Source organism: Mangifera indica, chromosome 11 (assembly GCF_011075055.1).
Source record: "Mangifera indica cultivar Alphonso chromosome 11, CATAS_Mindica_2.1, whole genome shotgun sequence".
Lineage (NCBI taxonomy): Eukaryota > Viridiplantae > Streptophyta > Magnoliopsida > Sapindales > Anacardiaceae > Mangifera > Mangifera indica.
This window is the reverse complement of record NC_058147.1, coordinates 8079993-8151376: the sequence shown is the minus strand read 5'-3', so window position 1 is coordinate 8151376 and position 71384 is coordinate 8079993. Positions and strand designations below refer to the sequence as shown.

The window sequence follows — 71384 nt, the reverse complement described above, 5'->3', positions numbered from 1 at the left end:
TTGTTTTTTTCTTTAAGTTCTAAGAAGATAATTGGCCATTCAGAAAGTAACGAATGGCCTAGGGGTTGCAATTCACACATAAGAGTACTTGTATTTTGTTCCACAGAAAGCCATTACCCCACCAAGACATTAGAAGACAGTGAGACGGAGAGAGAGCTCTGTAAGTATATTTTTACAAATGTAAAAACTATAACAAAGAGCATTAACTTCAGTTTGACTTAACCATTACTACAAATTCTATCGGCCCATGCCCTTGCTCATTTTGATATTCTGTCCCCTCTATTCCTCCTTTTTCTATAATAAGGTCTACATCAGAGCAGGGGAAACAATTATGAACCTTGTTTGCGAATAAAAACAGAACTAGAAGAACATCATTCTGTATTCTTATCCCATATATAAATTGCAACTCCCTTTTAAGGCATGCCTTGACCATATTTTCTATAGTGGATACTAAGAAGCAGAAGGAAACTTAGTCACCTGGAAGCCAGCATCCAGTGATGGAGAGCGTGACACGAGAGGGGGCCGAATGTCTGAATTTGGAACATTTACCCAATTTTTATTTCCTAAACTGGCCGCTGTAACCTGTACTGGGTTTTCCAGCGAATGAAATTGTAGTTGCTGGCTCAAGGAAGAGGAATTTGCCACCTGAATTTGAGGTCTAACTAAAGGGTGCATTGAAGAGAGTGTTCGAACTCCAGGCTGCCCAGGCAATACAGTTTGTTGTAGAGATTGGTTCTTGGCATGTTGTGAAAGCTGAGTTTGAAGATGCATAGAGGGCTGTAGAGGTGCAGAAAATTGGTTATTAAGCAATGAATGTTGAGAGATATTAGACACTTGACCTCCCAGCACTTTGGGCATAAGCTGTACCTTCTGAGCAAGTGGAGGTAGCCCAGGGAGTTGAACTGCTTGCTTCTGACCATCTTGTAATGAAGGCTGCACAGGCTGACTTGGACCTTGTTGAAGATTTGCCATCTGCAAAAAAAAAAAAAAAAAAAAAAACTAAAAGTCTTAACATGGCATAATCACAAAGTTCTAAATAAGACACAATCGTTTAGATAAGGGAACAAACCACTTGAGGGGACACCATTCCTAGCATTATTTGTGCCTGCAATCAGAATTAGACAAATTTCTAAGATCAAGTTGTATGTAAATTATGCCACAGTGATATTTTAAAAAGAAAAAAGTACCAAAACTCTATTACAAGTGAAACTGGCTATATATATATATATCAACCATTGGATTTAAGAAACAAAAGATCATGGGATCCAAGAGTTGGATCAGCCTGAAAAGTACATTTATCTTGGTAAATGCTTAAAACATATCTAGATATATTGAAAAGAACAAAAAGACACAATCATCAACTTAAAAAAAAAGAAAATCAAAGCTTGATGTGCAACAAAAACCAATTATCTTCAATTAATCTAAATGCCACTGTAAGGAAAATTAGCAAGATCTAAAGTTTCATTTGTGTGTTACATCCCAGTAGTAAACTTGTTCAACATATAATTCAAGTGTAACCATATTTTCTCCTTGTGTTCAAAGTATGTCCATTTGGGTGATGATAACCCACCTTTTTAAAGGGTAAGGCTGTTATCTATCAGCCTCAACCTGTGTCACTAGGTGTACTTTTTACCTCTTTCCTTCAATTAAACGTTCCCTGAATCACCGAGGTTTACTGAAAAAAGGTCACCTTATATTCTCAAACTGTTGCTCTACACAAGCAATTTATTTCAGTCTACAAGGCACCATTTGTAGCCATAATTCCATTTTATTTTCACCTATAATTGGTCTAACAGCTCCAGCTTGTCAAGGAAGAATGGTAAAAAATCAAGACTACAGGGATTACACTAATAGGCACCTGGAAAAGAGCTTTCAGCAACTGAGGTTTTGCAAGCAATAGCTGACGAGTTAGTTCCTTGTTTTGGATCGCCATTGACTGCTATCAGAAAACATATTTAGATACCAACAACAAAAGAAATCCAGTAAGAACATATAAACTATGCTAAACGCATACCTTCAACTCAGACATAATGTCATTCAGTTGACTCCTCGACATTTTCGCCAGATGAAGAGTTAATGGATCATTAGCTGATGCCACCTGATTCTGCAAACCATTATGATTAGACTGTATACTAACCTGAGCACCACCTAGAGCTCCTGTCATAACTGCTGCAGCAGTTATAGCTAAATGGAGACCAATCGGCTGTTGAGGAACAGAATCCCCATGAATTGCAGGACCTCCTATTTGTTTCTGAGGTTCTGAGATTTAAAAAAAAAGATTTTAGGATTTGTTCACATGAGAAGATGAATCAAGTGTACAAAATGTTAAGTTAAATAAGAAAAACTAACCAGTATTCACAGCCAGTCCAGGTCCAGCACGGCCCTGCAAAAGAGGGTAAAACAATCATAACTGCCAAAAATACAAATTATTTGCCAAACTTAAAGACCAATTCCACAGCTTTGCATAGCAACAAATTCAGCGGCAGAACTTGGTATTGTTGACACAAGTCAAAATTTAGTTTCAAGAAACTGTTATATCATTGATCTCAGTGAACCTAAAATTTACCATATATATCTACTCATGAATATACAATCCAATCCCATTCACAACTAATAAGCCCAAAGGGATCATTTTTTAATTTCTCCATCACTTAATTTCTACAGTGAATCACAACTAAGTTGAAACTAACACTTAGATATATATATATATATTCACTATGCTTAGCAAAACATAGCCAGTAAATCTTTATAACTATCTCATCATTTGGTTCATTGTGACTATGGACCATATATTAAATGCAGTATATTACCTCAATTTATATGAAGAGGCCTAGCCCTATGACAAGAATGAAACAATTAGGGTCTAAAAACATGATGGCAAGGAAATTTGTTTCCTAAAGGAAAGGCTTAATATAACTTATGTATGATCATTTATTAAAAATCCAGTTCAGAGAGCAACAAAAAGGTGCTTCCCATGTTGAATACATTGTGAAATAATTAAATGATAATAATAGATATAACGCTGATACCAATACATCCCCAAACTTTGTAGAAGCATTTCATAAGTTAAAACAAAAAATCATTAAAAACAGTAAGTGCAACTATTCTGGAGTTGAAACTTATGTCTTCCTATTTCTAGGAAGGTTGTCCAAAAGGTTAAAATCAATAACTGCAACATAGCAACTAATATACACACTATCCTGCTATATCCTAGTCCACAAATAAAGACTGAGTCTAGTACCAGCAAAAAGAACTAAGATAATGTCAACCACATGGACTTGTCAGAATTAAAAAAAATTAAAACTGAAAGAAAAGAACTAGTTGTGTATCCTAGACATATGACTATCACCTGCTCTCGATTTCTGTCAGCCCTTTTATCATTTTCAGCAAAATCAACACGTAATTGTCTTCCATTAATTTCATAACCATGAAGATTACGACGAGCACTTAATGCCGTCTCTTCATCTTTATATTCACAGAACCCATAGCCTTTTGGTTTCCCAGTTTCTCTATCAAGAACTAGTCTGAAAATTAAAAAAATAGAATAAAATAACCAAAACTGATATACAACCAAAAGAACTATCCCTATTCATAAACAAAATAATCAAGCAGCAACCATTCAAAATTTTTTCATAGATAAACAGACAGTTTCCCCGCAATTGTAAAACTATTAGGCCAATTTTTATAGGGAACTCATTCACTGTATAAAAATATAAAACTCCACAACCACAAAGATTGAAATATCTATAAAATTTAATTGTGAACTCGAAATTACATTAAACAAATATAATTCCAGGGTTCTTTATTGAAGCTTCTTTCCTTTCGTAACTGACCTGAACGATACAACAGGGCCAACCTCTCTGCAGATTTCTATGAGCTGCTCCTCAGTTGCATCATAAGGTATGTTTCCAACTGTCACCACAAAACGAAAGAACAAAATTATCAAAACACGTTGATTGCTTTCAAAACCGGAATTCAAATTCAAATTCAAATAATTCGCAATTAAACGGCGTCGTAAGTAAAACTACCAAAGACGCAACGGTGCTGAGAAGAGGCCATGAAGTTAACAAGAGACGAAGAAGTTGAAGGAGAAGCCCCTTTGCTTCATCTTCTTCCCCCAGCACATCACTAAGAAGACGTCGTTGTATAACTTTGAATGAACAAAAGTTAGATTCTGTTTGAATTACAACTAATTCTATTTCAGGAGATGAAATATCGCGTTAATCTCCGTTTCAGAAGAATCCGGGTTTGTTTCGGTTCGTATCATATCGATTACGGTGGAATCAAATGAGTATAAGAAACCCTAATCGGTTTTTACTTTGATTCTGTAATTATATTGTTCCCAGAATTGAATTGAATTGTTTTAGTGGGAGTTAGCAACCGCCTCACGAAAACAATGAGTTTTAAAGAAAGGGGCTTACGGTACGGGGTGAAGGTGGATCGGCCCTGGGTTTAATTCTAAATAAGAAGGCTAAAGGGACCATTTAAAAACATTTGTCCTAAATTTATTTCAGGTCCAAAATTATTTTTAAAATTTTTGACTCTATTTACACTTTCAATTACCCCGCTATCATGTGAAATTTAATTAATAAAATTCACATCACTTGTTGAAGTGAGAAAAGATAATAAAAGACTATATCCATTAGGAGTGGATACAAACCAAATCGAATTGAGTCTAAATACTCATCGATTTGAGTTAGACTTGAATAAAAAATAGTTTAGTTTGAATTCGATTTGAATTTGTTGAGCTAATATTAAAGATAGTTTTAGTTTGATTTAAATGAAAATGATTCAGTTCGAGTTTAGTTTGAATTTATAGCTCAGGATAAGTGGTTCAAATTTGTGTTTTGAATTCATGGTTCATTGATAAAACAATGTCGTTTAACAATTATTTAATATAATTCAAATTGAGTTATCTATCCAACTCGTGAGCCAAACCTAGTTGAACTTTCTATATTGAATGAAGAATTTCAAGTTAGGGTATCTTTAATCGTGGTCATGAAATGAGTGTTATTTCAATTGAAGAATACGAGTTTAAAGAAACATTAAATGTTGCTTAGAGTCTTTTAAGGCATGGGAAGTTCTTAGTATCCAAGTCTGATTACGGTCCATGAGACACACAAAGACATGATTGATCAACCACAATTTACGACAACGGAGAATAAAAATAAAGTCATTGATTTAATGCACTAGCTACATCTTTTCCCCAACTAGCTAATATTACCCATTATATCGATGGTTTAAGAAGTGGCGTAAAGGGTTTTTGAGTGATGTATATTTTCAAGGATAAAAGTATATTGCAATATGCATTGAAGGGGTATGTTTTGAAGATTGGTCTTCAATGCAAAGTTTTTTAGTCAACAAGAGACATATGAGAGATTAAAAATCATCATAAATAATGTCAATGATGTGTAAAGACAACAAAGTTGGAAGGTTATTGATATTTTGATATAAATTGAACAAATAAGTTGGCGCAAAAGGTAACAGAGTATTGAAAGCAGATTTAGCGAGTGATTGAAATACGGAATTGGCCTCATTTTGCAAAGGAAGATGTCATTTGGTCAAAGTTGTAAAGGAAACGACTTTGTTAAGTGTTATATGAGTGTTCGTTAGTAAGTCAAGGTGTTACGGTGTCTTTTTTTGTATTGAAAATAATTGATGCTGTGTCATCGTATTACATATGCAGGTATGCTGCGTTTTGGACAAAATTAGTTAGCCAATTTTGGCGGCCCTATATTGTATAAGCAGGAAGAAATGAAAACAATTATTCAGTTACAAAAATTCTCTATTTCTCTTGTTCTCTGTATTATGAATCTTGTTATTTCTCTTTTCTCATTCTGTGATTCTTGTTAGTTTATTGGCGGCGTCTAGTTCTAGCCACAGTTCATGAACCGGCGGTTTCGGTTCAAAATTGTCAGTTCACAGTTCTAAAAAATAAGGGTCATGAACCAAAACCGTAATAGGACGGTTTGTAACCGGTTTGGACCCAACGGTTCCTGTTCATGATCTCGATTTGAAACCGATATTGAACCGTCAATTCTAATACATGATCTTGATTTAATTTTTAAATTATTAATTACAATAATTAAAAAAAAAAAAACTTGAACTTAATTTTTTAATTAAGCTTTCTACGTATCTTCTTGGGGTTTAGAAGAATCAAAACTTATATAGTTCTCTTACCTTTGCATATCCAATAGCTGACAGTACCTCCTTACATTATCATTCACCTCCGTTATCTTGACTATTATTTCTCGTCATCGAACTATCCGTAATTAAATAAAGTGATTATTCATTGAAGTTCACTTTTATATCTTATTTACGTAATTCGGCTCTTGAACTATCCACTTTTATATAATAAATAAATTTAATTATATAAATAAATTATATGATTAATTATGAAAGATAATAAAATAATAATAAATAGAATTAATTATAGGAATAAATTTTATAATTAATTATGAATTGTATAATAAAAATTGAAATTGAAATTAATAAAAAATAAATAAAGAATTTAATTAAATTTGAGATAATTTGATTGAAAGATTGAGATAGTATTAAGAATTGAAAGGATGAGAATAAGAGTAAATGAGAGAGTTTAAAGGATTTAGTGTAGAGAGTTGAGAGATTGAATGGATATATATAGGAAAAATTTTTAAAAGGGAAGTGGGGTGTGAAACGAAATTTAGAATATGCAGGGGACCTCCTAAAAATATTTAGAAATATGCAGGGACCCGATCCCCTGCATATTTGCAGGAACCCGTTGGTTCTTTTTTTTTTAAATTTAAAAAATAAAAAAATTCAAAAAAAATAAGTAAAAACCTAAAAGACATACACCAAAAAACAACAAAAGAAAAGACTTACTCTCTTTTTTAAGACTAATATCAATTGAAGTGTCAGTTGATATATCATACAACCCCTTATCTACCACATCACCATTTTACGGCATCAAATCACAATTTATTTTGGCAACAAAGAATCTCACTTGAGTCAGATCCTCACTTTTGGGATCAAACCAATCATATCGAGTAAGACAAACTTTGAGTTCAATGATCGACTTCATAACCACTTATCAAATAAGTTAAAAGTTTGATTTTGATATGTCGTTAAAGAATATTTGAATTCATTCTCTCTTATATATAAACTCTTCTCTTTTAGTACTCAAACTAAACTACCTCTATAGGTCAAATCCTAATTTTTTTTCTTAGAAATGAATTTCCACAAATTGCAATTCACTGTAACATCCAAAATCAGAAATGACAATTCTCTCAAATACCCAAAATAACTGTTTCAATCCTATGTGAAAATCAGTTTGTGCTCTTTGTCAAATAGGGTCTGAATGTTGGCAAGCCATAGATATCGAGCCGTTATTGGCACCGCCACCTTAAATCACAAACATCTAAGACACTCAAATCTCCCTATCGCCTACCACTGTCACTCTTGGTTGTCGTTCACTAGACATCTCACCATATTTGTGGGTGTACAAGCCATGGATATTGAGAAGCCATTGGCAAACTTAGGGCTTTCTCTAATGGTGGCCTAGAAATCACTTGTTGCAATGAATGTCTATCTCTAGTCTCTCTTTCTGTCTTGTATTTTTATAGAAATGGGTTTTGAGTTTTCTTTTTGCATGTTTAATGCGCATGTATTGACGTTAATGGGTGGTCGTCTTTTTGTTTAATCTGATAGAGATTTTGAAGTTGTTTGATGGTTTCGACAGGTAACTCATCTCTCTTTCGTTTTGTACCGCACGGTATGTTGTAATTCTTTTTAGAATACTAGAAACTACTAAAACTTTGTTGAAATTATTGTGTACTATGCTCTATATATATATATATATATATATATATATATATATATATATATATATATATAGAGCATCATCCTTAGGAGGAATTACAATTAAGAGACCTTTGCTAACCTTGAGCTTAACACTCTTCAAATTCCCTAGTAATCTTCAGCTATTTATCCCACGAGATTAAAGATAAACTATGCTAAAAAGTCCAGAAGGAGGATCTCCTTGAACCAAGGCTTTCAACAATGAATACTTGCAGGGAGCTAAAGTTGAAAACACAAATATGTCTGGCTGCTTTCAAGATGATGGTTTTTAATTTTCTTTTTACCCATTTAGAAAATAGATGGTCTACAGAGAGAACGTTAACAATTTTAAGGGCCAAGTGAATCCTGGTCATAGTCTCCAATAGGACTGGATTCGAGCTCAGACAAGTTCAAGCTCAGTTCGGTTCACATATAGCTCAACTCGAGCTCGTGAAAGTCAAGCTCAAACACGGTTCGAATTCGGTTCGACTCATTTTTTGTTATTAAAACGACGTCGTTTTAATACATATTGATCAAAACGATCTGACATATTGATCAAAACGTCATTTTAATACATATTAATCATTTTTTGTTATCAAAATTTTTAATTAAAAAATCTGGTGAGTAACTCGAGCTCGATTGAGCTCGGCTAGAACTGACTCATTTAGAACTCATTCAAACTGAGCTCGAATAGACTCGGTTCGAATCCAACCTTAGTCTCCAATTTGGTGCAATAGTCTGTTTTTTTTTTTTAAATTGTTTCATATTGGTATCCTAAGGGGATGAAGACCGAGATTAATATTTTTTCTCTATCTCTCTTTATTGTTATTTCTAACAATTACCCTAAAATTAAATAATATTTTTTTTTTAAGTTTTATTAAATATATTTTCGATTATAATTTGAGTTAATTCTTTGTGATTTGGGTTTGTCATAACGTTGCTTTTGTGATGTTTATGGAATATTATATAGTAATATTATCATCAGTGAAATTAAGAATTAAATTCACTTATCCAAAATATGTACAAGGTTGGCCCGGACCCCTTTTTTAAGTACAACACAAGGTTTGGTAAGATTTATAAGAAATATTGAAAAATTAAATATTATTAAATATTATAATATTATAATTTGATAAACCAATCCTAAAGGTCGTGGGTTATGTTATGGGTTCTTTTTATCTGTTGGGTTGATTTGATCGATAAAACCCCATAATATAACAGGTTTTGATACAGTCTAGTCTTATCTATCAATACAATGGGTTACACCAAGGTTAGTCTATCGTTATGTCTATGCATTATTAACCCAAGATCACATCACATTAGTAGCCTTTTGCGGTAGAGTGATATGAAATTTCCAAACCAGGGATGGGAGGCAAAGACCAGAATCACAACATTACAAATTTTCATAACTTAAACCATCCATGAACCCTCAAATCTCAACATCAAATTCCTCGCCTAAGTCATTGACTTGCATCTAAAGATCTTAGTTAATAATTATAAGAACAAAAAAAATAGTATGAAAATTATATAGGTATAATATAAAAAATAGTAAAAAATATATTTATAAAAAAAGTCATAAAATTTGAATACGAAAAGGATACATAACGTATATAATATATAATTAAGATTTAATCATTATAAAAAAATATCATTTCATAAATTTTTATCAAATATAAAATATTTAATTAACTACTAAACAAACTTTGAATTATCATTTTTGGTTTTTTTAATCAAGTCATCACCTAAATATTATGATTTGTTAATGTTTGAGGTAAGAAAATTAAATATGTATGAGAGACTTATGGAATACCTTCATAGTGCTATTAAAAATGTAAAATTCGTGTTCGGGATTTTGATGAGTTTATTGTTTTATATAATTATAGTGTTATGGGAATTAATTAAAAATGTAAGGGGCATTTTCGTTTTTTTAAAATTAATAAAAAACATAAAACATATAAAATGGCAAAAATTAATAAATAAATAAATATATAATTATAATAAAATTAAAATTATTTTGATAATATTTTAACAACTAAAATAAATGATTATTGCTAATAAACTAAAATATTTTATTATCTAAAAATTAAATAAGATAATATAAATAATTAAACAGATAATATTTGCTTATCTGTAATCAAAGAGGATTATAAATGTATTAATTCAATTATAATATTTGAATAAAATGTTATTTATAATTTTTACTATTACAACTAACCATTTATTTTAACAAATGGTAAAAAAATATTTTTGTATTTCTGAGAAGAATTTGTCACCAAAATTCAATATGTATATCTTTAATAATAGAGCTATTTTTGTATTCCAGTTTCCGAGTTGGTTATTAAACTTTCCTGGCTAGTCCCCTTCAACAGCTTACTTGAGTGGCCTTCAAACCCAGACCAAAGCATCCTGAAACTCCGGACAGTTATTACCATCTCCATGAACAAAAGCCATCCCGTTCATATCATCAATAACCCCCCATCAACATTTGAATATACATAACTAAGAAAATTTAATCAATTACTTTAATATTAAAGAGAGAGCCTTGTCCATAGGTCGTGTTGTGCAAAGATAGACCCTGATGGTTGTCTTAGCTCGCCACGAAACCAAGGCTCGGGATCATAGCCCACGCCCCCTTCATCGTAGGCTTCAACACAATCGGATATTTGCAAATGATACCCTTTTGGATTGTGCTTTTTTAACTTTAAAAACCCAGGACCAATACGATCCACAGTCAAGTCTAGATACACAGATATATGTAATTGTTAATATTTAGACCAAGCCTCAAGATTCTAGATGATCTGCCCCGAATTTCTTGAGACCCAACAGCATTTAGATCACCCATAAAAGTGTAAGAAATGTGTTGGAGCAACTCTAATCTAAAAAGTTTAAATAAATAAATAAATAAAATCTGATGATAAAAAATAGTTAATACAACATACCATATACCATCAAATAATGGCTCTTGAAATGAATACACTATCAAATGACTTGTGGTCCACCATGACCATCAAATACACCATAGAAAGCTTTTGACATACAACATTTTAAAGAGAGATAGAAGAGAAGCGGAAGCAGCAACTTCAAGCAGAGACCCATGACCATCATTGGAACAACTATCATTCTAACTTTATACAAACACCAACATTTTCCAATTAAAATGTTTCACAAGGTATCACTAAATTACAATTTTATTTAGTATCTAAATCAATAAGTCGCCCCCACGGTCCAACTTTTTGTAAGGTGCTGGATCAGGAGCATTAAATTTAACAGTAACAATAACAGAATATAAAGTGGTAACTACTACTGTTATGTAATAATATCTAAGGGAAAATTACAATTAACTGGTTAAAAGCTTTCAGTACCGAATGCAAAAGAACTAGCAAGAAGTAAACAAAGACTAAACAATTCACACAGCACAAGTAATTAATAAAAATCAAAACTAAGTCAATATGGAAACTAGTTTTGTACGAAGTATAACAGAAGAATGAAATTTATCCATTCTACAACTATAAATAGAATGCATAAACATGCCAATGGAGAACAATTTTTTTCAGTGAGTGTTTCATCAAAGTAGATATAAATTGACTGCACAAACAAAATATATATATATATATATTTTTTAAATTATATCATTTGTCAGCATGTATTTCTAGATAGACAAAACTTCATCTTTTACATTCGAGAATCCACATGATTTTAGATAATACTTCAGTTTCCCAATATGCTGAATGAATCCAGCAATCTGCCCCAACAACATTACCAGCTAAAAGAAGCTTTCTTTTTCTTCCCAACTTACAAATATATTACGAGGAGAATATACTTCTCCCCAGGACTCTCACACTTCCCATTAACATCCATAAGACGGCACATAATACTCCAAGAATTGATATAATTAAGAATCCTCTACTACTACCTGCTTGCCTTCTTGTTACACTGCTATCAGGACCAGCAACATCGCTATTTCTAGCATTTAATCTTACTCTGCTAAAGCTAGACATTCGCTCAAACGCCCGGTTCACTAAAGGATTCTCTGACGCCGAAGCGGGAGTGGTAGGTATTGACTCCACAAAAGCCCACAAAGAAGAAGAAAACCAACTAGATGCACCTCCACCACCCTCTTGGCCATTTTGCGTTTGATTCGCTTCAGCTAGAGGTTGCGTAAATTCTTGTAAAGTACCTAAAACGTCGAAGGAACTGCAGAATTAGCAAAAACCTAAACTACTAGCACACTAATGTTTGCAATATATGAAGAAATACTTGAATCAGAAGAGCTCTTGATGCTGGCTCAAGTTCCATTTACAAGGCTTTTTGCCATGTGGACTAATTAGCATGTCAACCAAACCATCCATCTGATCAAGAGCTTTGTGTGGATGGGCTAAGAAGACAGCAACTTTGTCCAAAACAAGAACACAACTCAGTAAAAGAGTACACTTGGTGGTAGATGAATAAACATATCATCACCAACATCCACATTGCTTTTATTACCTGAAGTTGCAGGGTACAGAATTCCCTGATCTGATTCTGCTGGAGTAAAAATATTACTTTGATGCGGTGGCATCCATGGTTGAGTGCTGGTCTGACCAATGCCAAATGAACCACACTGCAACTGGTAATCCAACTGGTTTACCATGAAATTTGGTTGCACTTGATGCTCCAGAAGGTTTACCACTGAATTGGACTGGAATTGGTAATCCACCTGGTTCACCACAAAATTTTGCTGCAACTGCTGATCTGCTTGACTTATCACAGAATGAGGTTGGAACTGATGATCCACCTGGTTTAACATATCATTCCCAAAAACACTCATTTCCTGATGAATAGGCCCTATGTCATTAAGAAACATCACCGCATCATGGAACAGTTCAATCTCACTCAATCCATCGAACTCATCACACTGTAAGCTCTCTACCGGATTCTTGACAGCAGAAACAGTAGGTTCAGGACCAATCAGATCATCCATTTCCAGGAAATCCTCCGCACATAGCTGTGGTACCGGCTCTGAATTCTTAGGCGGAGCAGATGTGACCTCAGATGCCTCATAAAGTTGCAAATTAGATGAAGCTGACTGGGTGAAATCAAAGCTCACTGGCACTCTATCCTGCTCAGGAAAGACAACTTCCCTAGATGATGTGTTTAGCAAAGTACTTTGGGCCTCTTCTTCACCAAAAACCTGAATGACATCAAATTATAACAAAAATCAATTATCACATAATCAGTAAAAATACACAAAAAAAAAAAATCCATTAAAAAAAAAGACTAATTCAAAATTAACAAAGCTACCGACAAAAAGCAGCTCATAAAATAAAATACAAAAAGAGAGACATTTAAATAGATAAGCAACCTCAGTTAATTCAAAACCATAATTGATTTGTGGTTCAGGATCACCGGCTGCGAGTTGTCTTATCATCTCATCAAGATCATCTAATACAGATGGTGCTTGATCATTAGCTCCCCCACTATCAACAGGATAAACTTCTCCATTCGGCTGCTTTGTAGGAATGTCTGGATCAACATTTTCAGTAACATCTGCTTCATCATCAACCCAGTCTTCCTCTCTAAATAGTGCCCCATATTGCTCACCATTTTTAGGACCAGGCCCACTTTTTTTGAAGACCTTATAAAGTGCATAATAATCCTGTCATATGGAGGGGAAAACCAGATTAAATAAAGATATTTCAGAAAAAAAAATTACTTAGAAAAAGAAACTGAAAAAGCTAAGTACCTGTATATTCTGGCACCTCTTGAGTTCCTCTTCATCCAAAGTATACTCATGCATCACCCAGTCAGTACGCTTACCATTTGGTGCACGGCCTCTATAGAAAACGAGGGTTTTCTTCAATCCAACATTACGAGAACTACAAGTTATGATGCGATCCTTTCCGGTGGCTTTCCAATACCCAAGTCGAGTTGCCCTATTTGACCTTGCTCCATTAGGGTACTTCCTATCCCTGGGACTGAAGAAGAACCACTGCCTATCCCCTGTCTTCAACAATGATTGCCCTGAAAAAACAATTTTGTGTATTGTTAGAAAATGATTGTTAAACCAATCACATATTTGACTAGTACCTAACAAACACCATTCACAACCAAAACTCTCAATTGAACACTCACAGTCAAAACCAGCGCCTATCTCTACAAGATAGACAGCCACCACATATCTGGCTCTTTATTTGAACGCTGATTCTCACTACATCGTCAATCAATTAGCAAACTAAATCAACACCAATAAATGAACCAAATGAAAATAAGAGTAGAACCGAAACCTTACCGATTCTTAAACATTCTGATCACACATCAAAGACTATAAAATCTAAAAGTGATTTAATTTGTAATATTGATAACTTATAAATCAAAGATCCCACAAAGAAAACAATCAACAAAACAGTCTCAAAACTCGAACCCCAAAACCCCGATTCAAGGAAGCCAATCAATCAAAATAACAAAACCTAAATAAAATTTCGCCACAAACAAAGTCAACGCAAATAAACCCAGATGTATAAACGATCCAAACACGCCACAAACGAAGTCAACGCGTTCATAAACAAACAGCAATAAAATTTTCATAACCAGTCGTATCAAACGATCCAATCAACAAAACACAAAACCAAAACAAAAACCCAACAAATTAAAATTGAAAAAAAAAAACTAAAAAACAGAGAAAAGAAATACATACCAGGAAGTTCTTCAGGATCCCACTTATAAACATCAGTCTCAGCGATGATATCTAGCTTGATCCTCCGCTTACAGATCTTCCTCTTGAGATAGTACACAACCAGCTCTTCATCGGTGGGGTGAAACCTGAAGCCGGGAGGCCAAACGTCATCGGCGTTCACTTTCATCTTCAATTCCAAAATAATTCACGAAAGAAACAAAAAATCCACAAAGGAAATACGGAAATCGAAACGAAAGACGGAAAAGGGAGGGCTGGGGGAATCGGCTATGGTTTGTTGGGAGGAGGAAAACGGAAAACAAAAACTAGAGGCTGAGAGGATAATAAAGAAAAGTTGGACTAGAGAGGAGTGAAGTCAAATGGATTACAAAGAAAAATGCCGTGTGGTGGTGGCTTTGAGGGTTTAGAATACGAAGTTTCTGTGAAGGTCGGCAGTCGTTTACTTTATTTCAGAACAGTGGCGGCGGGTTTGGTTGGGTGAGCTACTGAGTAGCTGAGTTTACGGTGGGAGTAAGGGTAATTCTGAGAAAATAAGTAACAAGATGTTATATTTTTTGTTTTTTTGGTAATCTTTTAGGTAAAAAATATCTTAAATATAGATTAATTATAAAATTATTATATTATCTTAAAATTTTTAGTTATAATATATAAATAATTATTTTTTTAATTAGATATAATAAAAAATATTAAAATATTATTTTTTAAATATCTTTTATTTAATTATTTTATAATAATTTTGATGTTATTATTATATTAATTAAAAATAAAAATATTTTTACCTTAAAAAGTTAATAAAACTTTTACTTGGGTCTATTTCATTTTTAGCATTTAACATCACACATATTTGTATATTAATCAAAATCATATAAACAATTCAACTCGAATTTATCAACACACATATTTATATATTAATAAAAATTATATATTGTGAATATATGTATAAATATTATAAAACCCTCTTAATTGAGGATATATATATAAGGCTTTTCAAATAAAATGGATTATTTTTGGTAGATGGGTAGACTAAATTTACACTTGCCAAAGGCTTAGGTTATTATAATTAAGCTGCAAGCAACAGATAACTGTGATTAGGGAGCCTCTTATCAAATTGGATTGTATTATCATTGTAACTACCCAATTATTATTAAAATGATAACAAAGTCATTGTATTTTAATTAACTATGTTTGAAAACAACGTCCTCTCCTCTTGTTATCTCACCTCTCTGTCCCATAAATATGACATAGGCACGAAGAAAGTATCCAATAGGAGCTTGATTGAAGCCGTCTATATTGAATTCAACCCCCCATTAGAGACACTTATGATGTTCCTCCTAATCCACATGTCTAGTGGCTACCAAATATATCCCCAACTTCAGCACCCAATTTTTTGTTGACTAATCCTAGAAAGGCCCTGTTTGTAGGCCATTTTCTTTCGATTTGGCTTTCAATTTTACACAATCTATCACATTTCCATTTGTGGTTATATTTACTTAGAAACGTTATATACATAATTTTTATATATAATTTTATATATAAATAATAATGTATCAAAATATTAAATTGGGTATTTAAAATCAAGTGTGCATGGTTTTATTGTTGCTAGAAAAACAACTAGAGCTTCATCTTCCTTTCTAACTTTCCCATAAGGCTTAGGCATAGCTTACCACATCAGGTCTAAGTTTGGCTCTTTGCATATGCGAGTAGATGTTTACTTTACATACAATGACGGAAGTGGAGCTGATGCAATCTCAAATCAAATCAAGGGGAGGGAAAAGTTGGTTAGGCACCGACACCAAGGGCGAAAGATGGTGGTATGAGAGAGAATGCGGATTAAGGGCTGAGAGTGATGGGGTGAGCTGTCAGATAAAAGGGGTGGTGGAGTCGATCTATAGTTTGGGAAAAATGAAGTAAGGGTTAAAAAAAATAATAATAAAAGAGTTTTTATTAAATTGGATATCAATTTTTTTATTTTTTTGTTAATTTAGGATGATAGAGTAATTTTAAAAAAGTAAAATAATTAAAGATAATTTAGTAATTTAATTTTATAAAACTATACTAAAATTATTTTTTATTAACGAAGTTTGATTTTGTGTGTAAAAATATTATTTATGTAAATAAGTGATGGAAAAGCGTTTGGAATGAAACCTTGGTGGGAAAATGTTATTTATTTTGAAAAATATATATTTTTTAATATTAAAATTTCACAATTTGAGCTAATTTAAATTATTAAAATTTAAAAAATATACCTTTTTTTTTAATAAATTGGCACCCACTCACCCACCCTGGCGGGAAAATGTAATTTACTGTGGAAAATATTTTTTATTATCATGAAAAGTTCACAATTTAAACTAATTTAAACTATTAAAATTAAAAAAAAATCACTTTTTTTTCTTTTATAAATTCTCTCTCTCTCTCTCTCTCACACACACATATATATAACTCTATTTCTTTCACACGCATATATATAGGAGTAATATTATGTTTATATATTTTTTATATAAAGATGTGCACATAGATAAATATGTTATCAAATGATTAGGTATTACATTATTATTAATTTAAAATCAGTTAATTATATTATAATATATCATATATATACATATTTATATACCAAAAATATATACACATAATTTTATTTTTTTTGTGTGTGTATATATATTAGAGCCCCATTTCTAAACTAAAACTTTACACTATATATTATATATTTAAAATCAGAGAGAGATAGACACATGGTGAGTTAAAGTCTCTAAGGATTTTAGATCAAGAATTAGGGGACCAAAATTCAAGGTTTAACTATCCATGGACAACATGTAAGTAGGATATTCCCATTTTATGTTAATTATGGAGATTGTGATAATTAAACATGTAATTGGTTTTGAGATTCCAATATATGATGTTGTATTACAAATTATGATATTAATGGCTTGATTTGTGATATTTGTAACTAATGAGATGACATAATTGATGATGTTTTGTAATACCCACACTGTGTGTAGTAAGAAGGGTATTTCCATTATTTTGTATTAAACTTGAATTTGTGTGAATGTTAAGTGAAATCATGTCTTAAGTTCAAAATTTTAAAAATAAGAGATTTAACATTCGTTTTAAATAGTGGACGTCTGTTCAATTGGTATCAAGTAGACAAATAAAATAATATGTCACATTATAAGGGGATTCAATGGTAAACGACCATTATATATATATATATATATATATATTGATTTAGAAGCGTACAAGGATTTAAAACACATAAACTATAGCTTATTAATTATTAGAATTCTAGCAAAAACCAATCAACTTTGGTACCTCGTATACGATCGAATGATCATTCCAAGGATAGGAATAGTCATTCCTTAGATTAGGGTTTTAATATCACATGAGAACTTCCATCACAAGGACATGTACAATTATTCATGTCACATAAACTAAGTCACAATTAACACCTATGCTTAAGGATAATACAATTGTTCATATAGGAAAGATGAAGTTGCCTCTATGTTGATGAATGGTAGAGAATCAAAGGACATGCTTAAGTAATAAAAAGTGAATATTTGTACCTAAAGTCGTAAGTGATCCATAGCTCTAAAATTATTTGACCAAGGGCATAAATAAAATAGTAAGACGATCACAATGTTGAATGATTTCACTGAAATATAGTGACAATTCTCACATGTTAAGGTTGTTAGTATTAACTTAATGTAACACATGAGTGTATATCGATTGCATGTTCATGAATCTTTATTATTAATCATTGTATCTCTATAATAAAATTATTTATTTTTTTCATCACATGTTTTTACAATAATTTTCAAAGAGAGAATTTTTATCATTTTAATATTCTACTTTTTTTTTTTTAAGAGTAATTAAATTTTCCTTCTAAGATTTGGTTTAAGAACATTTTTCCACTTCTAGTTTGCATAAGTAATATTCTTTTACCCAAACTCAAACTCTATTAAAAAAAGTAGTAATAAATTGAAAAAAACAACTTTCCATGATACTCTAATGTTTTAAACATGACAATTTGACCCTTAAAAAATATTGTTGTATTTTATTAATTTTTTAGGAGTATAATTATTATTTTTAAAACTATTAGAGGTAAATTAATATTTCAAAATTTTTCAAAAAACCTCTAAACTTTTTAAAATTTCAAATAACCTCTAAAAATTTCATAAAAACTCTGAATATTTTTAAAAATTATAATTTACCTTTTCATATATGATTATATGACAAAAACAACTATGTTTTATATGAAGAGATGAAGAAAATATGAGAGTGAAAGGAAAGGAAATTAAGTAGTTTTTTGTATAATTTTGATATTTAAAAAGTTATTTTTAATTTTTGTTAATTTAAAGTTATATGATAATTTTAAAAAATAAAATATTAGGGATAAAATGGTAATTTTATTAACAGAGTTTAATTTTCAGAGAAAATTTGTTATTTTTGTTTTATTTTTGGGTGGAAAAATGCTATCTATACCAACTAGAGGTGGAAAAATGTTTTAACGATAAACCTTGGGTGGGAAAATGGTAATTCCCTTTTTTTTAATTAAAGGGATTAAAGTAGTAGTATTTCAAGTATAGTCCTTAAATAGTACTAAATTGAAACCATGAGGCTTAAAAAGGATGAACTCTTCAAAAGAGCAACAAAAAAATGACACAAATATGAACATTGTATTATATTGTCATTGCGAATTGTGGGCAAACATATCACTTTTCTAACATCATTCGTCGAAAAGAGAATTTGTCTCATGATTACGCTATTTTTTGTTTGAGTAATATTATATGTACATATTTTTTATATATAATTAATACAGAAATGATATATTATTATATGATTATATATTAATTTATCTTTAATTTAAAATTATTTAATAATATGTTAATATATTATCTGTATACTCAAATTTTATATAAAAAATATATCCATATAATTTTCTTCTTCTTGTTTTTATCTTAGACATTAAGTTGAATTGACAAGTAGATGAAACTTGAGCATGAAGAAAAGTTTCAAATTAAAATAATAGACTCTCTTGTCTTTGACTAATCAAATATTCAACAAACCACTTTAGCTACCACATAGTCAACAATTCTAATTAATAATATGTTCATTCAATTGGCCGTCATTAGGAATTTTGATATTTTCTTAATGTAATAATATTTTAGAAATATGTCATACCAAATCTTACACCTCTCTATCAAATCATGGGCAATATTTTATGTATTTATTTTGAATATATAAAAATATATATATTTATATCTGTGATTACATAATTATGTATTATTTTATCTTTAATTTAAAATCATTTAATTATATGATAATATTAAAGTTAGGCCCTAATTATGTTGACTTAGATTTGAAAGTCGGTTCGATTCGATTCAAATTTGTTTACTTCGAATATGAATCGAGTTCGAGTTAACAAATTCGACTCATTTTAAAACTAAGTGAAACTCGAACTATAAAAAGTTTGACTTAATTTAGTTCATAAGTTGGATAGATGACTCGATTTGAATTATATTAAATAATTATTAAACGACGTTATTTTGTCAATAAGTCAAGAATTTAAATCACGAATTTGAGTCACATATCCAAACTATAAATTTGAGTCATAAATTCAAATTAAATTAGAACTGAACCATTTTTATTTGAACTGAACTCAAACCATTCTTAATGTTGGCATAACAAATTCGAGTCAAACTCGAATTGAGTTATTTTTTATTCGAATCAAATTTGAGTCAAAAGGTATTCAAACTTGATTTGATTTGTATATATCTCTAAATAATATATATAAAATATATTTCTATTTATATATTTAAAATAAATACAAAATATTTTATTAATAAAAACAATTATAAAAATACGTATTTGATGAGGTGTGATTATGCTATCATAAAAATGACGTGATAAACGTGCAGAACTCTAAACTTTCACTAGTCATCTCTATTGACTAACTTGTTATGACCTCGTCCAAGTGCCTACTGAAATTCCGGTAGATTGGCATAGGCACTTTGGAAGTTTAATGTTAAAAAAATTAGCCCACTTTACTTTGAAAATTGAAAAAAATCTAAAGAAAAAAACCAAATTGTAAAGTTAATATTGGGGGACAATTTTGTTATTAGAGATGGAGTAAATACACACATAAGTTGCTTGCAATTTAGAATAATAATATTATATATACTCGTATTTTATTATATATTAATTTATTTATATAATTTAATATAATAATATAAAATTAAATAATTTTAAAATAAAAAATAAATAATCATATCATTTAATTATATATTATTATGCCTATTTGTATGGATTGGTTAGTAAAAATTATTTATATTTGTAGTTTTATTTTAAATTTTTACTATTTCGGGGTTGCTAGCTTTTTTTTGTCATTATTTATATTCTTAAAATACCTCCTAAAATATCAAAAAATCCCGTAAAAATAATACTAAACGGTTTCTTTAATTTCTAAATGGTACAATATTCTTATTTTATATTTTTTTCATATAATTTGTTTTGGCTAGACTAAAACCAAAATTGTGTCATATTTATTTACCCCTAATTAGTTTTCTTTTTAATATTTCATTAAAGGGAATGACTAATTTTCGTTCAAATTATATTTAAACGATAAGTTTGAACCTTTAAAATTGGAAAACGATAAATTCCCACTTTTTTGCCATATTTTGTTAATAAATTCGTTTACATTTAATGATAAAAATAAGAAAATGATGAAAATCCTTTTAATTATTTCTAGAATATTGTCTCCTTCCCATAAGGATTTAACAATAGATAACAATGATGAAGAAAAATTAGAACAAACCAGTACAAAATTGAGAATAATATACGAAGTGAAAAATTAGTGTTTAAGATACAATCAATCTCTTAAAGAAATAATACAAAAGGGATCAAATGTTAGCGCTATACCCCAAGAGTATAGTGATATTCTAAAATAACGTAGACCATATTTTTTTATAAATAAAAAAGTTTTATTTATAAGGTAATCTCCTTTTTCTATACATATTCACATGTGTTGACATCAATAATCACAATTCTAGAGCAATTATATATGAGTTTATCATTTTACAGAGATATAAGATTTTATTATAGCATGAAATTATGTTTACAACCATGTAACAAGAGTTAGCACTCTGTTATAATACGGTTGTTGTGTTGTCTGCCTCTATAAAGGGCGATAAGTCTCAAATCACTAAAATAAGGATTTTAGGACAAAGACACTTGTATATAAAAGGTGCATTGAACTAGACCATGTGAAGTTTTTGATTCTATGTAACTATCAAAACAAAAATATAAACTTTTTTAGCTACTATGATATACATAACTTAATCTTGAGTTGATGGTGTACATTGGATTTACAGGTTACAATCTTTGATTAGAATAGAAGGTGAAATCTCATTTGTATACATGTCAATACTTAGCTAATTGGGATTATAGTTTTGTAGGTCTCCATAAGCACTACTTCATATATATGAGATTCATGACTTTGAAAGGTTTAAGGGACACCACCTTATGGGTTCTTACAAGGTGATAAATCGTGAGTCTTGACCAAACGTTCAATGACAGATTTATCAAACATTGTCATTCATTAGATGTAAAAAATGGTTGCAAGGAAAAAGATGTAACTGGAAGGATATGTTGATAAATTGATCTAGTCTTGATTATCATTGTTCTATAAGGGTACATATATAAATGTTGCTCTATCTATGATTTTATTAAGGTAGTATAATTAAATTATGTTATTACAGTTTCTAATAAATAGAGTGTATAGTTCAGGAGTGTAATGTTGTATAACATCCCATCCAAAAGTATTATCATTTAGAGGAAAATGTTACCATACTTGACTATAAGAACATACATAAAACTTAAATACTTGTATCCACACAAACATAATTTAAGAATACTTAAAACACCTTTCATTAAACATAAACATGGGAATATCAAAGGATTTCTAAAATAAATCATAAAAACTCAAACATCCATAATATGTAGCTAAATATAACATTAGTCCCAAGCAATACTCAAATAATAAACAAAGTTGATCATAAAGAATAAAAATAACTAAAATGCCCCAATGCTTAACTCTACACTGACTCTTATGTATTGCAGTTGCCACGATCATTTATTACCTACAAAACATGGAAAGTAAAGGAGTGAGTGATAAATCACTTTATAAGTAGAAGAACTCCACTTAAACTTAACTTAATCCTTATTCAAACCTTGGCTTAGTTCCACCCTAACTTGGTCATGAGAATACCATGTTTGGGTTCTAAACTTTGATGATGTAGAACTTATATCTCATTACTTATCTCAGGAACACGTACAATTCCACTTACTCACCTTGAGAAATATTGTGATCCCATTATTGTGATCCCATTATTGTGATCTTATACTTGGATGACTCTCTAAACACTTGGAAACTTAGGTGAAACCACTTAAAATTATACGGGTAACTTATACATCTGTGTTGATCAAACTAGATCATGATAAAGATTTGACACATCGACCATGTGAGTCACATATTGTGTAATTTCCTTTCTCTACTTACACTATTGGATTGCCATATAGTAATTGGGCCTAATTATGGGCTAGTATGCCTTACTTCATACTATTATACCTTACTATTACCTTAATATGAGTTTGTGTAGAGAGAATCTCACAAGTGCCTTAGCATAACGACCTTCCTAAATATATCAATTCATGAGTGAAACTAGTTTCATGTGTTTAAATTGGTTAGGATATGTTCATGTAAAAGTAAGCATGTATCTCCAACCACTAACTTAACTCAAGTTGTATCTAGCTTTCATCCTTAATTGGCTTACTCTCATGCCCTAATTTTGCTATCTCCTTTTCTATGCATGATTCGATACTACTTTGTACCTTATATGACCTTACTATCCTTTGAGACATTTTCATGAACATATGGGTATAACCTTTAAACTTAATTCATAACTTGCTCGATTGTACGATCATATATCATTGGGCTTATGATTGTGCACATTCACCTCTCAAGGGCATCCTTGGTCATGACCTAATGCACGATCTTGCATGCTTAGTTGTATAGGTGTATACTCCTGTGACATGAACAACTTTCACATGCACAAGTTTCCTTAGTCGTAACTCTATGTATGAGCGTGTATGTCCTATGCATGGACATACACCTCTTGCCATGAACAATCATATTCTTCCTCTTCATGGTTGCCTAGAAGTGTTGGGGTATAATCATCTTTTTAACTTGTGAACAATCATCCAACCTTTTTGCACAGTCATCCACCATAACCTATCTATGTGTCACGAATGGTCATACATATCTTTTGTACGAGGGTTTACAATCATAAAAAATCTCTAAGCATTGGATGTCTGAGCATGCATAGCTTTATGCATGATGGTACATGACATAATAATTCATAATGAATTTTACATGTCACGGTTGTGTCTATTCTTGGGATGATTGTGTATGCATGTCTGTATTGACTAAATTCATTTTTTTTCTACCTATATCTCAATTCTAACATCATCACAATAGTCCTTAATGTCTCTATATAGCCTATATTTAGCAAGGATCTTAAATATGACAATAAAATCATGTATTATTATGAACGCGAGGCATGCATTGCATTTAGAACAAACCAATAACAAAATAATTCATCATATAAATTAAATATCAATTTTTTCTCCTATCAAACAGGTTTACTATGCATCTCATCGCTTGATCTCTAAATAGATCAAACACAGTAGGAAGTATACAATCCATAATCAACTTCCATTAAATCCACATGCAATTGGTATATGTTATACTCTTATATTTCATGTAAAGTCCTCTATACTTATAAACATACACACAAATATACCAATCATAATCAAAACATGTCATTCTCATCACTAATCATATAAGCATGAATCGTGAAGAAAATGACCATGCTTTTGCCCTTATTTGTCGTCTAACTAGATGTTATGATGTCGATAAACTTCTTTTCTTTTTTTCTCCATTTGATTTAGAAGAAACACCCTTCAAATGTCAGACTACACTCACAATCAAAGGTCACACTCTTTCTTAAAAGTGGGATAAAGATGTGTTGAGAATGTTATGGGATGTCACACTCTATAAATTCTGATTATATATGATTCTGATTTAATTTATATTATTTTTCCACTTTCATAAGATTAAAATTCCTTTTTAAATTATATTGTAATACTATAAATTATACAATATTTCATCCATAATATTCATTCAGTTTTATAACCCAACTCATATTTCTTCAAATCTACAAACAAACTATCACCACATTCAAATAACTTATGATCCAAATCAATAACCTATTAAAAATTTAATCACATAACAATCAAGTTATTAGAGACAGTTTGGTTGTGTGTGTTCAGGATGGGTGTGATATAGATCTATGGAATGGTTGGAGGAGAGCAATTTTTTAGTGCAATCTGGTGGTGGTGTTGAACTGGCTCTGGTGGTAATATTGATAGGTTTGTTGAGTTGAGCCAGCTTCGAGGGAAGGAAGAAGAATAAGATGGACTGGAGAGACGGATTAAAAAAGAAGAAAGAACGGTGATACTAGGAAAAAAAAAAAGGTAACACGTTGCAAATTAGAGGCCACCATTATTGGCTTCTTTTCACAGATTTTTTATTTTTAAAATTATAATTAAAATTTAAACTTAGATAAAATCATTATTCAAATACTATTTAAAAATTAAATAAGAAGAAAGATGAAAAATTTTCATTTTTAACTTCAAGATAAGATTACTATTATCTATATAATAATAAATATATATAATTTTATTATTATAATATATATATATATATATATATATATATATATATATATATATATATATATATATATATATATATATATATATATATATATATATTTGATATATATATTATCATCTGGGTGGATTCATATTTCGTGTATGAGCATAAGTAGTATTGGACATAATATATAGAAAATTACTTAAGTGGAGTATGATTGGTGAATCAAAGAGAAGGAACGATACACACATTTAAAAGGGAAAGTGAAAAATAATCACAACTGTTGCCAACGATTAATGTTCCCGATCTGAATGCCTCTTCACCGCCATCGCCGACCTCTGTAAGCCAACTCAACGCTTCCACTTTTCAGTTTCTTTCTATTTTTTAATTATTTTATTTTAAATGGTAGGTTGTAACGGAATTACTATTGAGTTGTGGATCTGAGTTTACGAGTTTGAATTTGAGGAGGTCAGTGGAATTGTATCATTAAAGAAGTAGGAAGGATGGTGTTTTGGGAGGGATATGTGAGTGATGAAGCAATGGGAACGTTTGCGCCGATAGTGGTGTATTGGTTGTACGCCGGGTTTTATCAAATGTTGTTGCCGGTGTTTGATAATTACAGGTTGCATACGAAGCAAGAGGAGGACGACAAGAACTCTGTTTCTCTCGCTGTTGTGGTCAAGGGCGTTTTGCTTCAACAGCTCGTTCAAGCTACTGTTGCCCAGGGCCTCTTCTTGGTTAGTTTTAGTTTTACTATGCTATGTTCAATTAATTAATTAATTATTTCTTTCATTTTCGATCTCAAAACGAGCTGAACTAGCCAATACTAGAGTTAGTTGTTACTTAAACGAAACATCTTTTTCATTTTTAAAAGACATTTATTTGGGTTAGCTATGTGTAAGTGTTTTTGTTGTTTACAAATCTTCTATCAAAGTTACTAGTGTACGTTTAGCCCCAAGAGATTCAACCAGTTAAACTAGCAAAATGCAGTACTCATACAGGTTTGTTATTGGGTAGACTAGAGATTGTTTTCTTATTTATGTTTAATATGGTGATTTGTTTGTGCTGGGTATGTGTGTTAATTTGTGGCTTATGCTTCGGTGATCTTCATGATTGTTGGGTCGGGCCGAATCTTATTCTCTGATAATAATGGACGTGATGCCAACAAAAGTTGCCTCATACTGACCATACTGAGTTGTTTGTCCACTTCATCGACATCTCACGCCACCAGTTGCATTCTCCACAATATCATCGAGTACTCTCTTGCATCCAAGTTGGGGCACTTCAATGAAGTTAGTACAGTAGACTTCTACTTGTTGTCTCATCTTGTTCGAGTGTCCTCTATTGATCTAAATCATATTACCTTTAATCTGATGGTCTCCACCCTCAGTCATAACATCCACCATATTCCCTATGCTCCTGTGGTCACTTTGATGCTCCAGGCTGCATACATTTCTCTTGTCGATGAGCCTTATAGCAAGTCTATTAGTGACACTTATTTTGTTGCCAACTCTTGTGCCATGAGCTTTTGTCAGTTGGGAAAGACTTGGTGGGCTTTTAGAATAATCCTTTTCAACTTTTTCTTAATTTTTTTTCAAGGAAATAAATTCATATGCATATTTTCAAAATTTTTTTGAAGTGCATATTTGTTTGTATTTATAAAAATGGGGGAGATTGTTGACTAAAGTAGTCACCATGTTCTTATTTCGAGAATAACAAATTAAAATGTCTCTATGAATATTTGCTAATGTTTTTACTTGAGTATGGACTTAAATTATAAGAAATTCCTTAATGCACTCAAAGGAGGATCACTGTGGAAAAGACAAAGCTTGAATGAAGAATTCTTGAAGATTTAAAGAAAGTTAAGTCTAGGTTGTTCCTCTTGTAATCGTTGAACATCAGTCTTGATAAAATTTTGAGTTATTTCAATTTGGGGCTAAAATGTCACTTTTCAAACCTAAGTGGTTAAACTGTTTTTTACCAAATTTTCAATATACTACCATTTAATCCATTTGAAAAGACCTTCTGCTTACCAAAATTTTTATATTCAAGTGAGTGAAATATTCTTTGAGATTTTCATTTGCTTTTTTGTCTCTTATCAAAACCATCGCTTTACATTTTCATTCATAACACTATAAACTGAGTTGCAGTAAGTTATGAGTTTTCATATCCATTCTCTGAGAGTTTTAGTTATCTCAAATCGTCATAAAGTGAGATTCACTTTTGAGTGTTTAGGCATTCTAGTGAGAGAAAGTAAGTTCTAGTGTTTGTAAAGGTTTAATAGCATCTTGAAAGTTATTTGTAAAGTGAAGAAACGTTTTGCTGGGTTTGACAACCAAGAGATGGTAGAATATTAAAAGGAAGAGAACTTGGAAGAGTGGACGTAGGCTAATTTGGGTTGAACCATTTTATTGTGTTTGCTTTTCTCAACCTTTTAACTCTTTACTTTTGTGTTTATGTTTTTCATTTGTGATTAATCATTTGTTATTAAAAATAGACAAATATCACTAAGAACTTAAATTTATGATTTTGGTGAAAATTGGTCTTCAGAGCTTTAAGAGGGCCTAATTCAACCCCCCTTAGACTATTCAATCCTTTAGTACTCATACTCAGTTTTTTGTTTCCTTTAAATGCTAAGTCATCTGAAAATTGTTAAGTAGAAGATGATAAGGATTATTTTTCTGGTGCCATGTGGCTCATAACAGGAATATGAAAGTTGGAAATACCATAACGTTGTTTGACAGTTTTTAATGACAATGATCTTTTTTTGTGCTGTGGCTGGCTTGGACTCTATATTTTTTTGGTAAGACCTTTCTGATTTTTTACATAATCCTTCTTTCTGACTACTAATGAACTTCTCTTGCGGCTTTTCAACAGTTGACCTCAAACGCAGATGCATCTGGGATCACATCTCAGCCATCCATTCCTGTCCAACTTGTGCAGATTGTCATTGCAATGTTTGTCATGGATACATGGCAGTACTTTGTGCACCGGTATATGCATCAGAACAAATATTTGTACCGCCATGTCCACTCTCAGCATCATAGGCTGGTTGTCCCTTATGCAATTGGTGCCCTTTACAATCACCCACTTGAGGGTCTCCTGCTTGACACCTTTGGTGGAGCCATCTCTTTCCTTCTATCAGGAATGACAGCACGCACAGCTGTGATCTTTTTCTGCTTTGCCGTAATCAAAACTATTGATGATCATTGTGGACTGTGGTTGCCTGGCAACATCTTCCATCTATTCTTTCAGAACAACACTGCATATCATGACGTCCATCATCAGCTCCATGGCACTAAGTACAACTATTCTCAGCCATTCTTCTCCATATGGGATAAACTTCTTGGAACACACATGCCTTACAATCTTGTCAAGCGCCCTGAAGGTGGTTTTGAGGCGAGGTTAAAGAAAGACTAGTTGCAATGTGACAATTTGACTCTTACCATTTCAGGCTTACTTCATATGGGATTTTTTTTTTCCAACCAAGGTCGTGCCATTCTTTAGAAGTTGATTTAGAATTGTTTGTTTGAGGCTTCAAAGCCTAGCGTTCTAGCTGGAGATCATGGATTTATCCAGTTGCTTGATTTTGTTCTCCAATCTCCATGCAGTTGTGATAACTTTGCCGACCAACCATATTAATTGTAATTGTGCTGTTTTGATCTGTTTGCTCTGTAAAATATCTCTTTAATGTCATGTAACATTTGGATCTTCAAGTTTGTTGACATTGGTGCACTGAGTAACCTGAGAAGTATGAGCTCAGCAAACTGGAGGTAGTTTGCAGAATCCAAGAATCCGGGTATTTAATTTAATGATCTGTCCAGCACACTCAAATTGCTATGAATGTGTCCTTTACCTATTATTTTCCATCTTAAATAGAAATTATTTCATTAGAGCTGAGAAAAATTGGTATTAATAGCTGCAATGATGCTGTCGTACTCATTTTTCATAGGAGATGGATTTGAGTTTCAAAAGTTCCAGCCAATAAGAACTCCGTTGAAGCTGGTTAGATCAAACCTCCCCAAAACCAGCATTTTGAGACGTGGATTGGCATAGAGGAATCATGAGAAAACTCTTATCTTTTCTCTTGTGAAGTGCTTGTATAAATGCCAAAATTTTGCTTTTATAAGCATCAAGTTTAAGATACATGCATGAAATAAATCACCAATAATCTTTGCAAGAACAAATACCTCCTTTAAATTTATGAAACCGCACTCGATCCCTCACAATAATTTCGCGATTATAAATCTTGGAGATGAGCTTAATGACTACATGGCAATCCCCACAAATCCTAAGGTTCTTAAACACCTGAATTGAAGCGCCTTCACTAGTGCTGATCAAACCAAAAGCCACAGCCAGTTTCTCACTATGATAACACAAAGCATTCTCTTTCTCTTCTTCCCCTAAATCATGCAACACATAACTAGTTCCAGCCACATATCCATACTCTTTAATTCTGAACCTAATCTCATCCAACTTCCTATAAATCTCCCTCCAACTTCCATGGCTCTTGTCGCCAGTGAAAAACTTATTCATTACACCATCAACTTCAGTGTAGCTAAATCCTGGCACCTTCTTCACATCCCTAGCCCTCATGGCTCTCCTCACGCTTCCCACATCATCCCATCTCTTATGCGAAGCATAAACATTAGATAACAACACAAAATCACCACAATTATCAGACCCCATCTCGACTAGCTTCCTTGATGCTATTTCTGCCATCTCGACATGCCCATATATTTGGCAAGCGCCAAGCAGTGTCTGCCAAAGTACAACATCAGCCACCATTGGCATAGACTTAACCATATCATAAGCCTCTTGTAATCTCCCTGCTCGACCTAGTAAATCAACCACACTCCCATAATGCTTCATATTAGGGCATAAACCATACTCCACCATTGAATTAAACAACCTCACACCATCATCCACCAACCCTGCATGATTGCACGCACACAACACACCCAAGTAGGAGACATCATCTGGCTTCACTCCAACTGAACCCATTTGCTCAAAAAGTTCAAGGGCTTTGGCTCCATCTCCATGAATTGCAAATGCCATTATCATAGTATTCCATGTAACAAGATTCTTCCTACACTTGACATTTTCAAAAACCAAAAACGCCTTATCAACGAACCCACATTTTGCATACATATCAATCACTGCATTACAAACTTGCACATTCATATCAAGCCCCTCATCTCTTATATACTCATATATCTTTTCTCCTTCTCCCAAAGCACCCAGTTGGGAACATGCTGCAAGAGCTCCAAGCACCGTAATCTCATTAGGCCTAAACAAACTCTCCTCTTTCATTATCTTAAACAATTCCAACGCTTCACTCCCCGAATTCCCTTGCCCCATCCCAGATATCAATGCATTCCACGATGCAATATCTCTCACACGCATTTCATCAAACAACTTCTTAGCATCACAAATTAAGCCCAATTTTGCATAAACGTCCAACAACGTAGTGCCCAATAATGCATCAGCTGAAAACCCACAACGCAAAACTTGCGAATGTATCTGCCTTGTCTCGTTACAACCCAAAACACGTGCGCACGCTTGCAGCACAAAGGAGCAAGTGAGGGCGTCTATTTGGACAGAATTAATCAACATTAAGCGAAACCAAGAGATGGCCTTGGTGGGTTCAGCGCAGCGAGCGAGGCCGCGAAGAATGGCGTTGAAGTCGTTGGTAGAAGGCGTGTTGATTTGGCGAAAGATAGTGTGAGCGTGAGAGAGGTCGTTGAGAGGAGGAAGGGCATAGAATTCAATGAGCTTGGAGCGGTAAGGGCAGAATTGGAATTGAAAATGTGCTGTGGTTATGAGATGAGCTTGGAGTTGCTTGATTTGATGAGGACCAACGCATTTCTGCAGCAGAGTGTTGAGGTTGGCGTTGGCCATTCCATAGTATCAAGTGCACGAGGGAGGGTCGTCGAACGACCAACTAATATAACTGCAATTTGTAGTGGGAGAAATGACTATATTACCCTTTTGTTGCTTGTTTGGTTGTCAAGATTTTTTTTTTTAATTGGACATTTGTCAAAATTTAGACATAAATCTTATAATGAAAATAATTTTATGGAGAGACCTTTTTTTATTAAACTTTTACTATTAAAAATATTATTTGGTTGATTTAAAAAAAAAATGAAATTATTTGCATTAACAATGTTTTATTATGAAATTGAATAATTTTGAATTAGATTAATATATAATTATATAAAAACACATAGTGCACATAATGTGAATGTGAGTGTATGTAATCCACAAGATTGTCTGAAGGATAATTTTGTCATTTCATATTGTTGAGGTTAGGTTTGAATGTGGCATGAATTTGTTTAAGTATGAAAATTGAATTTTTGAACTCATGAATGGTTATGCATGAAGAGTGTTACGCTCATCTATTTGATGCTACATTGATAAACGAATAATATATACGTATGATAATTTAAAAAGATGCATGATCGTTTGTGATGAGTGTATACTTATGCATGTAGTTACAAATTGAAATTTATATAAGACATATTATTGCACGATTTTAGACCACTTTCTCATAACCTTTGTTTTTGGTGTTTATCCAAAAATATTAAGAGAGAGTGTATGTTGGTGCAACAGAAGATTTTTAGTGAGTTAATGTGTTTCTGGTAATGTCAAACCTTAATTTCAACATCAAATCAACAAATATGAATCACAAGTATGAAACTTATGTTTTTGCATGTGTGGTATTCTTAATGGAGATTTAAAAATTGAAACATTAGATATCATGGAAATGGAATGATATCTGTAATATTGTGCATGAGATAGAGTTTTGATGGCAATATTATGATCAATTAAATTATGTGTACACATATTGAGTACACAAAATGAGTATACAAATTATGTATTATTATGTAATTGAATGATTTTAAATTAAGGATAAAATAACACCTAATCGCATGACGACATATAATCTATGTACTTATTTTGTGTACTTAAAATGTATACATGTAGCATTGCTCTATTATGATATATCACTATAAAGCTATGCATGTTTGAAAGGGAGAGTTGCACCAATTTATTCCTTACGTTGCCAGTGAAATGTTTCATATACACACTTGTGGTAGGGATCATTTAAGGACATTCGTGATGTTTGAAATCAAGAATAGGCATTCAAATGATATTGTAAGTAGAGTACTAGTCATCTAGGACGATAGTATAAATTGAGTTAGGACATTTGGAATGTCGTAGAATAGTCTGGATAAACATCTAGGATGTTGGTAAACATTCATTAGTAGACCTCATATATATTAAGAACACAATATGATAATGGAATTCCAGTTTGAGTTATGTACTTAATGTGGTGCCCCAATAAGTCACTTACTTACTAAGTGTTTTTATACTCGTGTATTCCTTTTGTTTTGTTTTATAGGTAGATGAGGTCAATAGTAAGGTATGTAGGGGAGCTAGCGCATCAACGTGAGGTGAGTTGCATGAGAATAGGACTTTGTTTGATTTTTAATTTATGTATTATTATCTGTTCATGAGACTATGCATTTATGTTTAAGACTTTATGGCAGTTTGTTTATAATTAAACATGCTTATTAAGTATTGTATGGATTGAGTTGCTTTTGTTTTGGGTTGGGATTGTTTTGTTTGATGATTGAATGAATTTATTTAGTTTGATATTTTACACTTTTTCACACATATATCAAGTTAAGTTTATCATACCTATAAGTATGTTATATTTTCGTTATATGAGTATTAAGAAAAGTTAAAAGTAATACGTTTCTTCAGGTTTATAGTCCTTTTAAAAGTATGTACCTGGAAAAAGGGTATTATAGTAAATTTTTAATACAAAAATATTTTAATAATTTTACATACTTGAGTATATGAATTAAGTGGTTCATTATGCATGTTTTGACTAAATGAGTAGTGCCTCTATCGAAGGGAAAGACCTCTAATGTGAGGTGTTATAGTCATAGTTGAGAAGATGGAGAAAATTTTTCTTGGATTCTTTTATCACAATAAATTGGGAAGATTGTGATTGACATTTATCATGCCAATTTTGATGGAATGTATTTATTTTTTCAAAGTTTAACTAATCCTTTCTCAAGGGATACTTGTTGGCTAGCTTTCTTTTGTAGCACTAGAATTTAACTAGAATTTCTCACAAATTTCTTGGCAGGATTTTTCTAACACTTCAAAATCCACTACATTGGTGGTTGAATTATCTCCATGCTTTGAGTTAGGGGTTGAACTTTTTAACATGTTTTTAATTCAAGTCAGTTCTAGGTACAAACCAAACTTTTTCTTGAATTAACCACCTCAATTATTGGTAGGAACAAACCATAAGAAATTCTAGTTTTGGTAGTTGCTTTTAAAAATTGGTTGGTTCTATTTTTGATTCCCAATATTTTTAATGAACACTCGAACATACTTTCTTGAAAGCTATTTGTATTGTGAAGAACAATTTGGTTTGAATTTTGACAACCAAGGGTTAGTGAATGTTTGATTTTCTTCTCCCTTAACTTTTACTTTATATGATATATTTATGTGATCACTTGACGTTTATATAGAAGTGTATTAAAATTGGTAGAATCTCACTACGTTGCATAAATAGTTTTGGTTATTCAAAACAATGTTAATAGTCTAAAAACCCGATTCAACCCTCCTTTGTAGGCCATTTAATCCATCTTGTACCAACAAAGATAAGTGTTTTTTTTGGGAATCACAAATACAGTTATTACATGGAGCATTGCAAAATTAGGAGCCTCGATGTTGATGAATCACAACATACAAATAAAGTAGACGAGGAAAATCACAAAGCTATTGCAAAATTGAGTGAACATATTCAACAATTTTACAATTGAATGCATATCAATGACTACCTTAATCATCCAAGTGAGCAACTAAGTCATGTATGCTTTAACTTAAAAACTTATTGCTTCAATTAGATGATGATAATTCAAAAATACAAATTTTATGCTAAAAGGCTCTAAATTTCCGTGAAATGTTAGAGATATTTTGACTTCACTTAAAAATTTCCGTAACAATTCTAAAAAATTATACATATTCACTTTAAATATATAAATAAATATAAATTTATATATGTCATTATGTGAAATTTATTTTTATTTATAATTGGGCCAAATTGGGACATTATTTTTTCTTGATTTAATAAAATTTATTCCTATAAGTGAAATAATAATATTTGGAATACATTTTAGTTATGGTTATTTATTATCAATTAATGAAACTCTAATATCTAATATATTTTGAAAATGGTACATGCATTATTTACATAAGTAATTACTAAAACTCAAAGAGTGGATTTGCTATTTACACATAACACGATTCTACCCATCCTCTATATAATAATGTTATATGTATCCACTAATAAAATAAATGTATAAATAATATATTATTATATAATTAATTATTTTTTAATTAATAATAAAATAATATATAATCACGTAAAGATATATTATCTGTGTATCTATTTTGTATACTTAAAGTGTACACATACAATTTTATTATAATTAGGTTTAGATATGATCCAAACTGACCTAGTCTCAAAAGTTAGCTTGATTCGATTCTATTTAGTTTGAATTTGAGCCAAATCCAAACCAAAAGATTTGGTTTGTTTTTTAAATTGAACCAAACTCAAGCGAGGAAGTGTTCAATTTGAATTCATAGTTCGAATTAGTAGTTTAAATTTGTGGTTTGATTTGACTCAAATTTATGACTCAAATCAGTTCTAATTCATAGTTTGAATTGGTGGTTTGAATTCATGACTTAATTTGATTTGAATTTATGATTTAAATCAATAATTTTGAATATTATTTTGGTAAAATAATATTATTTTATTAATAAATCATGAATTTAAGCCAAGAATCTAACTCTTAAATTTGAATAATGAATTCAAATCGAATCAAACTATGAATTCGAACTATTGATTAGAGCTACGAAATTGAGTCGAACTCGAACTAAATCAAAGTAACCTATTTTTTATTTAAGCTAAACTCGAGCTATACTATTTTCTATTCAAATTGAACGCAAACCAATGGATATTCAGATTCGATCCGGTTTGTATCCACAATAATTAGATAACATTAGATGTACAAAACATAAAGGCTCCATTAATCACAATTTTTATAATAAACAACTTTAAAATTTTACTTTAATAAAATCCATTTTAAAAAGCAAGCTGCCCCATTCATATATTGGGCCTGAAAACATTTAAAGTACCTTCATTATTATTATTTTATTTTCATTATCTTGATAAAAAAAATTTTAATTTTTAATTTTTTTTAAAATTTAGGCATAATATTTTTTATAACTAAAAAAAGAAAAAATCTATTATTCATAAAAATATAGATAATTTTATGGGTTTATTATTATTATTATTATTATTATTTTTGAAATATTTTAGGATTTAAGATTTAATAATGTGATAAATAAAAATGTTAAATTGGTTTAAAAAAAAAAAAAGAATATGTTTTTATTTGCCAGCATAACTTGGCATAGGAGCCAGCCATAGCATAGCCTAGAAGAGGAAAGAATCATCTAGACTCAGGCACCTGGTAGACTCATCTTTTCACCAAGCCTAGCATAACATTGCCTTATAAATATTCCAAGTCCAACTCATCAACCACACTCGCTTCAAACTCTCTCAATTTTCTTTCATCAATCGCAAGCCATGAGGTATTTTTCTTCTCGCTTCTCAACCTTTACTCTGTTTGGTTCCTGAGAAAACGACGATTCCAAAAATTTTAAGCTGTTGTGCTTGTACTAGACTCAACCTTTTTCGGTTTTTGTTTTGTTTTATTTTTGGTTCTTTCTCGTCAGCGAAAGCATGAGTGTTAGGGTTTGATATTTCTGAGAATGCTGAAATGTCTTTTATTTTTATATTTGGCTTTGCTTTATTGCTTTTGAGCCTCTTTTTGGTCACTGAGAATATAAGTTGACGGATTTCTATTCTGTTACTTTTGTTTTGGCTGGACTTTTTTAAAATGAAAGATTATCGTGGCCTGAGTTGTTAGAAATGGAGACAGCTCTGTAGTGGTATCTTTTGATTAACGTTTCCAAATTTAGTTGCTTATGTTTCATTTAACTTGCTTTCAGTGGCAATGTGTTTTTGTATGCGTAAGTTTGACATATTGCTTCACTTGCTTGAATGGTTTAGTGTGTTTAATTTCTGATGTATTTGCCTATAGGGCATTGAGTTAGTGTTCCGGCCGGGTCTTACTTTTGAAGAATGTTAATGTATTATCTTAATTTACATGCTACACATTTACCAGGCCAAGACCATAGATAAATTTGGTAACTAGTGTAGGATGAATTGCCATTATACTCTTTGGGTAGGAGGAGGGTTTGCTACCTGTAAAATCATTGTACTGGTAACTCTTTTTCATGATATGAATGCCACATTTGAAAAATGAAAGAAGATATTTTTCAAGGGTTACTTCATTTTGGTACAAGTTTTATGTTACATATTACAAGGTGTGCTTGTGCAATGGTTGTAATCCTATGCCAAGAGTTCTCTAGAGGCCCCAACTATTTGGTAAATGGGTCATTATGAAGTAAAATTCACTATGATATACTTGACTTTAGAAGTCTCTTTGAGAGTGATTTCAGGTGGATGTGGCCATGTTTACTACCAAGCTGTGAGATAGGGGACTTTGTTGTTTTCTCTAAGTTTCTTGGATTTGAACTTCATAAGTTTTCTTTTGCATGTTATAGGAAATATTATCTGTTGTGTTTATATTTGCATTTTCAATTTTGCATGCATACATTGAATAGATGCTCATTTATCCTGTAGATTGTTTCATCAGGACTTTATTCCTTTCATGCCTGTTACTATAGGTTGTTCTGGACTGTCATGCATATTCCCCATTGACTGATATACCTAATTTGGCAATTTCACCAACCTTCTTTACATGTGGATTTTCATCTGGATTGTATTTGTTATGTTTTATATTCAAGTGTAATGGTGAATCAAGAGTTAAAAACTTGAAATGTTGGGATTTTACAAGTTTGTAGAAGTCAGTGGAATCAGAAAGCTAAATTTGTATGACAAGCATTTATGTTGGTAACCTTTTATGGAGAATCAGGGTTTTTGGTTTGCAGTCTGTGGTTCCTCTTTATGGTTGTTTGGGTGCAAAAAGATGTGAGGTGACTTGGATAGCTTCTCTTCAACTTAAAGTACATGATTCATTGATGCTTATTGCACCATCCATAATGTTATTAACTGAACAACAGTACAGTCCAGATTTGATGGGTAAACATTGCTGAGAAATAAAAACTAACAATTTCAAGATGTCTTATTTAAACTGAGGTTGTAGTTAGCAATTTTGAAGTTGTATTTTCTAGTGGCATCACAATGCTAATTTTGGATTATAGCTAATAAATTTATTTAAATTTACTACTTTTTGTTCTGACTTACTTTCTGAATATTCCAGCCGACACCCTACAGTAAAATGGGCCCAGAGGTCTGATAAAGTCTTCATAACCATTGACTTGCCAGATGCCCAGGATGTGAAACTAAAACTGGAGCCTGAAGGGAAACTTTTCTTTTCTGCTACCAGTGGAGCAGATAAGATACCCTATGAGGTTGACCTTGACCTGTTCAACAATGTTGATGTTAATGTAGGTAACTGACAGTAATTTTATAGACATAGCCCACTACTTATATAATATATTTCTCAAATTTAAATCTTGATTATTGCATTTGCAGGAGAGCAAGGCTAGTGTTGGCCTGAGAAATATCTGTTATCTTGTCAAGAAGGCAGAGAACAAATGGTGGAGCAGATTGCTAAAACAGGGGGGGAAACCTCCTGTGTTTCTGAAAGTTGATTGGGATAAGTGGGTTGATGAAGATGAGGAAACGGATGGAAAACGTGAGTCCACTATTTTCCATTTATCCTAGACAATCATCGAATACAATCAGTAATGGGTCTATCTATGGCTAACTTATTTCTTATTCATTTGCAGCTGGAGCTGATATGGACTTTGGTGATTTCGACTTTTCGGTAATGGGCAATACACTTTGGACATAAATTTTATTACGTTACAAACCACTAAAAACTCATACATATCCAATTTTCTTGGTTGCTTGGTTTCAGAAAATGAACATGGGTGGCACTGATTTTGATGCTGCTGGTGACGATGGTGAGTTTTGTCCATCTGTCCAACATCACTTTGGGCACCACCATTCTTCTTCTTCTTCTTTTTTTTTTCTTTTTTTTTTTTTCCGAAATTGAGCCATTCAATATCACTTTGGACCCTTTTTTTTAAAATAAAAATTAAGGCATTAATACCATTGTGGACATCAATTATATTGGAATTCAGTATCATTTTGTGCGTAGGTTTAAGGCATGCCTAAACTTCTCCTTTGAATGTTGTGATGCAGAAAATGATGACAGCGACACAGAAGATGAGAATGTGGAGGAAGCATTATCGGCCAACACCAAGGAAAAAACATCAGCTGCTATTGAGACTGATGATAAAAGAGCTTGAAGCTTTGAATTTGGGTGTGCTGTCAACTTTTAGGATTTTTATCTACATCTTATGTTTGGACAAAACGAATTTATTATAAAAATTGCTTCTATGGCTGTCTAATCCTTCCTATTTTTCTGTTTCACTGAAAATATTTGCTCCTCACTTTGGTAATTTTGAATTAATGATAATGTAATATTCAATGACATGATAATATATCATATGTGTATCTATTTATGTGTTCAAAACTGTGTACATATAGCATCGCTCTAAATTGAATATTTGAAACTCTTTATGATTTGTATATGTGAGTTGGATAATGATGTAAAATCAGGGATATCTTATCCACAGAACGAAAATCATTTTGATGATCTTGAAGGTGTAAAATAAGCTGATACAAGAAATCGATTCTTAACATATTCTTCACACGACTTTAGTTGATGACAAGAGTAAACTCAAAACGTGTAACAGGGAATTGGATCTATCTCTGTAATGAGAGAGTCTCTGGAATTAGAAACCTCCAACATATCCAAAAATGAGACAAAAACAGATTTAAGAAAATTCTTTTTCATGCACCAAATGTAGCTAAACCAACTGTTTGGAAGTTTCATCACCACTTCAGACGGCGGCCGTAGGGTACATACCATCTCCTTTGTCTTCCCAAAATAGACCTGCAATATGTGTAGCAGATGATTTATAAAGCTGATTGTCATTTAAAATGTGAAAATTTTGAACTAAAGTAAACAATCTAACCTGATCCAGTGAGTTCCTCAGCTTACCCTCCATTTCTTCCATCATCTTTCCCATGTTACAAAGATGACCCTCAGCGATTGGGAAACTCATATTCATCTATGAACAGAAGAAAGTAAGCAAACTTGGTTCAGACAAACTAAAAATGTAATACCAAATCTTTCTGCAGTAGAAAATTTTGGTAGGCTAATCGATAGTACATTAAACTGCAGTCTTGTGGTGGACTTTTCCTCTTTTTTTTTTGGTTAATGAGAAACTCACTTGAGTTGGACTGCCCTTTCAAGACGAAACCAACCACACTGAGTAAATCAAACATCAGATCTAATGAATAATCTCATAATCACTGAAACAAATAAGTTAAAAGATTGAACTTAAAAAATTATTGGAAGAGATTTGAATCCATGTCCTCTTATGATCTTATCTCTTTTATCACTTAAGCTATCCCTTGGAGGCTCTTATGGTGAACTTTCCTCATAATTTAACTCAATTATTTTAAACCACAATTCAGCATTCAACCATGCTCAGGTTCAGTTTGGTTTTCAGAAAGAAAAACGGAAATATTAGGAATTTCTAAACATTTTTGAAAAATTATGACAACGGTTATCGGTATTCAGAGGACAATTCAGAATATATTAATGCTTCTATAGAAAAGCCCTTTCTGACTCAGTAACAATCTCATCCATGGGATCATCAACAATTTAAAGGTCTTACTTAGTTGTATATAAAACTACAATTAAACTGGAATTTTGCAACAGCAAAGCTAAAGCAACCTTGCAAACCATGATTCTGAACTTTGAAAAAAAGTCTCGAAACAAAGCAATAGAAACAGCCCACTCTTGAAAGCGGGCATAAACAAAGTATGGGACCGGGGCAAGAGTTTCTGGACAATCAGTCGATGTCAACGTGTATATATATATGCCATAAATATCATCAGTCATATATATATATTAGTCATAAGTTACTTGCTCTAGGTGCAGCAAACTTGTTTGTCAACACACATTTCCTTGCCTATGATAGAACCAGACAACAATTATGGAAAACTACCAGAAAACAATTCAAGTATTGATGCCAGCTAGCATATATACAGAATTTATCACCTCCATCAACCAGTATACCAAAAAATTAGTTCTCAGTTATCTCTTAAAGAAATGTTTTAATTAGTGAAGATTACTTAACTTGCAACAACTCTAATGATTGGTTACCCGTCGTCTAATTGATCCAGACAAACTGAATGTGCCTAATGATTCATCATCTGTAGTTAAAGAGAGCATGATGGTACTGGTTAAACAATAATGGATTGTTCCTTCCTCCTCTGGCCCACCTAAATGAAATACAAAAAAAAATAAAAAGTTCATTCTAAGGGAATAAATGACGAGCACACTTGAATACTAACAGGTCAGGGGCTACGTCATGTCTAGCTCCAGTACTCACCTCTATTACATGTATGGCATCCCATGCTCCCTCCTCCAAAAATGATTTTCAATAGAGACATAAATGATTAGAAAAACAAGAGTCAATTTAGTGACCAAAAATGTGACCATACTGTAGAATGAGTAAGAGAAATGCTAATAACACTCTCTTCTTCATCTCTTTCTCACTCATTCTATTCTTGACATGTACACAAGAAACAAAGGAGAAAAATATTATCAACTTCTCACTCACTTTATTTCTTCTATATGTGTCAAGATGAGAGAGAAAGAGAGTGAGAAAATACATGAAGTAACATTATGCTGAGTAGTTGACATGTTTTATCATCACAGCCAAGAAACAAAAAATGCTTTGAAATACCTTAGTTAGCCCATCAGACATGTTACTGCGAAGTCTGGTTACAGGAATAAATATTTGTATATAAGAATGGTATACATCTCAACTTGTATCCCAAATTTCTCATCCCAAGTGATATGTTAACTTACGTGACAATAACATGTAAATCATAAATTGAAGTAAGATGGAAATACTGTTTAAAATGGCACATCAATTGGAACAAAAAATTTGACACCCAAGGTTGCATAAAATGTTTATATATATACATATATTTTTTTTTTCATCACAGTATTAGCATAGAACCTTAATTCAGTGATCAGCAAAGAAATGTGCTCGGGACTGCCTCATTTAAATGAGCCAAAGATGCATTCCCATAGTCATAATCAGTGAACCCACTAATCCACTGATAAATTCCTAACAGATGATGAACATAATCACCATTTCAATCCACAGTATAAAAAGCTTTACCCACAACAAAGTCAGAAGCATACATGAAAGAGAATTATACTTATAAGAATCAGCATCTCTGTTGTATTCACATAAAATAAACGCTTTCCCAGAATCCACATCATGTAAAATCTGTCGTCAGCATAAATAAGAATAATAATAATGCAAAATAATAATCATTCTCTCATGGGATTGTAATGTCAAATTTGAAGTGATAACATTGAGGATTATTATAGTTAAGAATTTAAGCGGCATCAAAAGAAAGAGAGGCAGAAAAGAAACCTGAAGAGGCTGATCGACTTGACAGAGGAGATAGGAGGAGTGGTGAGGTAAGAGGGTAAGAAGAGCAGAGAGAGCGGTTTCTATGTGCTTTGGCGGCATTCTTCTCATTAAATCCAATGCGCCCTCCATTTCTCTGATGATGAAGAATCTGTGAGTTGCCCTGTACCTATGGCTTCATTTATAAATGGCCTAACTAACAGAAGAGAAAGGATGTGGTGGAACATCTACCGAATTTAATGGGTTATTGTGTTGTGTTGATAATTTCTGGTGCATGTTATGCCAATCTCATTGAAAAGCAAGAACATGAGTTGATTTTAAGGCGCTTAGAATGAATTTGCCAAACAGTTTTAGCCAAAAGCCTTATTCCGATCCAAAGTTCTACCCGACTTTCAAAATTCAAATACACATTTATAACCCAAATTCTGTTAAAAAATAATTATTTAATTAAAAAATTAAAAACTCTAAAATTTTATCACATTTTCCTCTCTCAATTTAAAATCAATCATTTTCCCCATCCAAAGTTTGAAAAATAATAATTCTCTCTCTTCCAAGGTTTTTTCTCCTTTTTGGTGACTGATTTCTTTTTGGACATTGACCAACCTAAAAGATACCGATTGCTAGAGAGAAGAAGAGAAAATCTTTGAGAGAAAATTGTTACTTTTCAAACTTTGAAGGAAAATTGAGGGTGAGAATGTGAGATTTTAAAATTGAGAAGGAAAAATGATAGAAGTTTAGTTTTTAATTTTTTTTTTATTAAATAATAATTTTATTCTATTTTTAATTGAGATTTTTAATAGAATTTAAGTCATAAATACGTGTAAATTTTTTGAAATTAGAAGATAAAACCTTGAAATTTCATTATACCATGGGTGAAAACAAGTCATTTGGCCAATAGTTTTTGTTTCTGTCATGCGATGGACCCCATAACCAACACAAACCGAGTTGATCAAATGATAGGTATAACAAAGTGATATGGAAATATTAATTCCATATTTGCTTTAGTTGTTATTGATGTTACTGATTCCATTAGTACTTGTATTTAATTTTAATTTAGGGTTTAAAGAAGCTAAAATGACTTTTATGACCACCTACCATTGGTTCTTTTCTAATGAAATTGCAGTTTGGGTGAAAGTTCAAAATAAAATAATTCAAAGGGGTGGAAAAGAGTTTCGTCAAATCTAGGGTCGAAAATGAATTTACACTAAATTAAAGCGTCGTATCAAAAAGAGCCTAGCCTGTTACTATAAAAACTCATTGTTGCTAGATAGCCTACTGCAATGTCTAAATACAATCATTGTGGCTCTAAATGCCCCCTCCTAAAGATCAAAATCCTAAACTACACCGACATAGCAAAATGTTTGTAAAATAACATCGCCGTTGCCGGGGATCGAACCCGAGTCACCCGCGTGACAGGCGGGAATACTTACCACTATATTACAACGACTCATGTGAGGGAGAGTAGTTAATTTACAGATATAAAATAACAAATCAGAGGAATGCCATCCCTATGAAAAGGGTGGATTCGAACCAAACTTATTCGAACTCGGTTCGAATAAGCTCGAAACGAACTATGCTTAAACAAGCTCAAGGGCAAGCCAAAAAGTTTAACATTTTTGAGCTCAAGTTTTGGGGTGTTTAGCTCATCAAACTAACAAGCTAAAAATTTTGATATAAAATGATGTCGTTTTAATCAATATGTATTAAAACAACGTTATTTTAATAATGAGTTAGTTAAAAGCTTGATTCGAATTCAAACTTGAGCTCAACTCTTTTGAAACAAATCGAGCTCAAGTTTATTTGAAGCGAACTTGACAAGTCTAAGCTTAATCTCAATTTCATATAAATTGAGCTAAGTTCAGTTTGAATTTAATCCTACCCTGAAACAGAAGAAGCTATTGAGATTCTTTTCAAATAAATTGGAAAACAGAAGATATGCAAGACATTTCAACAATTAGCTATCTTAACGAATTTTATAGAACATCCATTCTCCAAGAAACAAGACGTTTTTTTTCATAAGCCAAATCACTATTTCCTACCCAAGTTTAAGTGCTATTGCAAAAACACATACATGAGGTTTGAAAAACCCAAAATCTCACTCATTCGTTAAAAATCTCAATTAAGGTTAACAATAAAACCGTCATTTAACCAAAAAACTAAAGTTTTATATCTTTGGTCTCCCTCAGCTTGAAAATTTCACAATTCAATCTTCATCTGAAGTTTGAAAAATCAAAATTTCTCCCTAGGGCTTGCAAATCAAAGTCGAAATTGCCGGAGATGGCCGTCTCTAGTGGCGTTGGCTCTTCCATCACTTTCCACCCCTAACTTAGGCTATTTCCTCCAATGAAGATGAAGACGACCTTCAGAGGTCTTAGATAGAGATGACTTTACCGTCTGAGACCACCGACGATCATCTTCGTTAGAGACGAAGACACTCCGATGAAGATGATTTCATCTTCGTAGGAGAAAATAGCCTACGCCAGTGGCTAGAAAGTGACCGATAGGGATAACTGAGCTCGAATAGAGAGCCAACGCCACCAAAGACGGCCGTCTAAGACGATTCCGACCTTGATTTGCAAACCCTAGAGGGGAAATTTTGATTTTTCAAACTTTAGGTGGAGACTGAATTGTGAGATTTTTAAGCTAGAGGGAGACATGTAACAAAACTTTAGATTTTTAAAATTTTTTATTAAATGACTATTTCACCTTTAATCATAACTGTGATTTTTAAAGGATGAATGAAATTTTGGATTTTTCAAACCTTATTAGTGTGTCTTTGGAATAACACTTAAACTTAACGGTAAAATAGTCCTTCGGCCTTTTTCATAATACCCAAATACCGACCGACTTTAACAATTTTGACAAATTACAAAATCTGTTGTTTATCATCAAATTTGATAAACACAATATCAAATTCAAGGAAAAGCTGAAATATGTTGTTTATCAAACACAATATCCTCAGCCCGTTTATCAATTTCATCTTAGTTGGTACCATTGAGTTTGTTTGACTGCTAACAAACCTTCCTCCCCCCCGGAGGAACCCGACACCCTCGTCGATGCACTCTCTAAGTAGTTCTTGATCTGCTCTTCATACTGTCAAAGATTCACATCCCTTTCCCACACAACAATCTGTCCGCCTATTTTTTCTACTTGCTCCCCTTGTTCTGTGGTCCAGAACTTTGGACAGCTTCCTGCTATAATCAACCTTAACTGTAGGAGGAACCCTCCTAGCCTGCTGCCTCAATTGATCATCATCCGAGTGAAAAGGCTTTAGGAAGCTCACATGAAATGTAGGGTGAATTTTCATCCTCTCCGACAATTCCAAGCGATAAGCCCTATTGCCAACACGCTTAAGCACCCGAAATGGCCCATCGTACCTCTGAATCAACTTTTTATGATAACGCTTATCCGTCACCTTTTTCCAAATCTGAGGGGTCAATTTCAGAAGCATCAAGTCCCCCTCCTAAAATTCTAAGTCTCTCCGATGTTGATCCGCATATTTTTTCATTCGACGCTATGCTTTTGCCAAGCTGTCACGCGCCTGCTCGATCAGCTCATGCTTCTGACGGACAAACCTGTAGGCAGCAGGGCTTGCACCTTAAGACTTCTGTTTAGCCATCTCCAATGACGTCAACGGATAAAACCCGAAAGCAACTTCACATGGACTCAAGCTCGTTGCCGAGGACTTGTGTATATTGTAAGAGAATTGAGCAACATCAAGTAAATCAACCCAATTTTTCTGGTTAGCAGTCACGTAATGCCTCAAAAACTCCTCCAAAAGAGAGTTTACCCGCTCGGTTTGCCCATCCGTTTGCGGGTGGTTGGCAGTGGAGAATTTCAATTCTGAACCCATGAGTTTAAAGAGCACTGTCCAGAATTTGCCAGTGAACCGCGCATCCCTATCGCTGATGATATCTTCCGACAATCCAAACAACTTCACCACATTTTTGAAAAATAATTCAACTGCAATGGCTGCTATACAAGTATTGGGAGCAGCAATAAACACAACATACTTTGAAAATCTATCCACCACAACCAAAATGAAACTCATCCCATTCACTTGAGGCAATCTCAAAATGAAATCCATCGAAACCGACACCCAAGGTTTCTCCGGAATAGGCAAAGGCTGAAGAAGACCCGCTTGCTTCTTCTTCTCAACTTTGTCATGTTGACATATTAGACAGGGTTTCACAAATAACTCATCATCCTTATACATTTTAGGCCAATAATAGGTTCAGGACAACAGTGCAAGCATCTTCTCGCAACCCGGATGGCCTGCCCATTGAGGATCATGAGTTTCCCTCAGCAACTCCTCCCTCAATCCTCCAATTTTCGGAACAAACAATCTACCATCACGAGCATAGAGCAACCCATTATTAAGCCAATATTTCCGAACCAGGCTATCAGCAACCTGCTGTCTCAATTGCTTGTATGTTGTGTCCTGCTCAGCCTGCAATTTCATCTTAGCAACAAAGTCAGTCTCAACACTAGTAAGAGAAGCAACATACCCCTGTGTATGCTTCCGACTTAGAGCATCACACACAAAGTTTTCTTTTCCTAGTCTGTGCACCCATGAAAAGTCAAATTCGACGAGGAATTCTTGCCATCTTGCTTGCTTGGGAGATAGTTTCTTTTGAGTCCGAAAGTAAGTGTTCGCCACGTTATTTGTCACTACCGTAAATTGGGTGCCAAGTAGGTAGTGTCTCCACACCGTCAAGCAATGGATCACAACCACCATTTCTTTTTCATGAACTAAATACTTCTACTTTGCATCTTTCAACTTTCTGCTTTCGAAAGCAATGGGGTGCCCCTCCTGAATCAGCACCCCACCGACAGCTTTATCTAAGGCATCAGTGTGCATTTCGAATGACAACGAAAAATCAGACAGCTTAAGCACAAATTTTGAAATTACTGCTTCCTTCAGATTATCGAAGGCACTTTGGCATCCCGCACTCCATTCCCACACTCTGTTTTTCTTCAACAAATCAGTGAGGGGAGCAACCAATTTGAAGTAATTCCGAATAAACCGCTTGTAATAATTTGCCAAACCCAAAAATGATCGTAATTTAGCCACCGAAACAGGTATAGACCAGTCAATAATGGCCTGCACTTTACGATCATCCATCGAGATCCGGCCCTTGCTAATTCGATGGCCAAGAAAAAGGATCTCTTGCACACCAAACTGACATTTTTCTTTCTTTACATACAATGAGTAGTCCTTCAAACGCCTCAAAACCGTTTTCAAGTGCATCACATGCTCATCAAGGGATTCACTATAAATTACAATGTCATCCAAATAAACCACAACAAAGCTGTCTAAATATTCATAAAGAACATCGTTCATTAGGTTACAAAATATAGCGGATGCATTTGTAAGACCGAAAGACATAACTAAAAATTCAAAGGAGCCATACCGTGTCACCATGACAGTCTTTGGCTCATCCCCCGCAGCTATCCGGACTTGCCAATACCCTAAGCGCAAGTCAATCTTGGTAAAGTAAGATGTCTTTGTCAACCGGTCAAATAAATCAACCATATTCAGAACCAGATACTTGTTCTTTATTGTAATCTTGTTGAGTGCTCTATAATCAACACACAACCGATGGCTGCAGTCCTGCTTCTTCTAGAACAGAACAGGTGCACCGTATGGAGCCTTCGAAGGCTGCAAGAATCTCGCATCCAGCAGCTCATCAAGTTGCCTCTTCAACTCCGCTAACTCCATGGGCAACATTCGGTAACGAACAAATGCTGGAGGCCTTTTCCCTGGTTCTAACTCAATTCGGTGATCTACATGTCTTCGGGGAGGCAACGTTTTCGAAAGTTCAGGTGGCATCACATCGCTATACTCATAAAGTAAACTAGCAATGCAATCCGACACATTAATAACACAATCTGCCTCAATTTCCACCAAGGTAGCAAACATCGTCATCTTTCCTTTTTTCAGTCCCGACTTCACTTGTTTAGCCGACTGCAACAACGACTTTTTATCTTGCCTACTCGTCACCGCATCAATAAAGCATGTATCCCTCTCATCCATGATTAACAACCCATGCAAATGTGACATAACTGAAGCTTTAGCAGAAATAAAGAATTCAATGCCAAGAATTACCTCAAAGTCATCCAAGGGCACCGCCATGAAAGTGCATTCCCGTTCCCAAGCCCCGCTCTTTAGAACGGTGGTGGTAATCCCTTGAACTGGTTGTGATCCTGAATTCACAGCTTTGATTCGACTGGAACTTTTCTCCACCTTCAACCCCAATGCAGACACCATCCTTTCAGTTATGAAATTGTTCGTTGCACCGGTATCTAACATAGCTCTCATCGGATGGCCATTCAAAACAGCCTCAACATACATTAGACCCTTGTGGCAGCTTGACCCTTCACTCCGCAGGGTATTCAACAACTGAATTGGATTAAGTCGTGGGTTTGAAGTTTCCGGTTCTTCCGTCGGTCCTTTCGAGGCAATCAAGGCAGAGAGTCTTTCTCTCTTTAGGCATTCCCGCGCCCTATGAGGGCCATTACACAAGAAGCAACCGGAGTAAAGCTTGCATTGGGAAGGATCTTGTCCCCGCTGTGAAGACTCACCCTCGGGCCTCATAAGCTTCTACTGACCCTTACTGTTCTGCTTGTTCTTCTTCCACTTGAGCTTGGTCTTTTTTTTTATCTTGGTTCCCCGAAGAACGATCGATTTGATAATCCACCAACCCATCGACAACAACAATAACCATGGGCAAATCTTTCACCTTTTGTCTCCTAAGTTCAGCCTGCGCCCAAGGCTGCATCCCTGAGAAGAAGTTGAACAACTTGTCCTCCTCCGACATATTTTTAATATCAAGCATGAGGGAGCTGAAATCCTTCACATAATCCCGCACCGTGCCCGTGTGCCGCAATTTTTTCAATGCCTCTCTAGCTACCCATGCAGCGTTCAAAGGCAAGAATTGGTCCTTTAGTTCTTTTTTCAAGGCCTCCCATGTGTCTATCTCGGGTCTACCCGCACTAGCATCATCATCAAGACGCGTTCGCCACCACAGCTTGGCGTATCCCGTTAAGTACATGCTTGTGATCGTTACTTGTTCTTCCTCGGAGACACGAGCAGCCTTGAAATACTGCTCCATATCCCACAGAAAGTTCTCCAACTCCTTAGCATTGCGGGAGCCCCCGAATGGCTTTGGTTCGGGGACTTTATGCTTCCCCGTTCCAACACTCGATTCCCCTGAAGTGAAGGAGCTCACGCTGGCCCTTTTAAGCAGCACAATGTCATTCTCCATAGAGGATAACCGATCATCCAGTTTATCCGACATGTCAAGGACCTGCTTCAATATCTCGTTGGAGCGCTCTAACATATCCCTCTGAGCATTAGTAACGCTCTGTTTCAACTCCTCAATTTGTTGGGAGTACAAGGCAACCCTTTCAGACAATGGGGCAACATCAGGAGCTAGGACACCCACTAACTCCTCTAAAGCATTCACTTTATCAGTCAAGCTAACCATTTTCGGGGCTCTGATACCACAACTGTCACAGGCTCACGTTTTTCACACAAAACGCACTGAAATTTTTCCCCTGTGATGGCGCCAAGTTTCACCACTCAGCCAGCCTTCAACCCACAAAATTCCAACAACCAAAGAGCAAAAGCAACCTACAAACACAAGGAACCAACGCAATAGGCAACACACAAATGATAGCAACACAATATTAGTTCAAACATAAGGCACAAGAATGTAAAGGGAGCAAATGTCCCAATTTTTTTATTAATCAATGAAAAGATTACAATGAAGTCTGTTGATGATCATTACACAAATACAATAAAACTCTCAATGTGGTCAGTCCACCATTTCTCAACTCAGGTTGCAAGCTTGAAGAAGACTTGCAGCAAATTTCAGCTTCCGGCTTCAGACAGATGCAGCCACGTTTTTCTCTGCCTTATCTCAGATTAGGGTTTTTGGGGTTTCAAATAGACTAAATTCCCTCCATCACAAGTGCCCCATATATATATAGACATAGCTGAGTCAGCTTCCAGCAGGGCAGAGGGCAGAAAACACACCAGTCAACCCTTGACATGTGGAATTCCACCAACTTGGTAGAAGAGCTTTCAGTTTGTGCCCACCGGCTGGCTTCAGCTGGCTGTCACTAACTTGTCACTTGTAAATATATTTAGCATCCTCCAATGTTTCCCTTAGTTGGTGCCCAGCCCACCAACGAAATTGACTACCATTCTCAGCCTGTTGACTGGTCTATACCTACTTCGGTGGCTGAATTACGGTCATTTTTGGGTTTGAAAAATTACTACAGGCGGTTTATTCGAAATTACTCCATATTGGTTGCTCCCCTCACTGATTTGTTGAAGAAAAACAGTGTGAGAATGGAGTGTGGGATGCCAAAATGTTTTCGATAATCTGAAGAAAACAGTAATTTCAAAACCGATGCTTAAGCTGCCTGATTTTTCGTTGCCATTCGAAGTGCACACTGATGCCTCGGATAAAGTTGTCGGTGGGGTGCTGATTCAAGAGGGGCACCCCGTTGCTTTTGAAAGCAGAAAGTTGAAAGATGCAAAGCAGAAGTATTCAGTCCATGAAAAAGAAATGGTGGCTGTGATCCATTGCTTGACGATGTGGAGACACTACCTACTTGACACCCAATTTACGGTAGTGACGGATAACATGGCGAACACTTACTTTCAGACTCAAAAGAAACTATCTCTCAAGCAAGCAAGATGACAAGAATTTCTTGCCGAATTTGACTTTTCATGGGTGCACAAACTAGGAAAAGAAAACTTTGTGGCTGATGCTCTGAGTCGGAAGCATACACAGGGGTATGTTGCTTGCCTTACTAGTGTTGAGGCTGACTTTGTTGCTAAGATGAAATTGCAAGCTGAGCAGGATACAACATACAAGCAACTGAGACAGCAGGTTGTTGATGGCCTGGTTCAGAAATACTGGCTTGATGATGGGCCGCTCTATGCTCGTGGTGGCAGATTGTTTGTTCCGAAAACTGGAGGATTGAAGAAAGAGTTGCTGAGGGAAACTCATGATCCTCAATGGGCAGGCCACCCGAGTTGCGAGAGGAAGCTTGCACTACTATCCCGAACCTATTATTGGCCTAAAATGCATGAGGATGTTGAGTTATTTGTGAAAACCGGCCTAACATGCCAACATGACAAAGTTGAGAAGAAGCAAGCGGGTCTTCTTCAGCCTTTGCCTATTCCGAAGAAACCTTGGGTGTCAGTTTCGATGGATTTCATTTCGGGATTGCCTCAAGTGAATGGGATGGGTTCCATTTTGGTTGTGGTGGATAGATTTTCAAAGTATGTTGTGTTTATTGCTGCTCCCAGTGCTTGTACAGTAGCTACTGCAGCTGAATTATTTTTCAGAAATGTGGTGAAGTTGTTTGGATTGCCGGAAGATATCATCAGCGATAGGGATGCGCGGTTCACTGATAAATTCTGGACAGTGCTATTTAAACTCATGGGTTCAGAATTGAAATTCTCCACTGCCAACCACCCGCAAACGGATGGGCAAACCGAACGGGTAAACTCTCTTTTGGAGGAGTTTTTTAGGCATTACGTGACTATTAACCAGAAAAATTGGGTTGATTTACTTGATGTTGCTTAATTCTCTTACAATATACACAAGTCCTCGGCAACGAGCTTGAGTCCATGTGAAGTTGCTTTCGGGTTTTATTCGTTGACGCCATTAGAGATGGCTAAACAGAAGTCTCAAGGTGCAAGCCCTGCTGCCTACAGGTTTGCCCGTGAGAAGCATGAGCTGATCGAGCAGGCGCGTGACAGCTTGGCAAAAACACAGCGTCGAATGAAAAAATACGCGGATCAGCGTCGAAATTTCAGGAAGGGGACTTGGTGCTTCTGAAATTGACCCCTCAGATTTGGAAAAAGGTGACGGATAAGCGCTATCATAAAAGGTTGATTCAGAGGTACGATGGGCCATTTCGGGTGCTTAAGCGTGTTGGCAATGTGGCTTATCGCTTGGAACTACCGGAGAGGATGAAAATTCACCCTACATTTCATGTGAGCTTCCTAAAGCCTTTTCACTCGGATGATGATCAATTGAGATAGCGGGCTAGGAGGGCTCCTCTCACAGTCAGGGTTGATTATAACAGGAAGCTGTCTAAAGTTCTAGACCACAGAAGAAGGGGAGCAAGCAGAAAAAATAGACAGACAGATTTCCTTATCTTATGGGAAGGGGATGAGGCTGCTGTGTGGGAAAGGGATGTGAATCTTTGGCAGTATGAAGAGCAGATCAAGAACTACTTAGAGAGTGCACCGACGAGGGCGTCGGGTTCCTCCGGGGGGGAGGGGGGAGGGTTTGTTAGCAGTCGAACAAACTCAATGGTACGCCCGTGCGGATTTAGGTGCAACAAGCCATGTACGGGTGAGCATGGTCTTCGTTTTCGGTTATGTGGGTTTTAGCATTAAAACAGGCTGAGGATGGCAGTCAATTTCGTTGGTGGGCTGGGCACCAACTAAGGGAAACATTTGAGGATGCTAAATATATTTACAAGTGACAAGTTAGTGACAGCCAGCTGGTGGGCACAAACTGGAAGCTCTTCTACCAAGTTGGTGGAATTCCACATGTCAAGGGTTGACTGGTGCGTTTTCTGCCCTCTGCCCTGCTGGAAGCTGACTCAGCTATGTCTATATATATATGAGGCATTTGTAATGGAGGGAATTTAGTCCATTTGAAACCCTCAAAAACCCTAATCTGAGAGAAGGCAAAGAAAAATGTGGTTGTATCTATCTGAAGTCGGAAGTTGAAATCTGCTACAAGTCTTCTTCAAGCTTGCAACCTGAGTTGAGAAAGGGTGGATTGCCCACATTGAGAGCTTTATTGTATTTTTGTAATGTTCATCAGCAGACTCCATTGTACTCTTTTCATTGATTAATAAAAAGAGTTGGGACATTTGCTCCCTTTACATTCTTGTGCCTTATGTTTGAATTGATATTGTGTCGCTATCAATTCAAACACAATATCAATTTGATAAACAACAACAATCTTTGAATTTGATAAACAACAAACTTGATAAAATTTTACAATAAATGATCAAATGAGAGCTGAAACCCTTCAACTCTCAGTTTAAACAAATACCTTAACCACTTTGTGATTAGGGTTTGGAAAACATGACGTTTTTAGTACACCGAGAATACTTCAATAGGTCAACTCAAACTGCAAGTAAATAAGCTCCTCAACTTTTCCAACTGTAAGTAAATAAGCTCTTCAACTTTTCCTTGAGTCAAATTTAGCACGTCGCTCTTCATATGATGCTGTGATCATTTCAAGCAAATAAGAAGTTAGGTAAAAACCTTGTAAAATGGCAAGGTTAAAACTAGTGATGGCTAAAGTTAGAGAGGCGGTATGAAATTAAAAATAATAACAACTTCTGATTTTTATGATAATGGCCATGGACAATCAATATACCCTTGAACTACTTGTACCCCAGTTAACTGCAGAATAATTTGGTGGTGAATGAGCTTGTTCATGAACAGAAAGTGCAATTACGACAAGTTAAATTTTAATTTAGAAGGATTGAAAGGCTAAAATGTTAACAGAAGTCACACAGAGAGTTAATTTGCTTTGTTGCTAGTTCAGCTCCATAAAAGCAAGCCATAAACCATCTCACTATCATGCTGGTCCAGAAAGCACTTAACAACACTTCTTTGGTCAATAAAGAGGAAGTTGACACCAATAATTATAAAAACCAGGGTCTAATTGATGATTAAGGTGTGGTAGCACTTACGCTCAGTTGGTCGAGAAAAAAGGGACACATGGGAAGCCTTCTTCTTGTTTGTTCCATTTTTCAATAAACTCAGATCTGAAAAATTAAACCAAGTCTCAGCACACAGAAAAGAAGAATGCTATGGAATCAAGTAAAATGAGACAGATGATAATTAATTTCCACACCATTATCTAATGGCAAACAACTCAAAAGTGCCTCATGATAAATTGCAGCTTGGAGTTGATACATTTGACATTCATTCTGCAAATGCATAAGCAGAGCTTGTCCCGCATCTATTCATAAAACAAGGCTATTCAGCAGATTGCAAGTGAAAATGAATGCCAAACACATAAAATTAGCAGGTAAACGAGGTGTTAACACTGAAGTTCACTGAAAGCATCCAACATTTGACGTCTAAGAAAATTGTCCAGATTAAATAAGTTATATTTCATGTTTAGAATACCAAATGAACAAGTAAATTTGAGATCATCAAATTCACAGGATTGAAGAACCAATGGAATCTCAGGAGCCATGATATACTGAGGTTTCCTCAGAGTCCTTTCAGTGTCCAGTAATGCATCTATCACCTACACATTTGAGCAATTAATGTGAGTTCTTTTATATTGTATAGCAAAGATTCAAAGGTGGAGGGCACTTTTCAAGAGGTTAAGTTCTTGTCACTTAATTCAACAATACTGATTAAGATAACTTTCATCATGCATCCAGCAGCTCACAAGCCAATCCATTGAGCAAATCAGAACACAAGAAACAAACTTGAAAACTAATGTTTGGATTTATCAGTAATTCAAACTTGAACATTCATCATACAGACATGATGTATACCAACATTCAGTGTCCACACTATAAAACCCTCCAGCGATCCCTAGCTGAAGGCCCTGCCTAAAAGGCACTATAATTCAACTTTGGTTTTAACTTTCTGTGACCTTGCAAAAGTCAACAAGTAGCTAAATGCGTACAAGAACGTATACGTACAGTAAGATTCATGTATCAGACTATTTTATGTCTAAAAAATTTGAAAGAAAAAGATTTTAAGGTTAATAATATAACAAGGACATAGGTATGCACCTCATCAGATTCAAGACCTCGGCCAATCATAAACAGGACAGCAACCATGCACCTGACCTGGTGCCATAGAAAAGCAGTACCTCGAATTTTAATGGCACAAAGTTGATTGTCTCCATACCTGCAAGTAAAATTAGCAATTTGAGAACTTTTGGAGACACTCTAACCATGCATCTTAGAATTTTTTTCTTTCCTCAATTCATGTTAACAGAAATTCATTCACTATAATTCACTAGTGGCTCGTCAATACGAGAGGCAGTTCCTGTGAAATTTATGTCAAAGCTATATTAATACACCTGAATAAATGTAGATACCGGAGTACAGAGTCCATACAACATACTTAGCATAGATTTTTAAAAAATGCTACTGTAGCCAGCCTTGCCTCTCAATTTTGAGAAGTAAAATATACATCGAAGAGAAATGAGAGATGATGTTCTTTCATGTATTTAAGAACTATAGATTGAGAGGAAAAATGCTACACATAGTATCTCATAAAGTTAAGCAGTAGCTTATGACATTTTATATCAACAAAAAATGAAGAAAGAATGCTGTCACACATCACAAAATATATTTCATGAAATCTATGAAATATCGGAGAATTGGGTCAGAGACATTTTTACCGATGCCAACCTCATATCACAAGGAGAAACTTCAAATGAGGTGACATGCCGCCTATAGTTGTGTACATTTAGTGCATCCATCTTACAGAAGTTTCTGAAGTCATGTTCCCCTACAAATTTCTTTCCTGCACTCTCCATTGCCTGGTGAAACATAAATTATTAAAGAAGGTGGTATAAAATTATTATTTTACCAGAATCAGAACTGAAGTGAGCTCATAAAAGGCCAAAACACACAAGGTAAAAAAGAACTACATACCAAGAGATTTAGATTTTCTCTCCAAAAGAAGTATTTATATTCTCTGCTTAAGCAGCTAAACCTGCACTAACAGAAAATAACACAAGATTATACTAAAACATAAGACGATATGTCTTTGAGAGAGAATTATCGTGAGTGTGCTGAATCACATGAGGCCAAATCACCAGGAAGAAAAATTCTTACAAAATGATTAATTCAACCATGCTGATATGATAATTGTAATGGTACAAGTTACTCCTAAATATCCTTTCAAAACCATGAACTTCTCATCCAATCATCATTAAGAATTTTCGAATGTGTAACAAACCTTGCACTGAAATTAATTGGAACAGGACACCAGCCGATAATTCGAATATCTTTTGGAAGGGCTCGATTAAGCACTCTTACGTAATCAATCTCCCCTTCTGAGAAGAATAAACATAATGCATTAAGATGGGAGATATACATTCAAAAATATTTTAAATTTAAAAGATGAATATAATTTTACAAAGAATCCTGTAAACAACTGGAATAGCATGAACCAAATCAAATCAGTCAATTCTATCTATGCTAATGGGCTTCTTTCCTGTTGTTACACTTCTCTTCATGAGATTTCTTTTTCCAATTTCCAATTCACATTTCTTATGAAAAACAAGCCAAAATGTCAACATCATTGTCAGAGCCTGGTTTAAACTAGTGGAATAATCACAAGTAGAAAATCTATGAGTTAATTGAATAACTAAATGTCAGACCCTTAATTTGACAGTTCAGAAAACAACGCAGAGATATTCTCAAGAAAACCTTGAAAATAGAAATCAAAGCTCTACCACAAATGGTTCTTCATGCCCCAGTTTGAACTCTCAACAAAGAGCACAGAGTTGTAATGATTGTGAGAAGAGGTCACAAAAACCTCCCCCATAAATTATAAATTATAATAATTTTAACATGACTGAAGAAATTATGATACTGAGATAAAAATCAACATATTACAGTTTCACCCAATAGGATAGGTCATATGAATATACAAAATTTCGAATAGGTTACATGACTAACCAGTTTGTTGTGCTGTTTCTCCAGAAGTTTTGCAATCTGTCCTATTTTCCTTGTGCTTTGATCTTAAATATAGAGCAATCACCTGCGTAAAATATTTGTCAGGTTCTTAATATTCAAGTGACAACAGAAATAGCCTCTCCCAACCTTAATGAAGGCCCTATTAAATTTGAGGTCTCACGCAGTCTCTGATATAATATCATGGGACCTCAATTCATAATTGGTATAAACTGTCAAGAGACAAACACAATGGAGTAGTAAAAAATGTTCAAATATAATGGTTCTTTTCATTTTCAGAAAGAAAGCATGCAGGTATTTTTTAATTCTATATAGAAGTTTTGATGTTTTAGAAAAATGGTTTCATTTACTTATGGATTTCAAATCCATAGTCTTTTGCAGATAAATGGGATCTACTTACAGGATAGAACTTGCACAAATTTACATTAAGAAAGTAGCTCAGAAGGCATTCATAACTCATTGAGTGGCATAAATGCTAATCAATAAAAGCCTCAATACTAAGTTCAGCACAAGCTTTTGCTCATGACTTTTCAAATCCTGAACTTACTTGCCCAACAGAGGAAACCCCCTTATCTGTTCGGCCACATCTCGAGTACTGTGATTCCTTCTTGTCAGCAACCAAAAGCCTGGTTTTCTCAAGAGCATTGAAAATTTCCGACTGCAGGAAAAAACTTGTATACTAAGCATTTAAGCAGATATTTAAGCCATGTACAAAGAGATTTATTCAATGAAACAAGCTCTATAAAACATAAATGATGCTGATTTGAAAGGTACTCTAGAGCTTTCCTGCAACAAAACTTGTTTAAAAAGACTTGAGTAATGATTATATTTTTCTCAACCACAGGTTAAATATATTGAAATACCAATAAAATAATTCTTTCAGAAGACACATTAACATGTCTATTTTCAATATAAGAATGATTATGGAAGCCCAAAGATTTCTCAGTAAATACTTGAGTGCCAAGTACTGACAATTAAATGTGGCAAAATAAGTTCTGCAAATCTATTGAAGCACAATTGAACACGATCTGAGGGTTTATGACACTCTATTTTGTGCAACAGCATATGTTCAAGCTATGGATGCAGGCAGAACTATGGAGAATGAATCATGAAGGATAAATTAAATCTTTACTTTTCAGGTTAAGGAACTATAACCTATATAGTTGTTCTGAGAATAGATTACAAATTTGATGCAGTCAGTCTGATCATCTGTGAACTATTATGTCTTACTATTCTTTAGTACAGCAATTTCAACAAAGCAAGAAAATGAATACCACACCTCAACAGTTGGTTCCATTTGTGCTTCTGAAGCAAAACCATAAAACCTGTGATGCAACAAATATTGCATAAGATCTTCATTATTGAAATTATAGGTTTATCTATCAAAAAATAGAAATAATAGAACATAAAACAATGGTCAATAAACCAGACTTTTACAGAAGGAAACATTAGATGATTCTAAGTAGAAGGATGTCAATCATGAACTAAATCTCACAAAATTATCAGTTGTGTTGCAAGTGAAGGTATGGCATTACAATATCTACATCTTGTGAATAAGATCTCAGCTCAACATTGGTGATCCCATAAGTTTGCAAACGACAAAGCTTTCTGAAGGGCATGAATGTACTGATTTGATCCAAGAATCCCACCCAGTCTATTCTAGTGTTTTCACTATTTGTTAACATATTTCTATCAGTATGTCACGATTAAGATTTAACAAAGTACATTGCCCTATGTTAGGAGCAGTGTTTACATCTCCCACAAATGGAAACAACTAGGGCAGAAGAGTCAAGTGGAGACAGGTAGCAGAATCATGAAAGTGACAGATGGCAGCAAGAGCAAAGAAGAAGAGAAGACTAGACCACCAAAACAGAAGGCTGGATTGTGGCAAGAGGAAAGCATGGGTGATAGTTATGCAAAGGGAACAAATACTGGAAGGGAATCAAGGTGAATCAGGAATTCAAAAGCAAACGTAAGGGATTAGGGGGAGAGAGTCGGCCTCTCGAAAGCATGGCTTTTTCTATTGCTTTATTGTAAAGAACCAAAACTGAAATGGATATTGTACATGGATTTTGAGCAAAGAAAGCTATCTTGATGGTTCATTAATTCTGTGCACTTGTGTTGATTATTCAGTTTACTATTGCCTGGATATTGTGTGTTGTTTGGTTGTGGTTGTGGAACAAATATTGCAGTATAGTTCTGGGTCGAAAAGAAGAAGAATACTGCTGTTGTTGTGAAGATAAGAATCAGGACAGTGGAGGAAGAGACCAGGTACGTAACACTCTAGCTGGAGAGTAATGGGCAAAACAGTCTGTGGTTGACCCATTCCAGTTAAGAGATCAAAGCTTAATTGAGTAGCATACATATAGTTGCTTTCAGTCAATCCTTACATTACAGAATCTCAACAGCTATTTTCCATTGCACTTTCAAAATGAAAGGGAATATTTCTGTAGGAAGAAATGAAGGAAAAGATATCATAAAGGTATCAAGCTTAGAAATAATACATTATTATACCTCTGACCAAAATACATTACTTTCAGAGCAACATATCTCTTGGAATGATGATTTACAATCCCTAAGAACAGAAATGTTAGTCATATTCAGCAAATTCATATGTTCAGATGGAGAATAGAAAAAAGTAGGCAAATAAAGATAATTAACCAATAGAAAAAAAACAGACTTTTCTGATTAACTACATTTTTTGGATCTATAATTTATGAACTCATAAGGTTATATCAGCCTATAATAAATCAACTACACAATACAGGAACATAAGGTGGATGGCAACATATATTCGCAGCAAAATTATAGAGAACACTGGCTCCACAAATTTGTTTTACTTTTATATACATTTGTTGATTTATTTTCTTTCACAAGGCTTGAATTGAACCTCACCCCATTAATGTAATACAAATAAAGTCTAGAAGAACACCTGGCATTTTCTCAGTTACTTTCTTTTTCCTGAGCTGGCAACCTCCAGTGTCTATTTTCCCGCTTTTCTCAATCCAATTTGCAGTATCTAGAACAGAACCATCAAGCTTCTCCTCTATCTGCATCATGACCATGATTATATAATGAGCTCCATTAAATCATGTTGGTTAAATACATACTCAAACATAGATGTTACTCTAAAATATAAAAATATATTGTGGGGGTGCTAACTGTCTCTCATAAGTGCATTCTAATGTGCATGGTAGATTTGATTGATATTCAGACACCAAACTATTGACATCACAGCACAATGAAACAGGAGAATGATTATATACATACAAAAAATAACTCTAGCGAATACCATCTCCAACTTATCATTTTGCATACATGTCCACGCAGCTCGAGCCATGTCTCACCCTTATGAATGGAATGCAATCACCACATTGACTACAGTGTTACTTGACATGCCCCTCCCTCACTTATTGCAGCATGACCATATTTTTCATAATTTTTTATTTTAGTAAAGCTAGAATCTTTTTTCTTGAACATGAACTCAACATAAGCAGAAAACTAAGAGGGTAAAAATTTAAACTAATAAAAAAACCTTTTCACATCGACAATTCGAGAGTCGAGATAGTAGCCTCGCATTATCAGCTTCTAATTCCTGAAAAAACGTTTTGCATATCGGTGAACACACACATATACACTTCAAATTTTCAAATAAGTTTTTGCCACTAAAACCAGTCAAAGTACTTCCATAAGCATTTAAACTGTTGAACTAATTTTGGCGTAACCATACGTGCCCTCTGTGAAATGGTATTAAGAAAGAACGAAATGAATAGCGCAAACCTTAACTCTGGTTTGCAGATGGTGCAGTTGGGAATGTAAACTGGAAATGAGATCTTGATTGTCCTCTGACATGGTGGATTGCTTTGCGTCACTGTTCTTGCTCTGTTTTGAATGACGAAGGGTTGAGAGATGAGCCTTTGCCTTTCTGGACTAAAACGCTTGCTCAAATTGATTAAAAAAAAATATAGAAAAGTATTGGGGTGTTTAAAAATAAAATATTTCTTGGGGCTCTTTAAAAAATAACCCTTTTTATAGACAGGAGAAATGTTTAAATAATTCAAGCATAAAAAATACAAACAAATATATCAAAATATGCTTGAAACTTCTTCAAAGCAAACAGAAAATCTAAGAGAACAATAATCCCATCCAAATATAATATGAAGATTACAAAATTTGGAGTCAACCTATAAGAAATTCATTAATCTTAGCACCAACAAGGGAAAATTTTCACAAAGAAGAGGAAAACCCACAAAGCAAACCCTCCCTTCTTTTACTATTCACAATATATAATAGGCCAAAACACTTATTCTTATCCAAGGTTTCGTATATTACCAAACTCCCACCTATAAGGTTTAGAAAAATCTAAATACTTATATATTCTGTTAAAATTTTTGTCAAGGTTAAAGATAAAATTGTTATTTAATAAAAAAATTAAAAACTAAAATTTTATCTCATTTCTTCTTTTAATTTAAAAAACTAACAATTTTTTCTATTAATAGTCTTGAAAAGTTACATTTTTCCCTTTAGGGTTTTATTTTTTAAACTTTATGTTGGAAAGGAGAGAGAACATAGCTAGAGATGACGAAGTCTTTTGGCCTAAAGGGGAAAATGCAACTTTTTAAAACTATTAGTGGGCATGAATTATTAGTTTTTTAAATTAAAAGAGAAAAATGAGATAAAATTTTAATTTTTTAACGGTTTTACCTTTAATTCTAACAAAAAAAAATTTTAATAGCAAAAGTGAGTATTTAGATTTTTAAAATCTTAAGGGTGAAAGTTTGAGAATAGACCAAACCTTGGGTGAGAATAAGTCTTTTGGCCTATATAAAACTCAAAACTAGATCCTCAGCCATTTAGAATGTTGAAACACTTTTTTTCTATAGGATCACCAAAAATCAAGTCAATCAAACTATAGGAAAATCTTTGATTGTGCCCTTGATCAAAACTATACACTCAAAAAAAAAAAAAATTTGCAACACCTTCTTTCTTTTTCTCTATTGAACTTTATGTTGAAATGCAAATGAATGACAAAAACTACAACAATATTAACTCTCTTTTGCAGCAAATAATGACTTTATGCAAAAAATAATTAAATAGGCTTAAAATAAAATATTCAGGCCAAACTCTACAAAATAAGGAAGCCTAACAAATCTCTTCTTTCTAACCATACAAAAGAATTCATCTTTCCATTAATCAAGTGACTAACATCAAACTTCCACTTTGGCAAACCAAATTTGTTAACATATTTGTACTATTAACATTAGTATGAACTTTCTTTCGCTTAAGCAACTTTGAATTAAAAACATCACAAATCCAATAATTTCTAACATCGATGTGTTTTAACCTACTATGAAAAGTTGGATTCTTGTTAAGTTAAACAACACTTTGACTATCACAAAAGTAACACATACCTTTATTGGATAAAACCAAACTTCTTCATAATAGTTTTCATCCAAAGAAACTCTTTACATTCTTTCATCATCGCAATATGTTTAGCCTTTGTAGAAGACAATGCAACATACTTTTGCATTGTAGTTAACAAAGCAACTACACACCTTGCAAAAATGATCAAATGACATGAAGTAGACTTCCTTGAGTCAAAATCTTCTACCATATATGCATTGGTATAACCAACTAGCATAGGTTTCTCACTTTCAAAATATAGTTTCAAACCAAAAGTGGCAAGGAGATATCTTATAATCTAGTTCACTACCCCTCAATGGTCTCATTTAGAATTAAAAAGATTATGACTAACAAAACCGGCTACATGAGTTATATCCAACTTTGTGTATATCATGACATACATCACAATATCTATAACAGAGACATGAGAAACCTTTTGCATATGTTCCTTCTTTTTCTTAAAAGGACTTTATAGCACTTAATTAGTAAGTAGTAAATGAGGGGGAGGGAAGTTTACGAACCACTTTAGTTTTCTCCATTTTGAATCTTTGAAGCACTTTCTCAATGCACTTTTTTTTGTGACAAACACAACTTTTACTTTTCTTTATAATGAGAAATTCTTTTGCCAAGAATTTGTTTTGTTGGCCCTAAGTCTTGCGTAGCAAATGACCTACTTAATTCTCACTTCAATTTGTCTATCTTAGAGGCATTATAGCTAAAATAAGCATGGCGTCAATATAGAGTAATGAAATGATAAAATTATTATCAAAGAACTTTTGCGTAAAACATAATGGTGAAAAGTAGTCTTTTGACTAGAACCCTTGACAACTGACTTAGGTTTGTATCATGGGGTGAGAAGTGTTCTCTTTTTGCTTCAATCTATAAACCCAATAAATTTTCAAAGCTCTCTTACCTTTTTCAACTTTACCAAGTCTAAAGTTTAACTATCATGCAACAATTTCATTCATTATACATTGCTTCAACCAATTTCTTTCTATACTTGCTTTCCAAAACTTCCTTATAATTCTTAAGCTCTCCCTTATCAAATAAGAGCACATGTACTCATTAGAAAAATAAATGGTAAAAGGTTGTCAGTCTTTAATAGATCTTCTAGTGGAACAATAAGTAGTAGTTGTGGATCATCAATAACATTATCTGTAAAAGTACCCACGTAATCTACTTTTAGCTGGTCATTAGATTGTATGTCATTAGGTTTACCATTATTAACTAGATTAGACAAGTTCACCAAAGGAATTGCATCTAGATCATACAAGTCATCATTGCTATTAGATATTTTCTTCTTAACCTTTGTAATATCATTAGTGGTTTGATCTTTAATTAATACTGCATCATGACTTCAAAAAAGCTTCTTCCTAATCAAATCATAAACCTGTGGCCAAATTCATCTGGGCCATATTGAATAAAAATATATTTTAGTGTCTCAACAATAAGCTTTTGTAACACCTACATGTATGTATCAAGGATAATTTTGTCATTTTGTATGTATATGAGTTATTTATAATTTTGGGAAATTGGTTTAAGTGTTTAAAATAGGATTTTAAACTATACAATAGTGGTGTATGAAGGGTGCATACCCGTTCATTTATGCTAGGTGGATTAAAATGGATAACGTGTCATGTCAGATTATTTTGTAATGATGAACGATCCTTTGTATCAAGTTAACACCTATTCCAATGGTTACAATTTAAAGATTATATAAGCAGCATGTATGCAAGATACGATATTGCTATTTAATCAACCATAATTATTAACCAAATCTATTTCATACTTATCTGATCTACAGACAGTAATTTTGATGGCAATAGTGATATTCCAGTAGTGAGTTCTTCAGGCAGGGATAATAAGTAAGTAGGAGAGTGAATTTTGTTTATGTTTTGGTTGCAGTCTTATACATGATTGATTTTGTAATTTTAATGTTTCAATTTGAGAAAAAATGTTATGTGATTGGGTTTAGTGATTGAAACATATGAAAGGATAATGTACTAGTTCATTTAAAGCAAGATGTTTATACAATAAGAGATGCAAGAAAATATGAGTAAGAATACTCTTTGTGGTCTATGATTTAAGAGAGTAATTTTTAGAGATCGGATCATCATATTACTAGTTATACAATGCAACATGAATGAATGAGAACTAATATGTTGATGAAAATTTATGGTTGGTTTGTTAAAACATATTTGCGTGATAACTTTCATATGTTTACAAATATGATGATTTAGGTGTGTTTTGTTGTATATTGGTATTGAAGCTATGTTAAAAGTCTAAGGTCTAAGGTTATCTTTTGGTGTAATTTTAATGTGAAAAATCCAATGAAGATAGTTAAAATTATTGTTCCATGCACATAGGAATGGTCATGAACAACCTAGAATTAGGGTATTATTTGCATACGAACGACCATGCATAAGACTTGCATGATTGTCTATTGATTAGGATACATATGATCATTTGTGACACGTAGGATTAGACATGATGAACGATATGCAAAAAAGTGTATGGTTATTCATGAATGTGAAAAGATGATAATACCATTATAGACATGAAAGACATAAGCATGAATGATCATTTAAGGATACGCACAATCATGCATGAAGTCACATACTATCATGCCTAACCATGAAGAAGAGTGTATGATAATTCATGAATGCAAAAACATTAAACATTTATGACGTATGCATGAAAGACTGTTTAAAGACATGTATAGTCATGCATGAAGTCACGACTATGTATGATCATGAGTGAATGAGCCATTTATGTTAAAAAGGAATGCATATCCGTTCATACAAGGCATACAACTATGCAACAAGATAAAGTTGAATGAACATTCATGGAAGATGTTCATCTATTCGTAGTAACATTAGTTTAAGGAGGAAAACAAGATACGAGTTTGAGTATAAGTTACGTGGCTTGAATAATTGCACATAGTTTTCATGAAAGTATATCCCATCATATTTTTTCATGAGACTAAATTTCTATACATGTATTCCTAAACTAAAGGTGTAGAGTCATGTTTTAGAATTGATCATGTATTACACATGTGAGACTAGGTATCTATAGTATATGTGTGAAACTTGATCTCATAGTACACATGTGGACCTAACATACATGTAGTACATGTATGGGACATATTTCAAAGTTCCCAGATTTTTAGGAATGTTTTCATAAAGGTTGTTATGAAGGGGCACCTGTAAAATTCTCTTTATACATGCATGCAATAAAGTATAGTTATAACATAATAGTTCAATAATGTGTGTAGGGAAAAATGATTGCACAATTATGCAACTCACTTGGCCAAGATATCTACTCCTTGTCTCAACCCAAACCAATCGACATATAGAAAAGGTTTTCAAAAAATGTTTTTAAAATAAAAATGTTTTCACCACTAGCATTTTACATGCATTGCATATGGAGTGTAATCACAAATTAGGATCTAAAAGTGCATCCTAAATAATTGAGATCATTTCATCAAAGTTATGGGACTAAAGGTAATCATTTGATGGTTGAGTAAGTTAAAAGAGTCTTATCGAATAAATTAGGATCTAAAAGTGTATCCTAGGACAATATTAACCTTCTTTTGCAAAAATAATGACTTATTAAAAAATAATTAAAAATGGCCTTAAAGTAAAATAAAACATTTAAGCTAAACTTTGCATTGGAAGTATCATTTTTTAACAATTTATCATTTTCTAATGTAAAGATGAGTGTTGATTGTTAAGTGTATGTAGTATATATGGTTTAACTTTAATTAGTTACATTTTATGTCAAATATTATTTTTTAGCATTTAAATGTTTTACTTATATTAAGTAGAAAGATACATTAAACACACTTAATAACAAGATTTTCGAGTGTATCAAGTGTCAACGAATTAGTATTAAACCTTTAGTAACTTTTATTTTTTATAATAATTCTCAACTCACTAAATTATAAATTATCAAATATATTAAAAACGACAAAGTATCTATCTTTTCAAATATATCTTCTTTTAAATCTACTAAAGTTGGTTAAATAATATGGTAAGCTCCAAAACAAAAAATATAAAAATCACAGAATTACCACGAGATAAGAGTTAGATGGAGAACACAAAAAATTTAAAAAGGAAAAAATACAGATAACAAAACTTTAAGGGAAGGAAAAAATTAAATGTTATTTCTTATGCCTTTTTATTACAACTGCGTATTCTCATCTTTATAATCCAACTAATTGTGTATAACTAATGCCACATCGGTATTTTCATTATTTTTAAAATTCCCTTAAACGACACTTAAAACATTCAAAATGCAAAACAATAGAACACAACACAATAGAACGCAATACTGGAATGCAAAAAGCAATACAACATCATCCAACACCTTGGGTGTCTATGATGGTTAAATGAACCCGACATCTAGCATCTTCTTGAGTTGCTTCCTTAATTCCGTTAGCTTAGGAGGTGCCATTCGATAGGGCATAGCATCGGTGGTTTGATCCCTAGTTTTAACTCAATGTGGTGATTAACTTCTTGTTACAACAATAAGTGCTTGGGCAATTCTAGCGGTATGACATCTTTGAACTCTTCCAAGGTGTCTTAGATGTCTACAGGTAGGTCGATTGACTTATGGCATGGCTCCTCCTTAAAGGTTGCAAGGAAAGTAGGCTCGACTCTCTTGAGACCCTTTGTAAACTACAAGATTGAAAGGGACTCCTTCATAGGAAAGAAGCATCGAGCTAGTCTTTCCTTCCTCCAAAATCATTATAATGTTGGCAAAAGGGATGAGCACTACCCTGACCTGATCCATAAACTCCATACCAAGCACAATAGAATGGTCATCCATGGAAACAACACAAAAAAATCAAGAATACCTGACCATTCATCCAAACATACATGAACCCCCCGTGCAATGTTATAAGTTGTCTTTGGTGCAGAGTTGACTGCCTTGAGCCTCCATTGCCCTTGCTCATGACAGAGGCTTACTTAGTTTTTTTCTATTTTATGAAGTTATGGGATGCACTTGTGTCATCAAGGGCGTGTACCTCTTGGTCCCTGATCTGGGCTGCTATATAAAGTTGCCTCAATTTCTCAAATTTTGGCACCTCTACCTTAGTTTTGATAGAGCTCAAAATTTGTAGTGAACCTACTTGGGTTTCTTGTTGTGGCTATAGGTATGGACGGTCTTCCATAAGGGTTGTCAACCTGCCCTTCTTTGGACACTATTTGACTACATATGCCTTGTCATGCAAGAAACACTTTGGTGGCCTTTTTTAGTGGCTTTTGTCTTGGTGGTCTATTTCATCTTTCTGAATGGCCTTGCCTTTGTGCTTGTAGTGGTCTTAGGCTCCATCCTTAGAATAGTGGCTCTCCCTCATTTTTGCCCTTATTATGCTTCTTGTCTTTGGTCTTTTCTAACTTCTTGTATTCAACAAGTGACTTGATGATGTCTATAGCTGCATTAAGATCTTAAACTCATCTCTATTAGATCTTAGCCCACGGTTGTAGCCAATCTATGTAGCAAAAACAATGCTTCATTGTTAGGAAAGTTGTTAATCTCCTATAGTAATTTAGAAAACTCTTTGACGTAGTCTTTCACATTGCTCATGTGAGTGAGTTGACAGTGTTTGGCTTTGGCCTCATGTTCAACATTTTTTAGATAGAACTATTACTTGAGTTCACCTTTGAACTCATCCCATGTTACAATGGTATTATTGCCTACTCCATTTTTACATGCCTTCAGTGCCACCAAACCATAACAATGTCATCAAGGTACATTGTGTGCTGCTTAATCTTATTAGTGTCTTCCCCAACATCGACAATGTGAAAGAACTGCTATATGCCTTATAGGAAATTGTCGATCTCCTTAGCATTTCTGGTCTTTTTGTATGCTTTCGACTTGGGTATGTCAACCTTGGAAAGTCTTGTTATGACTAGTATGACAACAACTTGTCCCTATGCTACAACCATTTTGCAAATGGCCCAGTCACCTTGCACCTTACCTAAACCAGTTTCTAACATTGAACTTCCTCTCATAAAGCTGTAACTTCATCATGCAAAACATCAATAGTAGTAAAAAGAGAGTTCCTTAGTTAGTTACCTTGGTTCATACATGATTCGATAATGACATTGAGTGTACCTTGTGTTTCTTCTCGCAACTCCTTTTGGTTGCTTTCAAGTTTCTCGGTATGTTTTCCAAGTTCCCCCACTTGGTCGAATTTGTCCCTAAAAGCTAGCTCTAACCTTGCAAGTTTAGTGTTCATGTCTGAGACAGTGTCCCGTGACTTCTCTTTGTGTCGTTTTCTAGTATCTTGTGCTTTCCTTTCCTTTTCATGGCTTTCGTGAATGGTAACTTCCCCAGAACTCATCATCTTTAGTTGAACGACTTTAATACCACTTATCACAGGCTTAATGTTTACTTGATGATCCTGTGCGACACTTAGCGATAAAGTGCACTAAGTCAACCTAAATGTTATCGATATTACTGCTTAAACAAAAATAAACAAGAGCACAATATTAGTCCAAACATACAAAGTAAAGAACACAAAAAGATAAATATAGAGAGCTCAATATATTAGAAATATGTTTTGTATTACTTAGGTAAAATGTGTTGTACAAGTGTGGTTTTTTATAAGCAAAAAGCTTACAAAAAAAGACAAAGTACAATGACATATACAAAGGTATCAAGGCATGTTTTATATTCATACGCTCTTAAGCCCCTACATGTTATAAGAACTCAAAGGTCCTATGCTAGATGCTTACATGACAGCTTGCATAGGTGTTCTAGTCATAGACGCCCAGCTGTAGAGTCTCTTTCCCCAGGAGTTATGTTTATATCACCAAAGATGACCAAAATCCTATTGGCCTTCAAGTAGAGTTTCCCATGTACGTATGAACAATGTCATTGAATACGAATTTGTCTAACTAAGGAGTCTTCTGCATACTAGGTTGCATGGTTCCCCTGTTGGCTTGTTGATGACACATGTAGAGTGGTTTAGCACAGTGGGTTGATCTGATATAGGAGCTTGGCTCGACTCTTGGCTATTTAAACAAAATTGACCTAAGTGTTAGAGTTAGGCCAAATGAACCTTTCTTAGGCTAGTGCAAATAGATAGGTTATGACAAATTATGCACATCATGTCATAACCTTTTTCCAATATACAACTAAATGGAGTTGTTTTAGTCATGCTTATTCCAAAATGGCCGCTATAGTTGATGATTTTGAATAAGTTGATAAGGTCATTTTGAAGTGTTCTATTGTTCCTTACAACATATTAACCTCGTTTTTGTAACTTCCTTGGTACCAAGAGTAACCTTTATAAGTATCAAAAGTTTGTTGTTTAGTTTGAATAATGGATAGTAGTTGTGTATCCTCAATCTATGAGTCTTCTACCTTTTTTAATATTTATGAAGGCAACAATACAAAAGTCAGGCTATTCATCTTCATGTTGGGCAACCTGAATAAAACATCTACTATTAAGTTTTCTTTCCCTTTTTTATACACAATATCACAATCAAATTGCATCAACTTTGTGATTTAGGTCTACTGCATAGGTATAGCTATTCTTGCTTTGACAAGTGTTCAAGAATTTAGTGATTCATCTTAATAGTAAACTCCTAATTAGTTAAGTAAGACATTTATCTCTTTATTATAAATAGGATAACCAACATTTCTTTTTCATAAATAGAGAGGAGTTGATTCTTAGGTGTTAAAGCCTTACTAATATATGTTATGGGGTGTCTTTCCTACATCCACATAGCTCCAATTTTGTCCCCACAACCATATGTTTTAATCATAAATTTCTTGGAGAAATCTAGCAAGGCAAGCACTTGAGTGGTGACCATAGTTTCTTTGAGTTTTTCAAAAGACTTTTGGGTTGCACTATTCCAATAGAAGACATTTACTTTCAGCAACTCTAACTAAGGTCGAGTAATGTGACCACAACCCTTTACAAATTTCTGGTAGTATCTCGTTAGACCTAGAAAGCCCCTCAACTATTTTATTGTCTAAGAATAGGCCACTTTTTCATTGCTCAAATTTTTTTAAGATCTATGCTTACACTCTTTGTTGAAATGATATATCCTAAGTAGGAAATCTATGAGTATCCAAAAGAGCATTTACTTCTCTTGGCCATTAGCTTATGATTCTTTAGCAATGTCAGAATTGTTTTTTACTAAAAATGAGTATATCATTAAAAAAAAACCAAAATAAACCTTAAGAATGTCTTAAAAACAAAATTTAGGGTATATTTTTATCTGCCATTACCCAGACTTCAAGTCAGTTTTAACAAAAAATCATTACCCCTGACATTTCATCTAACAACTTTTCCACCACAGGGATTGGGTATTTATTCTTGATAGTAGATTGATTCAAACTTTTGTAATTTATACCAAAACTAATGGCCCGGAGTATAAGTTGTTGTTGGGTCTGATGACTCCTGAATCCAACATCTCTTTCACCATCTTCTCAATAATATCCTTATGAAAACTATTGTGTCTGTAAGGCCTTAATGTTACTGACTTAGCCCCCTCTTTTAAGATAATCTTATGATCCCAATCACTTGGTGGAGGTAATTTGTGTTTTCTCAACAAAAACACCCTAAAAATGTTATAACAATAGGTCTAATTCTAGCCACTTACCTTAGGTAGTTTCTCAGACAACCTGTAGTATTGTCAATTGAAATTTGCTTGGTTACACTATGAGATGAATTGAGGCCTGTTGTAGTGAGTCGTAATTTTAGAGCAATTTTCTCACTTAGAAAGTTGTGAGTACAACCTGAATCAATGAGAGTAAAAAATAGGCCTTTTTACCATGGATACCCAATAATCTCATTACCTTTGCCCCTTTTTCCCTATTGAGTGCATTCAAAGAAATTTGCATCAAGTTGGACTCATCTCTACCTTGTTTTTCCCTTTCAAGTTCATCAACTAATTCATCCGCCTCTCTAGTATCAACCTCTAATTAAAAAGTATAGAGTTGTTCATTTTTACATTTGTGGTTGAAGGATTATTTTTCATTGCACTACAAACAAAAGCCTTCGACCTTTTTCTCATCAATTTCCTTGTTAGTTAAAGGTTTGGTGTTCTGAGGAGGTAAGATATTTATAGGTTTGGCCAAGGGTGAAGTCCACAATATTCCCACCTGTGTGTTTACTTTCTGATTGCTACTAGAGTGAAATGCATTACTAGAAGGTTAAAATGTGACTAAACTTTTATAAGATACGTTAGTTGAGAGGTCTTGGTAGAGGGTTTTGGTTGATCACTTATAGCAGCCACTGTTACCTCCTATAGCTTAGCCAAG

At 33.7% G+C, this 71384-nt stretch overlaps 7 protein-coding genes and 1 non-coding gene across 18 annotated transcripts in view; 2 read left to right on the top strand and 6 right to left on the bottom strand.

Moving 5' to 3' along the window:
• The window catches only part of LOC123229788 (cleavage stimulating factor 64-like), a 6255-nt gene extending 1815 nt beyond the window's left edge, over positions 1 to 4440 (bottom strand). The window contains exons 1-9 of one of the 3 annotated variants that reach the window (XM_044655737.1): positions 4029 to 4440; positions 3834 to 3912; positions 3350 to 3524; positions 2350 to 2383; positions 2015 to 2259; positions 1859 to 1939; positions 1070 to 1105; positions 868 to 972; positions 478 to 777 (exon numbers count right to left, since the gene is read on the bottom strand). In XM_044655737.1, coding sequence (XP_044511672.1) covers positions 478 to 777; positions 868 to 972; positions 1070 to 1105; positions 1859 to 1939; positions 2015 to 2259; positions 2350 to 2383; positions 3350 to 3524; positions 3834 to 3912; positions 4029 to 4059 — 1086 coding nt within the window. In that variant the 5' untranslated portion in view covers positions 4060 to 4440. The remainder of the gene's footprint in view (positions 1 to 477; positions 778 to 867; positions 973 to 1069; positions 1106 to 1858; positions 1940 to 2014; positions 2260 to 2349; positions 2384 to 3349; positions 3525 to 3833; positions 3913 to 4028) is intronic. The other 2 variants (XM_044655735.1, XM_044655736.1) reach the window with 2 other exon arrangements.
• Positions 4441 to 11393: 6953 nt separating this feature from the next.
• LOC123229743 (NAC domain-containing protein 17-like) lies at positions 11394 to 14891 on the bottom strand. Of its 2 annotated transcripts, none has more exons than XM_044655673.1 (5): positions 14486 to 14887; positions 13535 to 13812; positions 13154 to 13447; positions 12298 to 12982; positions 11394 to 11989 (listed from the first exon to the last, which is right to left on the bottom strand). In XM_044655673.1, exons 1-5 carry the CDS (start codon positions 14649 to 14651, stop codon positions 11616 to 11618), a joined length of 1797 nt encoding a protein of 598 aa, XP_044511608.1. In that variant the 5' UTR covers positions 14652 to 14887; the 3' UTR covers positions 11394 to 11615. The 2 variants fall into 2 exon arrangements, with proteins under 2 accessions (XP_044511608.1, XP_044511609.1); XM_044655674.1 differs by lacking the exon at positions 11394 to 11989 and adding an exon at positions 12070 to 12202 and having other exon boundaries at positions 14486 to 14891.
• A 10527-nt stretch (positions 14892 to 25418) lies between these two features.
• LOC123229785 (very-long-chain aldehyde decarbonylase GL1-9-like) lies at positions 25419 to 28914 on the top strand. The gene is made up of 3 exons (XM_044655730.1): positions 25419 to 25590; positions 25660 to 25987; positions 28128 to 28914. Exons 2-3 carry the CDS (start codon positions 25754 to 25756, stop codon positions 28668 to 28670), a joined length of 777 nt encoding a protein of 258 aa, XP_044511665.1. The 5' UTR covers positions 25419 to 25590; positions 25660 to 25753; the 3' UTR covers positions 28671 to 28914.
• A 296-nt stretch (positions 28915 to 29210) lies between these two features.
• On the bottom strand, positions 29211 to 31171 carry LOC123229784 (pentatricopeptide repeat-containing protein At1g34160). The gene has a single exon (XM_044655729.1). It carries the CDS (start codon positions 31149 to 31151, stop codon positions 29412 to 29414), a length of 1740 nt encoding a protein of 579 aa, XP_044511664.1. The 5' UTR covers positions 31152 to 31171; the 3' UTR covers positions 29211 to 29411.
• A 4601-nt stretch (positions 31172 to 35772) lies between these two features.
• LOC123229992 (co-chaperone protein p23-1-like) lies at positions 35773 to 38971 on the top strand. The gene is made up of 6 exons (XM_044656074.1): positions 35773 to 35930; positions 37688 to 37874; positions 37963 to 38125; positions 38220 to 38257; positions 38351 to 38396; positions 38638 to 38971. The coding sequence occupies exons 1-6, from the start codon at positions 35926 to 35928 to the stop codon at positions 38742 to 38744; spliced, it is 546 nt and encodes a 181-aa protein (XP_044512009.1). The 5' UTR covers positions 35773 to 35925; the 3' UTR covers positions 38745 to 38971.
• A 96-nt stretch (positions 38972 to 39067) lies between these two features.
• On the bottom strand, positions 39068 to 42335 carry LOC123229993 (probable F-actin-capping protein subunit beta). 8 transcript variants are annotated; one of them, XR_006504996.1, is made up of 5 exons: positions 40905 to 42335; positions 40650 to 40794; positions 39674 to 39772; positions 39477 to 39572; positions 39068 to 39394 (listed from the first exon to the last, which is right to left on the bottom strand). XR_006504996.1 is itself a non-coding variant. In XM_044656075.1 (3 exons), exons 1-3 carry the CDS (start codon positions 42093 to 42095, stop codon positions 39179 to 39181), a joined length of 441 nt encoding a protein of 146 aa, XP_044512010.1. In that variant the 5' UTR covers positions 42096 to 42335; the 3' UTR covers positions 39068 to 39178. The 8 variants fall into 8 exon arrangements, 1 of the variants encoding a protein (XP_044512010.1); XR_006504992.1 differs by having other exon boundaries at positions 39674 to 40794; XR_006504994.1 differs by having other exon boundaries at positions 39477 to 39772.
• Positions 42336 to 43338: 1003 nt separating this feature from the next.
• TRNAD-GUC lies at positions 43339 to 43410 on the bottom strand. Its single transcript has one exon. It is a non-coding gene; the product is annotated as a tRNA-Asp (tRNA).
• Positions 43411 to 52955: 9545 nt separating this feature from the next.
• Positions 52956 to 60631, bottom strand: LOC123228560 (tRNA pseudouridine(38/39) synthase). Its single transcript, XM_044653964.1, has 15 exons — positions 60477 to 60631; positions 60232 to 60291; positions 59629 to 59746; positions 59211 to 59271; positions 57976 to 58021; positions 57244 to 57354; positions 56682 to 56763; positions 55957 to 56053; positions 55650 to 55710; positions 55404 to 55534; positions 54777 to 54894; positions 54154 to 54277; positions 53876 to 53983; positions 53712 to 53786; positions 52956 to 53238 (listed from the first exon to the last, which is right to left on the bottom strand). Exons 1-15 carry the CDS (start codon positions 60546 to 60548, stop codon positions 53192 to 53194), a joined length of 1311 nt encoding a protein of 436 aa, XP_044509899.1. The 5' UTR covers positions 60549 to 60631; the 3' UTR covers positions 52956 to 53191.
• Positions 60632 to 71384: the final 10753 nt, after the last annotated feature.

What these genes read in the sequence shown, in the direction of transcription:
- LOC123229993 (XM_044656075.1), bottom strand. Translation starts at nt 42,095, where the DNA reads ATGGAGGGCGCATTGGATTTAATGAGAAGAATGCCGCCAAAGCACATA. An exon ending in AAGTCGATCAGCCTCTTCAG is followed by an intron (nt 39,573 to 41,966) that starts GTTTCTTTTCTG and finishes TTCTGTTCATAG; the next exon opens with ATGAATATGAGTTTCCCAAT. An exon ending in TGAGGAACTCACTGGATCAG is followed by an intron (nt 39,395 to 39,476) that starts GTTAGATTGTTT and finishes CACATATTGCAG; the next exon opens with GTCTATTTTGGGAAGACAAA.
- LOC123229743 (XM_044655673.1), bottom strand. Translation starts at nt 14,651, where the DNA reads ATGAAAGTGAACGCCGATGACGTTTGGCCTCCCGGCTTCAGGTTTCAC. An exon ending in AGAGGTGCCAGAATATACAG is followed by an intron (nt 13,448 to 13,534) that starts GTACTTAGCTTT and finishes TCCATATGACAG; the next exon opens with GATTATTATGCACTTTATAA. An exon ending in TCTGTACCCTGCAACTTCAG is followed by an intron (nt 11,990 to 12,297) that starts GTAATAAAAGCA and finishes TCGACGTTTTAG; the next exon opens with GTACTTTACAAGAATTTACG.
- LOC123229784 (XM_044655729.1), bottom strand. Translation starts at nt 31,151, where the DNA reads ATGGCCAACGCCAACCTCAACACTCTGCTGCAGAAATGCGTTGGTCCT.
- LOC123228560 (XM_044653964.1), bottom strand. Translation starts at nt 60,548, where the DNA reads ATGTCAGAGGACAATCAAGATCTCATTTCCAGTTTACATTCCCAACTG. An exon ending in GAGAAAATCTAAATCTCTTG is followed by an intron (nt 55,535 to 55,649) that starts GTATGTAGTTCT and finishes ATGTTTCACCAG; the next exon opens with GCAATGGAGAGTGCAGGAAA. An exon ending in GTTTCTCCTTGTGATATGAG is followed by an intron (nt 54,895 to 55,403) that starts GTTGGCATCGGT and finishes TTTTACTTGCAG; the next exon opens with GTATGGAGACAATCAACTTT.
- LOC123229992 (XM_044656074.1), top strand. An exon ending in TGAGGAAACGGATGGAAAAC is followed by an intron (nt 38,126 to 38,219) that starts GTGAGTCCACTA and finishes ATTCATTTGCAG; the next exon opens with CTGGAGCTGATATGGACTTT. An exon ending in TTGGTGATTTCGACTTTTCG is followed by an intron (nt 38,258 to 38,350) that starts GTAATGGGCAAT and finishes GCTTGGTTTCAG; the next exon opens with AAAATGAACATGGGTGGCAC.
- LOC123229785 (XM_044655730.1), top strand. Translation starts at nt 25,754, where the DNA reads ATGGTGTTTTGGGAGGGATATGTGAGTGATGAAGCAATGGGAACGTTT. An exon ending in TTGCCCAGGGCCTCTTCTTG is followed by an intron (nt 25,988 to 28,127) that starts GTTAGTTTTAGT and finishes GCTTTTCAACAG; the next exon opens with TTGACCTCAAACGCAGATGC.